General features: G+C 45.1%; 1 protein-coding gene across 2 annotated transcripts; it reads right to left on the reverse strand.

The window, feature by feature from the left end:
* Nucleotides 1-4,461: 4,461 nt before the first annotated feature.
* LOC138299234 (zinc finger protein 850-like) lies at nucleotides 4,462-42,223 on the reverse strand. Of its 2 annotated transcripts, XM_069237360.1 has the most exons (3): nucleotides 42,050-42,223; nucleotides 40,273-40,348; nucleotides 4,462-10,794 (listed from the first exon to the last, which is right to left on the reverse strand). In XM_069237360.1, the coding sequence occupies exon 3, from the start codon at nucleotides 9,781-9,783 to the stop codon at nucleotides 7,531-7,533; it is 2,253 nt and encodes a 750-aa protein (XP_069093461.1). In that variant the 5' UTR covers nucleotides 9,784-10,794; nucleotides 40,273-40,348; nucleotides 42,050-42,223; the 3' UTR covers nucleotides 4,462-7,530. The 2 variants fall into 2 exon arrangements, with proteins under 2 accessions (XP_069093461.1, XP_069093462.1); XM_069237361.1 differs by lacking the exons at nucleotides 40,273-40,348; nucleotides 42,050-42,223 and adding an exon at nucleotides 30,099-30,367.
* Between the last annotated feature and the right edge of the window lie 29,866 nt (nucleotides 42,224-72,089).

A 72,089-nucleotide genomic window follows, 5' to 3' on the forward strand; every position in this document is an offset into this window, starting at 1 on the left:
AGATGTTCGGAGCTCTTTGGCGCCATCTCGAGCCTCCGTGCTCTTCTGTCCCGAAGTGTCTTTTTTGACCGGAAGGATCTGCAGGCCTTGCAATTTTCTTCCCGATGGTCGGGGAAAGGCAGAGATTACAGGCGAGGTGTTGGTCTGTATAAGGGAATTTAGCGTGGCACCGAGGACAGAATCGGAATGGAGTCCGATCCATTAGGCTTCCACGCGGTCGGCACGACCAGGCCCGAATTGGGCACGCGCGCCCCAAAGGGCGAGTAAAGATGTTTGTTCTGATGGTACCGAAGTGTCGAAAGAAGGTGTAACTCGATCAAAACAATAACGCAGAGAAATAAATCGTTTTCAAGGTTTTCCGAATCGAACTATCGGAGCAAAAGGAAACACGTCCGAACCCGATGGTGGAAAGAAAACAATCTAACATGGAGTCGATGCCCATGCGCAATGGAGCCGAAGAGGAGGAGTCACTCTATCCCGTGACTCGAAAACACTTCTTCGAAGAAAAAAAACTTGTAATACTCAGAGCCCAACACTAGATGGCAGAAGTATGCACAGCACAGCATGTGTATCTGCAGCTACACATGCCATCGAACAAATATATATTTCATATTAATATACCATTACCACTGCTGAAAGGCATCTGAGTTTTTTACATGGTTCAAGGCAAAGACAGTCAACGTGTGGTTAGAGGGTAGGGTGAAAATAGGCCTATTAATTCGTCATGATGCGTTATTCTTTAGAGTGGTGCATTTCAGCTAATTTCTGTCCAAATTTGCAGCTCTGACAATTTCATGTGTCTTATTTGTTATTCCTATTACAGCGCCTTCTACCTTGACAAGACTCATTTTAGACCAGCATGATGGCAACACATGTGTACAAATCGAGAACAAAGGAATTTGACAATGGTCTAGGAACACTAACAACATATCGGATGTCAAACCTCACATGTTTAACTGATGGAGATCAAAGAGCGATATAAAGTGAAACACTGAGAAAAAAGTAACCTGGAGAATTGCTGCAAATTAATGTAAATTACATAATTACAATTGTATGCCTTTGGAAGCCTATTATTATTTCAATATAGCCCTTGTTTATTATTATGTTACAGTGCCCACATTATCATCTGCACTTGAAGAAATGGGAGCCTGGCTTGTTTACATACAAAGGGGGGGGTGAGAGCCTGTTCACAAAGCACAACACAACTTTTTTATGTAAAATGCTTGTACCCAGCACAGGGCAAAGTGATTCAGGTATCAGTTTAAGTACTGTATGACAGGAGCAGGCAGTCTTAGTTGCCGAGACCTGAATGTCTGTAGGGTGGCATCTTTAGCTTTTTCAACTGTTTGATAGAGGGCACGTGTGTCACATTTTGGGGATAGAGCTACCAACAGCTCCCTTCCTACTGTAAATGCAAAAGGTAAAAACCATGTAAGACAGTAACCTTTTCAGCTAGGCGGTCTGCTTCCTAGAATCAGCCTGCTTTTTTTCCCCATACTGCGGTCAGCAAAGGAAACTGTGTCTTCTACTAAAATGCCCTTAACTTGCTTTTGGTGACATGGGTTTCTCAGTATGGCTTAAAGCACACACGCAGGTAAAGCAAAACAGTGGAAGTCACAAATTTCAATACAGTGTAGTAAAAGGAGACCAAGAACTTCAATATTCAAACCAAGTTAAGAAAAACAAGCATATTTAATACTCAGAAGCAAAATCTAAAGTAGATTCATAAATTAAGGATTAATAATTAGCAAAACCAACTATCCTAAATGAAATAAAGGATACTGTTAGTCATGTATTCAAAAACAAAAAAAGGGTGAATGAAGCAATGTTGAAGGCACATACAAAACAGTAATTGTCATAGTTAGCCATGCTTAAGGGGGTACTGATAAGACTAGTCTCCTGTGATGATTAACACTGGAATTTGACGCAAGGTTTTGGACTGCATCACTCTCAGAAGGTGACGAGCTGCACAGAAGAGGCTGGAAGTGCAAAATGCCAACAAGGTAGAGTTTAGTCATCAAGTTGAACCTGAATCTACGACCATCACAATGCGTGAAACTTAAGGCAGTTAAAACAACTGCTAAGTCTTTGGCACTTCCAAGTTATGGAGATCACACTGAGGGTCTGAACATGAAACTTGTAATTGTCAAGATATATCACAGCAGGTTCAAAGGTCGGTCAGCGATTCAACCCATAGCTCAGTTATCCAAGTGGAAAGGTAGAACACCAATAAAGGCAGATCATGGTGCAGATGTCTCAGGTTTTGGGCTCTCGGTGCTTACACTGCAGCCGTACAGCGAGGGTAAAACTGTTCATCGTATAAAAATGCACACAAAGGATAAGAGTACTGCAGAACCAGTCAACAGCAAAGTAACTTTAGCACCCATGTCATGAAAAACAAGACAAAATCAAGTAAAAGCGGGAGAAGAGGAAAATATAAAAGTAAATACTGATAACAGGGTTAACTACATGGAGTAATTTATAATCATAGCACTGTAATATCAAAGAGTTGAGATAAGAGTCCCTCATGAGGCCGAATGATTTAGCAAGTACAGAAATAATACTTCACGCAATTTGTTGCCGCTCCTCAGTCAATCAATAACTTACAACGATAAGTAATCTATGTTTGGCTATTCACCATTTACAAGTGTAAACTTATTAAAAAGTGCAGATTTGCAGGACTCCAGTCCCTGAAACGAGGTGGAGCCAAACTTTAGAGTTTAAGTTACTACCACTGAAAAGGAGCAGTAGGAAGTCTGGCAAAAACATGGCCACTCATATAGAATATAATGGAGGCAGGGGCTTAAAATAGAACCCCATATGAAATCATCTTAAATTATAGAAATGCATTTAGCATTTTTAAAAATACATAAAAATTCAATGGAACACAAAAACACAATATATTTTTAAATATTTAAGTTATGATAAAATGTTAACCTTTAATCTAAAAATAAATGTGACTAATTTATTCTTAATAATTTCAATGTATTGTATACATAACTAGTTGTAGATTTGAGTTCATATACAAAATTTTACTTTAGGTGTTATTAAAAAATAATTTGTATTTAATATAGTAAAATTAATTGAATATTTAATTGAAAATATGTTAATAGTCTTGTAGCATTTTTATTTTGTTTGCATGTAAACCAATATATAAAATTACATTTGTATTGATATTTAACAAAAATGTATAATTCATGTTTTACATTTTCCCTACACATTTCCTGGTGGCGGAGATCTCTCTACAGTAAAGTATAGGGAGAAGTACAAAAATGTAATGTGTGTGAAAAACATTGCTACAAATATTTACATTATTTCCTCAATAATATTTTTAAATGTGAAACTGAATTATTTTTAATATTGTATCATATTGTAATTGTATTTATTTAGTGTTTACTACCCCTGTTGAGGCGTCAAGGGCTTTTTGACGAGTAGCACTGTACTTTGGAACCCAAAAGAAATTAGTGGTGGATTAGTATAGGGAAATATGAGTACAGTTTTAGTACAAGTTAATTTGAGTGGAGAGTATGTCAGTTTGTTAGTAGGTTTAAATAGAATCATGGAGGGATCGGTGTTTATTGGGAGTTAAAAGTATTGGGATGAGGCTAGAGATGGGTGAAGGAGAGATGGAAGAGGAGGAAATAGAAAGGGGTTACGGAGATCATAGTAGTAGAAGGGGCTTAGGATGAGTCAAAGGTGAGATAAGTGAGGGAGAATTCAGTAGCGTTGTTTGTGAGATCATACTAGTAAACTGAGGTTTGGGGTGCGCCAGGAGTGGTAGAGGAGGGAAGAGCTTAGGCAGGGCTATTTTGAAGTTCATAGTAGTAGTATGGGTTTGAGATGAGTCAAGTGGGGATGGAGGATAGATTGATAGAGGCATAGGGTAATGGGGAGACTGAGTAACGCTTTCAAGAGTAAATTGTTTTATTTTTTTTATTTTTTTGTTTTTATTTTTTTCCCTCTTGTACAGTAGGTCTAAAGTAATAAATATATACATAAATACATAGTAAGGGAATATACGTGTAAGGAATATAATAATGGATATAATATTTTGAGATTAAAAGTTGTATTGTATAACACAGACTTTCAAGATTTGCAATATTTGAAGTTAATTTATATGTGTACTTTTCTAACATTCATTTATATTTCCTAAATTTATCAATAGCGAAAGGCTTGCTTATAAAATAGTTAAGATAACTTTTGCTCACTGTGATAGAAAAAAATAAAGCAGGGATTCCTAACAATCTAATCTACCAATTTATCTAGGAAATATGCAATGACCTACGAACATGTTAAGCATAGAATAATATACACATATATATGTATATATATATACACACACACACACACACATATACATTGTATAAATACCTATATACATATATGCACACATATATACAAACACACACATACACACATATATACATTTAACCATGAGTAAATATACATTTGTAATACAGGTTTAAAAAGAATGTGAATATTTTATTATTATAAAATAGTAATTAAGACATATTTCTTAAAGAAATACACTTATCTAGATATATACACATAATCAGATTATAAATAAATTACCAACCCAGGCATATGCAGTCCATTGCAGTTTAGGTATGGTGATTATTTAGGAAAAAGCCAGCTCCTGAGTAGTCGTCGGAAGACAAGATGTTCATGGATCTTATAATTGGGGGTAATGAAGTCCATAGTTTGGCAGCTTGAACACAGAAGTATGTACCATCTATTGTATTTTTATTGTATGGTGGTGTTTTAAGGCGTTGTGCCATTATTGAGCGGAGGTTTCTTTGTTGAATGTATTTGGTGATTTTGTTTCTGATGAAAAGTGGTCCTGTTCCATGTATTGCTTTGTGGGTGATATAAAGCAGCTTTAAGGTGGATCTTCTGGCAACCAGTAACCAATGTAATGCCCCCAAGGCAGGGGAGATGTGGGCTTGTGGTTTTACATGTAGTAGTAGTCTGGTAGAGTTCTGAATACCTTCTAGTTTTTTCATACTAGATAGAAGTGATCCATGGTGGAAGCCATTGGTGTAATCTAGTTTACATGGTACAAGACAGCCTGAACCTTGTGTGGAAATCCTAGGTGGGGGAAGATGCGTTGCAGAGTTTTCAAGGTGATGAAGCTTGATCATGCTACTTTGTTAATTTGGGCATTCATTGTTAACTTGGAGTCCATGGTGATTCCAAGGTTTTTAACTTCCTTAGATACTTGAGAGGCGGTCTTCGATCATCAGGCCAGGCGCACAGTGGGTCATAATTGTTCCAGTTGCCACATGCAAGTATTTCAGTTTTGGAAGCATTCAGTTTGAAATGACTACCGGTCATCCACTGATTAACAACTCTGAGGCAACTGAAGATTTGTGAGTTTTCAATGTCTTTGTGGCATTTAAACTGAAGGAGTATTTGTGTGTCATCTGCATAGTTGTAGCATGTGATCTGAAATTCATTGATCAATTCCGGTAATGACATCATGTAGATGTTGAAATGCATAGTTGAGATGACTGATCTTTGAGGGACCCCTGCTTTTGTGAGGTAGGGTTTGGATGAGAACAGATAATACTTGTTCTGTTTTGAAGGTGGGATGTAATCTAGTCGAGAGCAGTACCTTCTATGACGGCTTCTGGGAGTCTTTGAATTAGGGTGTCATATTAAATTTAAACACTTTTTTTTAAGTTCAAAAACTTACCACCTGAAGTAATATTATTAAATGTGTTGTACAGAATTAAAGAAAACTTAATTACACTTTAATAAAAACTAATGATACATTAGTATTTAAATTAGCAAACAACTTGAAATATTTCAAAACAAATATTTCATTTTTAGATATTTTTCATTATTAAATAACATATACAGTGATGTTTTAACTAGTTTAAATAATTTAATGTAGCATAATTTCCTATGGGGTTATATTCAAAGTCCCTACGTCCATTATTTTCTCTTGGACAGTTTGTAGTACCAGTGATTGGCCATGTGTCTGCTGGACGTCCTCCAGCCCTAAACAGGAGTACATTTGCAAATCTTTTTTGGGTCCTTTCTGCCAATAGGTACTTTACTTTAGAAGTTCAATTTATGGGTAGTCACAGGCTTACACTTTTGTGGGTGAGTGCATGTCCCATCTAAAATCCCTACTTCGTCCTCCCTTAATCACTCCCCTAAAATCAAAAGTATTTCCCATTTTCTAGTCACTCCCCTCTGTCCCTCCCATATTTACTACTGAAACATATACTTAAGAGTACAGAGACTCTGCAGATCTACTCACAGAAAACAATAGGAGAGGCAGAAAATCAATAAGTAGGTTTGTGAATAGCATTTTGTAGTACCTTAGTCATCCTATTGTAGTTTATGAATAGGCCAGATTATTTGTGAGACACCTCTGGATGTATCTGATGTGATTCTAAAGGGCGTGAAACTTTCCTCAGCAGATGGGAAGCAGGTTCTATTTGTAGCAATAAGGAAATGGAAAGAAGCCACTAAAGTGAATCTTTATAATACTAGGCTGTGTATCCTCGGAATAAAAGTGTTTAGGACTACTTAGGGTGGTGCCAAGAATGGTTTACATATGGCTAGATCTGTAGTTGCACAAGAGAATGATGTAGTGGAATGTTGCAGAGATTAACAGCCAGTCCTTCCATCACCTTTAGTTTTTCTTAATGATCAGCCCTAAATGGCACAATCATTAACAGATGTTCGTCCCATAGAGACATACAACAAAGGTACTCCTGCTGCAGCTCCCTGGTGAAGCTCACTAAGGCTGGAAACAGTTTGAGGTTACTAACATAGGGGCGTGGTCTCAAGGTTCAGGATCCAATTGACTTTGCTGGTCAGAGCCATGGCTCTTTGGCACACAGCAAGCAAAAAAACAATTAATGGAATGAAGTCACAAATAATTACTAAGGAATTAGACTAACAAGCATGTTCATCTCTCAGTGTGCACTTTTTCTCACAACACAGTTATGACAATCAATAACTTGAAATCTTTGTGGCTGTGCTTCATGTTAAAGCTTTGCGATGTCAACCCTACTCTTCTGGGTTGACAGTATGCACATTTAGTTTCCCACATTGTCTCTTTCAGGTAGATAGATTGCATTTACAACTGAAAGTTTTGTCACATTGAGAGCACCGATATATTTTTTTCTGATTGAGGGTTTTCTCATGTTGAAACAAACTGAATCTCTGACCGACGTCAGAACAATGATAAGGTTTTTACCCAGTGTAGATTATCTTGTGTCGAATGAGACTGGCTTTCAGACAGAATCTTTTCTGGTATTCATTGCACTGATAATGTTTTTGACCAGTGTCCGTTCTCTCATGCCTAGTGAGATTTACTTTCCAGCTGAAGCGTTTCTAGCATTCACCGAACTGATAAGGTCTTTGCCCAGTGTGAGTTCTCTCATGTCTAGTGGGAGTTATTTTCTGATTGAAGCTTTTCCAGCATTCACAGAACTGATACGGTTTTTGTCTAGTGTGAGTTTTCTCATGTTGAATGAGACTGCATTTCCAACTGAAGTTTATTTTTCGCATTCACAGCACTGATACGGTTTTTGTCCAGTGAGTTTTCTCATGTTGATCGAGGCCACATTTCTGACTGAATCCTTTCCAGCATTCACAGCACTGATATGGTTTTTGTCCAGTGTGAGTTCTCTCATGGTGAATGAGACCAGATTTCTGACTGAAGCTTTTCCAGCATTCAGAGCACTGATAAGGTTTTTGTCCAGTGTGCGTTCTCTCATGTTGAGTTAGACCAGATTTCTGACTGAAGCATTTTTGGCATAGAGAGCACTGATATGGTTTTTGTCCAGTGTGAGTTCTCTCATGGTGAATGAGACCAGATTTCTGACTGAAACTTTTCCAGCATTCAGAGCATTGATATGGTGTGTGCCCAGTATGGGTTCTCTCATGTCTAGTAAGGACAGATTTTGCACTGAAGCTTTTTTGGCACTCGGAGCACTGATAAGGTTTTTGTCCAGTATGGAGTCTCTCATGTTGGATTAGACTTCGTTTCTCACTAAAGTTTTTCCAGCATTCAGAGCACTGATAAGGTTTTTGTCCAGTGTGAGTTCTCTCATGATGAGTGAGTTCAAATTTCCAAATGAAACGTTTTTGACATTCAGAGCACTGATAAGGTTTGTGCCCAGTGTGAGTTGCCTCATGTGAAGTTAAACTGGATTTGTCACAGAACCTTTTCTGGCATTCAGAGCAATGATATGGTTTTTGCCCAGTGTGAGTTCTCTCATGTCGAGTTAAACCGGATTTGTGACAGAAACCTTTTTGGCATTCAGAGCACTGATACGGTTTTTGTTCAGTGTGAGTTCTCTCATGTTGTTTGAGAACAGATCGATGACTGAAGGTTTTCAAGCATTCAGAGCATTGATATGGTTTTTCTCCAGTGTGAGTTCTCTGATGTTCAATAAGAGTCTTTTTCTGACTGAAGCTTTTCCAGCATTCAGAGCACTGATATGGTTTGTGCCCAGTATGTGTTCTCTCATGTTGAATGAGACCAGATTTCCAACTGAAACGTTTTTGGCATTCAGAGCACTGATAAGGTTTGTGCCCAGTGTGCGTTCTCTCATGTGCAGTTAAACCGGATCTGTCACAGAAACATTTCTGGCATTCAGAGCACTGATATGGTTTTTGTCCAGTGTGAGTTCTCTTATGTTGAGTTAAACCGGATATCTGACTGAAACTTTTTTGGCATTCAGAGCACTGATACGGTTTTTGTCCAGTGTGAGTTCTCTCATGTTGAGCGAGAGCAGATTGATGACTGAAACTTTTCAAGCATTCAGAGCACTGATACAGTTTTTGGCCAGTGTGAGTTCTCTCATGTTCAGTGAGAGTCTTTTTCTGACTGAAGCGTTTCCAACATTCAGAGCACTGATATGGTTTGTGCCCAATATGGGTTGCCTCATGTTGAATGAGACTAGATTTCCAACTAAAGCTTTTTTCGCATTCACTGCACTGATACGGTTTTTGTCCAGTGTGAGTTCTCTCATGTTGAGTTAGACTAGCTCTCCAACTGAAGCTTTTATCGCATTCACAGCATTGATACGGTTTTTGTCCAGTGTGAGTTCTCTCGTGTTGAGTGAGGTCACATTTCTGACTGAAGCTTTTCCAGCATTCAGAGCACTGATAAGGTTTTTGTCCAGAGTGAGTTCTCTCATGTCGAGTTAGACCAGATTTCTGACTGAAGCTTTTTTGGCATTGAGAGCACTCATATGGCTTTTGTCCAGTGTGAGTTCTCTCATGGTGAATGAGAACAGATTTCTGACTGAAGCTTTTCCAGCATTCAGAGCACTGATATGGTTTATGCCCAGTATGGGTTCTCTCATGTCTAGCGAGGACAGATTTTGCAATGAAGCTTTTTTGGCACTCAGAGCACTGATATGGTTTGTGCCCAGTATGAGATCTCTCATGTCTAGCGAGGACATATTTTGCACTGAAGCTTTTTTGGCATTCAGAGCACTGATATGGTTTGTGCTCAGTATGGGATCTCTCATGCCTAGTGAGGACAGATTTTGCACTGAAGCTTTTTTGGCATTCAGAGCACTGATATGGTTTGTGCTCAGTATGGGATCTCTCATGCCTAGTGAGGACAGATTTTGCACTGAAGCTTTTTTGGCACTCAGAGCACTGATAAGGTTTTTGTCCAGTATTGAGTCTCTCATGTTGAATTAGACTTCCAGTGTCAGTTCTCTCATGTTGAGCGAGAACAGATTGATGAGTGAAACTCGAGATGTATGTATCTCCATGTTGGGTTTGCTCCTCGATACATGCCATTTTAAGACTGAATCTGATTCCTGTGTCTGCACTTGTTTATGTTCTGCTCAGCATTAACATCTAGGATATACTGCACATATTTTGCCAAACACTTGTATTTAGCTAATGATAGCTTTTATCTGGAGATCACTTTTCCTACGACTAAAGGCAGCCTATCTAAGTGGTCTTATAAGTTCTCACAGAGGAGCCGCTTGGATTTATTAAGATGTCTCTCATGGAGCCATCTCTCCAAGTGATACCGAGGTGAGCTCCCCAGTTTATCAGATTTGATTTCAATGTTTTAAAAGCACTGAAAGTTCTTTGGGGTTTAGTGCTCACATGTTAGATGCATTGATTTTCTGAATTATCGATAGAGTAAGACTGGGTCCTTTTAAGCTTCCTATCTCAGTATAAGCTTTTGTTGCTGTGTGGATAAAGCCACAGCAGATACATGATCTACTTTGGCGGACCGAGACACTTTGAAACAACTCGGATCAACCCAAAAGACAGAGTTGGATGAGATAGCCTTTCTATAATAAAAATGATAATCCAGCGATTTTGCTGTAGTGACAACAAGGAAGGTGTTTTCACAATTCCTTTCTTTTAAATAATGTTTTCTCTCCTCTTGAATCACAGGAGACGTGGACAAAAGACTGCTTTATTGAGGAGGAGTTTCTCATACACCATCCGATCAAATTCACAACACTATTTAGTTTGCTTTTAAGTGCACTGTATGGTTATCAACTGCCACCAATGTTCTTAGTTCTTACATACCTTGAAATGGTACATTTGGTAATTGTTTTTGATCATTTTACTTTAGGGACTTGAGAACTTATAATGAACATAAGAAAATTGAGGAATCACTTTGACATTCAGAAGTTTCTTCTACTCCACATTCCTCACCATTCCTGGCACAAAGAATGTCTTTCTTTTTTGAGGTCTACGGTGTAGAATGTTTTACTTTCTTCAAAATAATCGTTCTCATCATGTTTCACTAAAGTACATTTCTTGTTTGGTTCATGTTTCAGTGACCTAGAGAAATAGAATTAGAGATGTAAATAACACAAAGAAATACTATTTATCATTATTTTCTTTGCAGAAAGAAAGCATTTACAGTGATGAGGTAGGAAATCAGTTTGAATTGTGTTTCTGATAGGGGTGAAACAGTTCTTTAACACTATGTAGATAAGGAACTTGGAATCACTGGAACTCTAGTTTGGGAGTGCACAATTAGTGAATACAGAAGAAAGAAACAGAAGTTACACATACATAGGAACAGATTCTCAGAAGCATCCAACACCAACAATTTACTCTTTTTATGACAACAGCTGGCATCACAGTAGGCTGTTTGTAACACTTTTAATGAATTATTAGATAGGTTACTTTCCTGTCCACTTAGAAGATTCATTTGTTCCATGTTTCAGCGATCCATGACAGAACATTTTATTGAATAAAGGAAGTGCCCTTGTTCCTTTCTTCTGAGGCTGTGTTCATTTATCTCATTCGAATTCACCATTTCAAATTGTGGGGAAGATCAGGACTTACTTAGTGGCCTGGAAGTCATTGTGCTCCTCTAACACGACCCAGGAAATGCAAAACATGAAATGGGGGAAAAAATCACAACAGTGAAGCAAATCAAAAAGGAGCAATGTTGGAAAGTGGATTATTGTTAAGGACAGGTAAGGGCAGTAACCCCCACTAGTGGAGTTATGAAATTTTAAAGATGAAAAGTAATTCTATTGCTTAGAAGCAAATAATGCTCAAAGGATTAGAAAAAGTCACACTGGGAAGGGACAAAGCTGAGAGTTCCATGATATAACACTGTTACACTTTCTTTCAGAAGAATTTCTTAATATAGGAAAGTAGTCTACAGCACAAGCCAAGGGTTCAGGGGCTATGGTTTGCCTCTTGGGGCTACAACTCCCACAATGCACCTCTTCAAGTTAGGACGCGGTTTACAACAGTTGCTCCAAATGTCTCCAGACTTCTGGATTTTCTTCCAGATGTCCTTTTGGGGTCCTTAAAGTGTCTAAAACTTGATCCAAGGTTATAGAAGCTCTGAGTTGCTCCTTGGGAGTTGGGACTACAATTCCCAGAATGCACCTGGTCAGAATCCTCAAATTGGCATTGGACGCTGGTCAGCTGGGCTCTTCTTGCAGGACTTGATGCAGGGGACTATGGGCAGCTCCTTTGTACCTGTAGCTTACAGGGAGTCCACCCCTGGAGTTGCAGAAACAAGAAAAAGTTATTTTCTTGTTGAAGCCCAAAATGTGCAGCTGGTGCAATCCTTGGGAGTGCAGTGTCAAGGTGCAGGCCAGGTGTCCAGCCAGGCAGTCCTTATTCTCCAGTATCTTCTTACAGCAGGGAACTGAGGGGTGGGTGCAGCTCTGCAAGATTTATCCTTGCTCCTGAGGTGAAAGCAAGGGGGGCAACTGTCAAACCACAAGCAGGCCACCACCCTCTTGGATGACCACTTCCTGGGAAGTATGGTAAAAATCAATCCCATGGAACAACATTCCTTAAAAATCCAAAATGGCAGAATCTGAATTTTGGAGGTTAAGTCTGGCAGAGTCCACCCATTAGAGTGGCTAAAACTCCTCAACACACCCATTTCCTGCCCTCATCTAATCAAGGGGGTACCTGATTGTCTGTGTTTGCAGGAAATGGGGGGAGGCCCTGAGCTGCTCCAAATGTCCTTCTCTCCTATGAAGACCAGTTTGGCTGCTCTCTCCCATCCTGTTTCACTATCTGCTGACGCAGATCTCCACACCCAGGCACTTCCTTAGTCTTAAGCCCAGGCCACTTCCAACTTCATCAAGGCAGCCTGGCCAGGCTGCCAGAGGCTGGCCGATCAGAGAAGGGCACTTCAGAGCTCAAGTTGGCTACTTTCAGGCAGAGTTCTAAAACTCTTTCCCTAAACTAGTTAAATTAAATTCAACAATGGCAAGTTGTTGGATTTATTATAATAAATATTTAAAATAAAGTCTCCCCATTTTAGCCTATGGAGCCCATTCACTACAATGAGAGGAATATGAATGTGGCTATTTTTCCTAATCAGGGTTTACAAAGCATCCTTTATAAGGTCCCTGATCATAGTTACACTGCACCCAACCATGGGGGCACCTAGGGCACACCTTAGGGGTGACTTGTATGTAAAAATAAGGTAGTTTAAGAATTTGGAAGTACTCTTAATTCCAAAGTCGAATTTGAAGGTAACTTCAATTTTAAAGCAGCCAGCAAGACAGGCCTGCCTGTAAAATGCCCCTGGGCACCTCAGCAGTGCACCTATGGGTGCACTACCTATGCTGGGGTCCCTCAACTATATACTAAGGACTAATAAGTAGGTTGATACTGCCAATTGTAATTACCCTAAATTGCATACTCATTTTAGTCAGAGCACAGGCCCTGGGACTGTTAAGCAGGGCCCAGGGCACCACCAGAGTCAAGAAAACACCAGCAAAAAGTGAAAACGGGGGCAAGACGTTAAGGGGCTTCTGCAATCAGCTCAGTTTTCTCACACAGGCCGGCCCCCAGCCAACATGCCCAGGAGACTCAGCTCAACCCTGGGAGAGTCTTCCTGGCTTGTCAGGCAAGAAAGACAGTAAGGAAAATTGTCTGTCCCCCTGCAGGGCCAACTCTGCCTTACATCCTCCTATCATGGTCATTCCCTCAGGGTAGTGAACCCATTCCAACAGTAAAAAGACCTGTTTTAAACTGAAACTTCCCTCTAGTGGGTTCTTCCTCCTCTCTCTCTGTGCAGATTTGGGTAGTGAGGTGCCTACCTCCTGTATCCCTAACTTTGCTAGGGCAACACCTAGCTTCCCGAAGAGGTCACTCAACACTTAAGCAACCCTACCATGACCAACAGGCCTACTTTGCTTTTGGCCCTGGGGTCTTCCTCCGAGGCCAAGTGCAGTGCTGCCATGAAGGCCAGCACCCAGCAGATGCTACTGACAGCTGTCAGAACCCAGAACCACATCCTAAGCTCTCCACTGACATGTGGGTGAGCTGCTTTAGGGGCAACGGTGGGGTCCTGGCACCCCTCTTGCTGTTTAGAGTGGGGAGCTGCCACCTCCTGTGGCAGACTTCCTTCTTCCACTCTCCCTTCTGTCAGTGCAGGGGCAATACCCTGCAGCTGGACAGCTGCCTAACTTCTCAGGACTTCCTTGGGGTCGGGTGAGGCCTCACCAGTGCCAACTCTGGGCTTCACCCAACTGGGGAAGAAAGCCTTGAGCTCACTGGAACTCTCTTTAAGAGTGGCCTACCCTTCATTCTCTTTTTCCCTTTTCTCGGGGACCCCTGTCTCCTAACTGGAGGAACTGGCTCGCCAGGACTTTGGGTTGGGGCTGCGGGGGACCGCCCTATCTGGGATCAGGCCCACCTTTGGGAGGTCATTACCTAGGATACAAACTAAGGGGAACTCAGGACTGATAACCACCCTAAGCCAGTCACAGACACCCTCCCTTTCTAGGGGCACTATGGCTACAGGTTTGGTGGTGACCTCACCTGTGGCTCTCATGACTCCCCTTATCTCCCCTGGGACATACATGTCTGGGGACACCAACTGGTCACTCACTGTAGTGTGACTGGCATGTGTGTCTCTCACGCCGGTGGTAGGGATCCCATTCACCTGAACGGGCTGAAAGTGCCTATTCCCACCCTAATGTAAAACCAGCTTACCACCAGGACCTGTATCCCACCCCATTGCTATGAGGACCTCATCTGAGGAGTCCTCTCTATGGCTACACTGGACAGCCCAGTGCTAACCACCTTCTTGGGACAGACTCCAACTCCTCTGTCTGCTGACAGTCAAAGCAGGCCTTATTGTCCAAGAGCTTCTTTAACCTTGGGTCTCCCTACCGCTGTGCTTGTCAGAGTGGGATTTACTTTCTCCCTTTTTAGGGTTATGGGGTACAGAGGGAGTCTTGGTGTTGGCCTTACAACCTCCCTCCTTAGGTTTTTGGGGACCTGACCCCCCCCTTCTTGGGGTCTCTCCCCAGGACTTAACCACCACTCTGGTTCTCAACCACTCATCAGCTGCCTCCCCCAGGCTCTCTGAGTTTGGAGAGCTTAGAGTACACTAGATGCTGGCATAACCTTTCTGGGATACAGTTGGTCAAGATGTGCTCCCTCCTTATCAAGTTGTATAGCCCCTCATATGTGGTTACTTTGTTACCCTGTTTCCAGCCCTCTGGTGCCCTAAGGGATGTGTCTACAAAGTTAGCCCAAGACTGCATATTGACCTACTGGGCATCCCTGAACTTCATTCTGTATTGCTGTGGGGTCAGACCAAACTTCTTGGTTAAACACTTCTTCATACTGGGATAGGAATCTGTCCCCTGTACCCTCCCCTCCTTAAGGTCAGGAGCCTATCTCTCCCAGATATCTCTACCAAACCCCAATTATAGGGATTAACCTTTCTCACCTGTAAAGTCCTTTCAAAGGTCTCCAACCATTTCTCCATATCATCCCCCTCAACATAAGCAGGAACAACCTCCTTGGGTAGTCGGGGAAAAACCCACCAACCATGGACCCCGCAACTTCTCTGTCACTGTCACCATCTCTTTGTTCACTCTGCCCACTTCTTCTCTAGGGCCACTTTCTCTGCTTCCAAAAGCTTTGATGGCTCCCTGGGCCTTAAGTTCCCTCTCCCCGAGGTCCAGTTCTGCTTCTTCTTGGTCTGATGCCACAGACCCTCCCCTCCCACTAACTCCAGATGGGGCCCTAGCAGCTGAAATCACAGTTAGGCAATCATCCTCCTCCTACTGGAGGTTGGACAGGTCATCTTCGCTCTCCCTTCTGACCTCTGAAGCTTTCTCCGACTCCATCTGCACTACCCAGCCTTCAAGGGACTTGATCATCACAGTCTTCCTAAGGTTGTTAAAACCAGACAATACCCTCTTTCTGTACAACACCCTACGCTCAGCTGCAATGAGTGTGGATAGGCTAGCCAGATCAAGCTCCATGGTCTCCTTAAGTTTTGTGTCACTTAAAAAAAACTTTGGCAGCATTTGATGAAAATAATTTAGAAAAATCAAACATTAAGTAATTAAGAAAAAATTATCCAAATTTGAAAAATCAAAAATACTTTTGCTCTAGGTCCATTTAGAGGAGTGTGATATTAAACACAGGTACTGGATCCCACTACTGCACACCAACAAATTTTAGAAAGTGGATTATTGGTAAGGGCAGGTTAGTACCTACACGTAGCAATAGGCCACTAACCTGCGCTAGGTCCAGTCAAGTCTCAGTAAATTAATCCCAGCTCAACTCTTGGTAGCTTGGCAACGAGCAGTTAGGCTTAACTTAGGAGAAAGGTGTGTAAAGCATTTAAAAATCACAAAACAGTAAATAAGTCAAACACAAAACAATAGAAATCTAACACCAATTTATGAAAATAGATTATGTTTTTATCTTTAAAATGATACTAAAACAACTGTAGGAGGCTGGCCTGGTGTATGGAGGGTACCTGAGGTACTTAAACCTTATACCAAGTCCAGGAATCCCCTATTAGTGTAGTGTAGGCAGGGTCTAGAAGCCAGGCTCTCTAAAGGTAGCTGTGGATGAGCAGCCAAGCATTATCTGAGAGACATGCAAAGCGCATGCAATACTAGTACAGTCACACAGTACTTACACACAAGAAAGAAAACACTTGGCTGTACAAAAATAAAGGTACTTTATTTTTGGAACACGCTATCCGAAAATACTAGAGAGGCAACCCTCTAATAGGAGGTAAGTAAACACACTATATATATATATATATATATATATATATATACACACACATACATACACATACATACATACATACATACACACACTAATAAACAGTAAGAGGCATAAAAAGGGTAGAAAATAGTGTAGAAAATAGTGTAAAATAGCAATATGCAATAGTAGCCCTAGGGGGAGCCCAAACCATATACCAAGAAAGTGGAATACGAACACAGGGCCCCCACCAAGGTAAGAAAATCATGTAGAGGGGAGCTGGGAGTACTAAGAAACCACACACGTAAGTAATGCAGTACCCCCCAGCGACCAGGAATGCGGGAGTAAACCACTGGATTCCCCCAAAACCACCCTAAAGGATGAAAAGAAGAAAATGAAGACATCCAGAACAGCCTGCAAGGAACCAGCAGTGGAAAACTGAAGATGGAGACCTGTGGAGAGAGGGGACTAAGTCCAGAAGTGTCTGTGGAGTCCAGGGGGAGTAGGAGATACTACTCACCCAGAGGTACCTTGTGGAGTTGGTTGACGAAGGAGGAAGACAGGCCAGCACTGCAGCACAGAAGCTGGAGAAGAGTTCCAGATACATGCAAAAGGTGTCCCATGCTGGAAGCTGGATTGCAAATAGGTGTCAGTGAAGGATTTCCATCAGCAAGTCTTGGCAAATGCAAATTTGCAGCTGGAGGATAATAGGTGCTGCCGGGTATTAGCAAGGCCCAGGAGGATTCTACCCAGGAGGGGGAGTCACAGTGGACCCTCTGCATCACAGAAGGCCCACAGAAGCAGAGGCAGCACCCACAAATGTCCCACAGGACAGGGACACAGAAGTCGCTGAAGCAGCCCATGCAGCACCACAGAAGTTGCTTCCACGTCGCCAGAGGACCACAGAGAGGCCCAGGAGTTGCAGGAGGGAGTGCTGGGAGCTGGAGCTACACGTCACCTGAAGTTCACCTTGGAGGTGAAGCAAACAAGCCTCGGCAGCTGCAAAGGACGTGGTGCACGGGGGTGCTGTCTTGCGTGGAGTGGCAAGGACTTACCACCACCAAAGTGCGACAGCTGGTATAGAGGACCAAGGGAGACTCTCCGGACCACCACCCGTGATCCAGGACCCACACCACTCAGGATAAGGGGAGATCCACGCAGCCGGTCGTCGATGCAGCCAGGTACCTGTCGTTACGGGGGAGTGATGCCTTCACCCCAAGGGAGATTCCTCCTTCTTCTTGTGCAGGCTGAAGAGTTGCAGTCTTCTGAGGGTGCACAGCCGGGGAAATGTTACAAAGCTGGCAGGAGTTCCAGATACAATGTTGAAGAAGAGTCTTTCTCATGGTTTTGCAGCTTGTCAATTCCTGGAGGGTCTAGTTGTGGTTCCTGAGGCCAGAAGTCAAAACAGAAGTTGCAAAGGAGTCCTGCTGTAATCTTGCAAGCCGAATCTGAGGACCCATCCTAGAGGAAGACCCTAAATAGCCTAAAGAGGGGGCTTGGTCACCTAACCAGGTAACTACCTATCAGAGTAATGTAATGTAGATTTATATAGCGCGGCTTATCACCCGTGAGGGTCTGAAGCTGTGTCCATGGGCACAGAGGGATTAGGGGCCAGATGTAGGAAATTCCTGAATTGTGACTCGCAAATTGCGAGTCAGAGAGACTTGCAATTTGCGAGTCGCAATTCAGGATGGTGTCCCTGACACCATCTGCGACTCGCAAGGGGGTCGCAAAGGCCCACCTCATTAATATTAGTTGGAGACAGCAGACTACCATGTCTGTGACTGCTTTTAAATAAAGCAGGGTTTTTTTTTTGTAATGCAGCCCGTTTTCCTTAAAGAAAAACGAGATGCATTACAAAACGAAAAAATTAAACGTTTTTGTTTCATTTTTTCAGAGCAGGCAGTGGTCCATAAGACCACTGCCTGCTCTGAAAAAATGTTTTCCATGCCATTCACAAAGAGGAAGGGGTCCCATAGGGACCCCTTCCCTTTTGCGAATGGGTTACCAGCAGTGTGACACTGGTGGAAACTGTGATTGCTTTGCGACCGTGTTCGCGGTCACAAAGCAATGCAGCATCGCACTGTGACTCGCAATTAGGAAGGGGAACACCCCTTCCTAATTGCAATTTGCAGTCCCGTTTTGCGAGTCGTTAACCAGGTTACTGACTCGCAAAACGGGAATTGGGCATCGCGATGTGGGTTTTGCATATCGCAAACAGCGAAATTCGCTGTTTGCGATGTGCAAAACCTTTCCTACATCTGGTCCTAAGTGATTTGCCCAGAATCACAGGACGTAGTGCTGACACCGTTTCGTGCCAGAGCAGGGACTGGTGGTCCCTGAACCAGTGTAGACTGGTTTATGCAAGGGGGGCACCAAATGTGCCCTTCAAAGCATTGCCAGTGGCTTTGGGAGGCTACCCCTCACAAGCCAGTAACACCTATTTCCAAAGGGAGAGGGTGTAACACCCATCTCCCAAAGGAAATCCTTTGTTCTGCCTTCCTAGGCTTGAGCTTCTCAAGCAGCAGCAGGGCAGAAATCTGTCTGTGGGGTGGCAGCAGCTGGGCTGCTTGGGAAAACCCTGTAAGACTGGTGGTAGCAATGTTGGGGGTCCTCTAAGGAGCCCCCAGAGAGCATGGAATCATACTTCCAATACTTGTAACAGTATTGGGGTAGGAGTACGAAATGTTTGATACCAAACATACCCAGGTTCGGAGTTACCATTATGTAGCTAGACATAAGTAGTGATCCTATGTCCAGTAGATGTATAAAATGGCGTCCCTGCGCTCACAAAGTCCAGCAAAATGGGGCTGGAGTTCGTGGGGACACCTCTGCTAGTGCAGGGGCGCCCTCACACACAGGTACATGCACCTGCCCAATGAGCTGAGAAGGCCTATCATAAGGGTGACTTACAGTGACGTGGTGCAGTGACCTGTAGTGAAACCGTGTGCGTGCACCCGGTTCATGCAGACTGCAATGGCAGACCTGCAGTACCCTGTGCATGGGCTCCCTATTGGTGGCAGAATAACTGCTGCAGTAATTCCAAAGTTGAATTTGAAGGTAACTTTTATTTAAAAGCAGCCAGCAAGGTAGGCCTGCCTTTCGAATGGCACTGGGCACCTCAGCAGTGTACCTATGGGTGCACTACCTATGCTGGGGTTCCTCAACCTACATGCCCTACCATATACTAGGGACTTATAGGTAGGTTGATACTGCCAATTACAATTAGCCTAATTTGCATACTCATTTTCATCAGAGCACAGGCCCTGGAACTGTTTAGCAGTGCCCAGGGCACCATCAGAGTCAGGAAAACATCAGCAAAATGTGAAAAATGAGGGGAAAAGGTTAGGGGGCTTTCTCACAGAAGAAAAGACAAACACTAAACAAACAGAGGAAAGAGAAAAAGAAGACCATCTTCTACTTTTACCACAGGAATCCAGCACGACCCCTGAAGGTGAATACAAGACAGAAAAGGGCAGGAAGGGAGGTTGTGACCAAGCGAAAGTCAGATCCAGAGAGCAAGGATACAGAAGACCAGTCCAAGGGAGGAGAGTATCATGTGGTGTAGAGGAAGAGACAAATGCCAATAGTCAATGAATTACTGGGCAACACGGGAGGCAAGAGTTCAAGGCCCAGTCCCTACCAACCCAGGAAGGGTCTGAACCTGCACTGGGACCACGCAAAATTCACACTGCTGAAGAATGTGACTGTCTAGTGGGTGTCAGGGTACATGGGTGGTTAGCCACATTAGTAGGAACACAAAAATTGCACCAGGAGGTTTGCAGGAATATGGGGAGACTGGACACTGCTACAACACCCTGTGTGGCAACGCGCTTTGTCAGAGAACCCTTACTATTCCTAAGAACCATAGAGTTGGAGACAGAAAGTAGAAAGCAGTGCAGTTTATGAAACTGAAGATAATTAGCCTGACTCTGGAGTATATTAAGTTTTTTAAGGAAGCATGCTCAAAGCAGCAAAAGTCATGTATTTGTCTTGTTTTTCTTAAGCTATTTAGCTAGAGAATAGTCTGGAGAGGGAGTCACTTTCCGGAATTAAAGAGATATAAAAAAGAGAGAGAGAGAGACTAGAGAAGAAAAAGGGGAAAATGAAACTGAGGGTTGTAGAAAACCGTGATGTTTTTTGCTTATTTTTGTTCCTCCAAAGGTGGCAGTCGCACCACACCGCCTGTTCGTCCCTGAATAGCTTGAAAGGAAGTAAGGAGATTCTTCAACCAAGAGCTTATTTTCATCAAATATGAATCCTTCTACATCGCATCTTCCAAACAACAGTCCTAAATTCCTGTTCTCTCCAAAACCACAGTAAAACCTTTTTGTTCTCATGGGGCCAGATGTAGCAAACTTCCAAATTGCGACTCGCAAATTGCAACTCGCAATTTGGAATGCAGAAAGGTGTCTCAGACACCTTCTGCGAGTCGCTATGGGGTCGCAAAGACCACCTCATTAATATTAATGAAGTGGGTCGCAATTTGCGACCCCATAGCGATTCAGGGCACTCACGGGGATGGTGGCCTGCTGGGAACAGCAGACCACCATGTCCGTGACTGCTTTTAAATAAAGCAGTTTTTTTTTTTTCAAAGTGCAACCCGTTTTTCTTAAAGGAAAATGAGCTGCACTTTGAAAAAAAAAACGAAACCTTTTGTTTCTGTATTTTTCAGGGCAGGTAGTGGTCCATTGGACCACTGCCTGCTCTGAAAAATTATTTTTTGTGCCAGACACAAAGGGGAAGGGGTCCCATGGGGACCCCTTCCCGTTTGCACCTGGGTTACCATCCACTTCAAGTGGATGGTAACTGCGCTTTCAAATGAAAACGCATACCATTGCGACTCGCAAATAGGAAGGGAACACCCTTCCTATTTGCGACTCGGAAATGCATTTTGCAAGTCGGTTCCGACTCGCAAAATGCATTTCAACATAGCAAAGACGCATTTGCGACTCGCAAACGGCGATTTTCGCCGTTTGCGAGTCGCAATGTCTTTGCTACATCTGGCCCCTAGTATCTACAACCGAGCCCACAATACACCTCTTCCCAAAATCCAAATCTGGTGCTGCAAGAACACAAAAAGAAACATGATCCCTTCCTGAAAAAGGTCTCAATGAACATACAACACACCCACAAGCTGAACAAGGTCTAAGTGAACATATAGCACACACACAGGCTGAAAAAAGTCTGAGTGAACAGACAGCGCATCCACAGGCTATTGCAAGGTCTAAGTCAACATACAGCGCACCCAAAGGCGCAGAGAGCAGACCCTAACAGCCCTGCTACTTCTTTATAAACTCTCTCTTTCCATTTGCAGCCCATGAAACAATGCAATTAAAACAATTGTGTTGACATACAGCATGTTCAAGTCCTCCTACATAATTAAGCCCATCCTCAATAAATCAGTTAACTACTCTTAGATTTACAGAAACCATGCTCTCTGAGCAACAGCAATTCAAGGTTAGGCTCATTCAACATGCAAATGAATGTTGATAAATGGCAGCAACAAGGCAACAATGCAAATACAATCTCTGTTCTTAAGGTGAACCAGGAGTGGAAGGGAGGAAACCTATCCGAAGAGGCACTAAAGACGGATGGAGGCAGCAGTGGTCACGTCACCTATAACATGTAAGTCAAATGGCTGGTGGGCGATGTTCGAAGTCAGCAAGTCAGATAAAGGACACTCAGGATGGTAGGACCCACAGAAAACTCTATTGTGATGGGAATTAGCTGTGAGAAAGTTACAATGAAGCAGATTGGAGAACGGTGTGCAGTTAGTGACCACTGGCCTTGAAGGGCAAAGAGTGAAGCAATGCATTGTACGATGGATAGACACCCATTCTATGGCTGGCAACAGCGAATGGAGACCAGCACCGCTTTCCAGCACAGGGTTGGGCAGGTACATAAGTGGACAGAGAAGCTGTGCCAGAGCACAACAATCATGCCAAAAATCAATGTATTTATCTATGCATATTGTATTCCTAAAGCATAAACCTAGCCAAAAGGCAATAGAGCACTGCACACAGTGCACTTGTGATGTAGGGTTCTTTAAAGAGGTCTGTCTTCAACTCTTTCATAAATTAGAACAGCTTTTGGGGGCATCCTGATGGATAAGGGGATGTTGTTCAAATGTGGTTTGCTCACCTCTAATCCTTTTGAGCCTCTGATGAGGGGATATAGATGTATAGATGAACCTGTTGAAACCAACAGAAATGGAAATAAAACAATTTTTGGATGGAGAGAAGTTTGTTTGTAGGGCTATCTCAATAATGTGGGAGCTGTGTGTTTTGGTAACCCTCAGAAAAGGGGCAATGGATTAGAAGGGTGATGGGGTGGATTAGAGGACTCTAGGGTAGAAATGTGGGATCGGAAATCAGGGGGTACTGGCATTCTGACAGATAAGGTCAGGGAATGTACCAGGGTGCATTACATCTGTGCAGCTCGAGCACTGATGGGACTGCAGCCAATGGAGTGACTAAGAGAAAATGTTCAGTGGTCCACCAGCAGGAAAGGTACTATTATGTCTGTAGGTTCACTTGACCCGTGAGCAAGTAATACCTGGCTTTATCCGGGGAACTGTGTGATCAAGACGAGGGGGACACTAGTTTCATTTGGACAGAAGGATGGGCAAAATGAGCAACATTTCAAAGAAGTATTACAATGCAGTAAATTATGCAGAGTTTTTTTTGGGGGGGGAAAGGTATGGGGTATTATGTATCAACTGGTGTCAAAAAGATTACAATCTTCCCTAAGAGGGTTATCTGCTCTACAAAGAATTTCAATGTAAAGAGTGACTCTAAAAGGCAGTGTGGGTGGGGTATGCAGAAACACCAAGGGGGTCATTACAACCCTGGCGGTCAAAGACCGCCAGGGCTATTTTGGCGATTGCACCGCCAACAGGCTGGCAGTGCAATCCTGGGTATTTTGACTGCGGCGGAAGCGCCGCGGCCGCACCTCCGGGGCCGGCCGTTTCCAGCCACATTTGCCCCAGCGGTGATAATCCGCCTGGGCAGCGCTGCTTGCAGCGTTGCCCAGGGGATTACGAGTCCCCAACTGCCAGCCTTTTCCTGGTGGTGTGAACCGCCAGGAAAAGGCTGGCGGTACGGGGAGTCACGGGGCCCCTGGGGGCCACTGCACTGCCCATGCCACTGGCATGGGCAGTGCAGAGGCCCCCTGACAGGGCCCCATGCAGCTTTTTACTGTCTGCTATGCAGACAGCGAAAAGCGCGACGGGTGCAACTGCACCCGTCGCACGGCCGCAACTGCACCCGTCGCACGGCCGCAACACCGCCGGCTCCATTTGGAGCCGCCTCCTGTGTTGCGCCCGAGATCCCTGTCGGCCCAGCGGGGATTTCATAATGACCGCGGCAGGAATGCTCAAGTATCCCAAACGTCATGCAACACCACACATGTTTAGGGGCTACACAGATGCAAGGCAGACACCAGGGGTGGCTGGGGTTAAATGGTGAAAGGTGCATTGCCCTACCACCCCTTGAGGGAGAAAGAAAAGGATGAAAAATAAGAACAAGCAGCTGGAAAAAAATTGCATTTGCTGCCTGGTCACAAACCAGTTTTAATCTATGTTCTTTTAGGGGATGGGCAGGGGCTGGGGGAACGACCTGAGGCTGCTTTGTGCACAATGCTCATGTTTAGGAAAATGGCTCCCTGTTGCAGTTACCCACCACCTTTTGCCTGATATTGATGCTGACTTGACTGAGAAGTGTGCTGGGACCCTGCTAACCAGGCCCCAACGCCAGTGTTCTTTCACTTAAAAATGTACCATTGTTCCACAATTGGCACATCCCTGGCACACAGATAAGTCCCTTATAAAAGGTCCCAGTGGTACCAGTGGTACCAAGGGCCCTCTGACCAGGGAAGGTCCCTAAGGGCTGCAGCATGTGTTGTGCCACCCTAAGGGACCACTCACCTAACACATGCACACTGCCATTGCAGATTGTGTGTGTTGGTGGGGAGAAAAAGGCAGTCGACATGGCATCTCCCTCAGGATGCCATGCACACAAAATACTGCCTGTGGCATAGGTAAGTCAAACCTATAACAGGCCTTACTGCCCTAAGGCAGGGTACACTATACCACAGGTGAGGGCATAGCTACATGAGCAATATGCCCCTACAGTGGCTAAGTCTATTCTTAGACATTGTAAGTACAGTGTGGCCATATAAAGTATATGGTTAGGGAGTTTGTCAAACTCCACAGCTCCATAATGGCTACACTGAATACTGGGAAGTTTGGTATTAAACTGCTCAGAATAATAAACCCACACTGATGCCAGTGTTGGATTTATTACAAAACACAGAGGGCTGGACGCGAAACATGTTGACCTGTGTCTAGAGGCGACGCAATATTTTCCCTGACCTCATTCACCAAAGAAAGTGGTTGAGCATTACCTCTCATCTTATCACTTTCATGTTGCTTTTAATCTTGGTCTAACCCTCTTTGCTTTTGATAAGTTAAACGGTGATGTTTGCTGAGGTTTAGAACCAATTTTAGTTCCCTCTCCTGTTTTGAACAGTGCCTGTCCGTAGGTATCACCCTAGTACATTCTACCACGGCAGTCACCACAAAAGATCTCCGGCAAAGAGCCCCCTCACGGGGAGCCCGTCAGACATTACACTGCCGGTCTGACGAGGAGCACCACGATGCTGAAGCATGACATCCGAAAGGATGTGTGAGGGCTCTTGCTCCTAAACTTGTAGGTTCCCTTATTTTCCCATTGGTACAGTGTACTCTCTGCTGTGTGATTAGTATCTTGGGAGACTGTACACTGGACCATCAACCTCCCTGTCCCTCTTTTGATGTTGATGCCTGTGCCATTTAGCCTAGCAATATTTTATTCTGCTGCATTTTTATTATATTAGAATCAGCCACATTCATGGTGAGGTTTTATTTTCTTTATCTAGTTGTCCTTTTGCCTAGGAAAGCATTATGGTTTTAGCTTACTTTGTGCTTTCCTCAAGGCTGCAGCGAGATAGGATTGTCAGCACAAATGATACACGGCGTCTCTAACATTCACAGAAACACATGCAGTTTTACGTAGGGACATTTTCTCAGAAACCCAGCTGTTTTATTGTAAAAACATTTCCCTGTTCCACATACGTTAGAGAGAGGTTCCAGCCAGATAACCACAACCGCATGCTGACTGACTTCATTACAACTTCTTGCCGAGACCACGGGTATCCTGGCCTACTTGGGAGTGGTGTCTCAATAGACAACAGGCATACTCGGGTATGGGGGATGATGTCTTCCGGGGGGGGGAATCCTAAGGGGCGTATTATGCAGTGCTCTAACATAGCTTAGGTAGGAATCACATATATTGTGCATAGTGACAGTATCTTGGGACTTTTGCTGTGTTTCACTTTCCTTGTCACCATTTTGCTTCTAGCGTGTTTCATCATTCTCATTATTGAATTTCATGCCATTTTATCTAAGACCCACCTGATTCAATGAGTCTTGTTGAATCATTTTCTACCTCTGCTTGTCTTTGCATGTATGAGACTTATGTAACTAAGAATAAAGGTTGAAATCTCTTGGGCAGAGATGAGGCGCTGCTAGTTGGCTGGACAGTTGTCCCATTGTGTGGTATTAGACTCCGTTTCCCCACAATTCAGGTGATACTGCTGCTCAAATCCAGCAGCCTCATTAGGATAATGGGAGCCCACACAACACCTCCTTTGTTCTACCCTGGACTGGACTGGCCTCACCTCTTCTGCACCACCCTCAACTGGCCTCACCTCCTCTCAATCCCCTGGACAGGCCTCACCCCCCATTTACCACCCTGCACAGGCCAAAAGGAGATGAGGCCTATGCACCCCCCCTGAACAGGCCTCATCTCCTCAGCACCCCCACCCCAAGTACATGTCTCACTCCCTCTGCATCGCCCTGTACAAGACTCACCTTGCCCCCTCTGCGCCTCTGCACCCGACTGGACAGAACTCACCTCCTCTGCAACCCTCCTCCACAGAACAGGCCTTATATCCTAAGCATACCCCAGCACAGGACAGGTCTCCTCTGCGCCCGCTGGACAGTCCTCAGCTCACCTGCATCACCCCCAGCCAGGCCACATCTCCCCTGCACCCCCCTGGACAGCAATCACCTCCTCTGCCCCTCGCTGGAAAGGCTGCACCTCCTTTGCACCCACTGGCTAGGCATCACCTCCTCTCCAACCTGCAGAAATTTCTCACCTGTGCGCCCCCTGGACAGGCCTCACCTCCTCTGCACCCAACTGTACAGGCCTCACCTCCTCTGCACCCCTCTAGACAGACCTCACCTCCTTGGCACCCTCAGCACAGCACATGCCACACCTATTCCTCACCCCCCTTCACAAGCCTCACCTCCGCTGCATTGCCTGGAGAGGCCTCACCTCCTCTGTACCACCTGGAGAGGCCTCACCTCCTCTGCATCCCTCCATGGACAGGGCAGGTCTTATCTCCTCTGCACCCCCTGGAGAGGCCTCACCTCCTCTGCACCCCCATGGACAGGGCCTCACCTGCTCTGCATTTCCCCTGGAGTGGCCTCTTCTGCTCTCCACCCCATTAGACAGGCCTAATCTGTTCACCCACCTAGATTGGACTCACCCACTGGAAAGGCCTCATTGTATCTACACCCCTGGAACGGGCCTCACCTTTACTGCAACCCCTCACCGATAGAACTCATCTCCTCTGCACCCCACTCAACTATCCTCACCCCCTCTACACATCCCTCAGCCTCTGCACCTCTGGGAGAGCCCTAACCCCCTGTGCACCCTCTGGACATACCTCACCTCCTCTGCACCTCCCCTGGACAGGGCAGGACTTACCTCCTCAACCCCTCCCCAACCCCAGACAGGCCTCATCTGCTCTGTACTTCCCTGGAATGGCCTCTTCTCCACCCCCCTAGACAAGCCTCACCTGTGCACCCATGGACATGCCTCACCTCCTCTGCACCTCTTGGACTGGCCTCACCTCCCCTCCACGCCTCAATACAGGACAGGCCTCATCTCCTCCACACCCCCCAGCACAGGAAAGACCTCACCTCCTTTGCATCCCCTTGGGCAGGCCTCACCTCAGCTGCAACCTCTTCAACTCCCGTGGGCAGGCCACATCTCCTTTGCATGCTCTACGTACACTGTACCTCCTCTGCAACCCTCTGGACAAGCTTAATTTCCTCTGAATCCCCTGGACAAGACTCACCTCCTCTCCAACCCCTCTGACAGGCCTCACTAGTACACCCCTAGGACAGTCCTCGCCTTGTCTGCACTCCTTGGACAGGTCTTGCCCCTCTGTGCTCCCCTGGACAGACATCACCCTGGCTACACTCAGCACAGGAAAGTCTTCATCTCCTCAGTACACACCAGCACAGGACAAGCCCCACCACCTCTCCACCCCCTGGAGAGGCCTCACCTGTAACTCCTCTGCACGCCCATGGGCAGACATCACCTCCTCTGCACCCCTTTGACGGGCTCACCTCCTCTGCATCCCCCTGGACTGTCCTCACCTCTGCATCCCTTACCTCCCTGGACAGGACTCACCTCCTCTGCACTCCTTCCGCCCCCGGACAGTACTCCCTTCCTCTGAGCGCTCTGGACAGGCCAGGCCTCACCTCTTCTTCACCTCATAGACAGGCCTCATCTCCTCTGCACACCCGTGGACAGGCCTCACCTCCTCTGCACCCCCACCCCAGGACAGCCCTCACCATATCTGCATCACCCCCCTCACCCCCTACAACCCTTTCCCCTGTGCAGGTCTCATCTCCTCTGCACTTCCCTGGACAGACCTCAACCGCTTTACACTCCCCTAAATTGGCCTCACCTTCCCTTCACCCCCCTGGACTGGTCTCGTCTTTCCTGCAGCCCCCTGGACTGGCCTCACCTCTGCACCCGCTGGAAAGACCTCACCTCCTTGTCTCCCCCCATCCACCCCCCTCTGACAGGACTCACCTCCTTGCCCCCCAACAGGATTCACCTCCTCTGCACTCCTTCCGCCCCCCAAACTGTACTTCCTTCCTCTGCACACCATAGACAGACCTCAACTCTTCTTCACCTAATGGACAGGCCTCACCTCCTCTGCACACCCGTAGACAGGCCTCACCTCATCTACACCCCCCATTGCACCCCCTGCACTGACCTCACATCTTCAACACCCCTTTCATCTGGCCTCACCTCTGCACCCCCTGGTGAGGCCTCACATCCTCTGCACCCCCACTGGACAGGCATCACCTCCTCTGCACCCCCTTGGGTGGCCACATCTCCTATGTACCCCCTGAACAGGTCTCACCCCCTCTGCACCCCTAGCACAGGATAGTACTCATCTCCTCTGCACTCCACACCCCTGGGCAGGCCTCACCTCCTCTGCACTTCCTGCACAGTTCTCAGCTCATCTGCATCCCTGGACACCACTCGCCTCCTCTGCACCCCCAAAAACGACAGACCTCATCTCCTCTGCAACCCCATAGAAAGCCCACCCGAACAGGGCAAAACTCGAAAAATAAAAGAAGTAGGGGGAACTAACCAAGTTAGGCAGTATGCAAGTGACATCATGACATCACATTGCGTGAAATCAGGGTGCGTGAAATGGCATAACAAACCATGACCTCACAGGACGTGGCATCACAAGAAGTGACATCAGATCTTAAGACCACACAGTTATGTTTAGTAGCTCTATCATGAGTACAACTGAGTGCATTACATTATTTAACAAATGAGATTTTGCGTCTGGGTAGTGCCAAAAAAGTGGCAACCCTTTCTTTCACAAGAGCTAGGCCTCAACTTATACATATATATTTTTTCAAACCCTGCCACAAAGAAATTGGCAACGAGGAGATACGTGGTAGTAAATCTGTTCTGCTTAATTGGTTGCACAGTGTGCATTTTAAATATCTTATGGGTTAAGGCACCTGCTGCCGAAATTTTTGTGTGCCAGCTAAATCTCAGATTATAATAATAAATAAATGATAATAATGGTAAAATAACTCTGGAGGTTAATGTATTCGCTGGAGATATCCGTTTTTTGTCTACTGTATTTTGAATCTAAGTACCACAGAGGGTGAATATGTCTCCTGCAATGCAGTACTGTATCACACAAATTACAGATTTTAATGTAAATGGATGAGTAGCTTACTGCTTAGAACAAAGAATGCCTATTGCTACTTGCAGTTCATGTACTGTAACCGTTCTAATAGAGCAACGTGAGCTATGAAGGACATGTGGCTCCCACACCTTGTAACCCTTACTGTCTTATGCAAGACATCCTACATACACATTGATTTACACACATACGATTTATTGTCAATATATAATGTGTACGTGTGATGCAAAGCGCTCCGACACCATGCATTGGGATGAGTACCGCTATAGCCCTATCAAACAAATACAACAAAATGGTGGTATTTTAATTGTTATTTGGGTAAACACTGGGAGAGACCAACAAATCTGACATCTTTCAGTGCATGTATATCTCTTGTATGCAGGGACTGAACAAAGCCAAAAGCATGCATGCCTCTTAAGTAGCTGTGAAGTGATAACCAGTGTGCTTTTTTTAATGCAGCTGGGTGAGATCCTCAGGTAGCTCCCAGCCGGAGATTCCAACAAAAGAAAGCCTGACGGACCCCTTAATTTCAGCCTTTGTTATGGACCCACCTTGAATCTGATAAACCCCCTCTCCGCCGCATGTTGCTGCTCGGTAGATGGCAGAACACGTGCAGGCGCTGTTGGATGTGTCCCGGTGTCTGAACACTACACCGGGACTAGTAGCATCTTTCTGTGGGACCCAACCTCTTGGCGGGTAGACGCCGTGTGCCCCGCCCCCTGGACAGGCCTCACCTCCTCGGCGGCGCCCTGGACAGGCCTCTCCCGGTGCTGCGGCCACTTCTCACAGGAGCTCTCGGTGAAGGATTCTCATTGAGTCTCGCGCTGAGCCTCGGTGCGCTATGCACAGGCTCCGAAGAGAGACACTGCTCCCCTGGACCTGCCCAGAGGCGCTGGATGCAGCACACACCGGATATTAAGAATTACACACGAGACACTAATTAATCACACAGAATAAGAAAAAGGCCAGAAATGTCCTCATCCATTTTGCATAGTACAGCCGGAGTACCTGGTGCCCCCTCATCTATCCGTCTGTCAAAAAAGTGACCATTAAGTGTCTTCACTTGGAAGAGCAGCGCCCCCCCCCGTATTTCTGACTTCGGTGATGACGATTGCACCCCACTGTAACCCATTACTAATGTCTGTACCTCTAGGGTTATTATACTGTATATTTTATCTCGTCTACATAATTTGTGATAATAAATGTTTAATACGAGGCCCCTTGTCTCTGTTAGGCCTCGTTCACTCTTTATAAACGCCCTAAAATAGAAACAAATACAATTCTTCACTGGGGAGACTACTGCTGGCCCTCCCTGTGAATCCTTGAAGCACGATAGGAGGGGCCCCTCATTTTCTTCTTCTTGAGGGAGAGGGAGGGGGCCAGTGTAAGGGCAAACAGGGCAGGTCTGGCCTTTAATTCCACCAGACATTTCCTTAGGTGGGTCGTAGCCCATGGAGGTCTAGGCTGTCTCTGGTTTCTGTCTCCTTCCCCAGCCCCTGGAGGGTAACTGCAGCAGGTTGGGGAGGGGGGGGGTCAAGAGAGGGAGGGTGGAGGGAGAGAGAGAGAGAGAGAGAGAGAGAGACAAAGAGGGAGAAGGGGAGATAGGCAGGGAGGGGAGATGGGGAGGGAGACAGGATGGATGGATAGACAGAGAAGGCGGAGAGAGGAGAGAAGAGAAGGGAGATGGATGGACAGAAAGAGAAGGAGGAGAGGGGAAGAGGTAGAGAGGAAAGAGAGAAGGGAGAGAGAGATGGAAAGAGAGGGCGGGAGCGTTGAGAGAGAGGGATGGGGAGGAAGGTGAAGAGAAAGTGATGAGGGAGGGAGGAGAAAAGGGGAGAGTGATGGGTGGGTGAAAATACAGAAAGAGAGAGGGGAATGTAGAGAGAAAGCAATGAAGGAGGGAGGAGGCAAGGGCAGTGAGAGGTGGATGGACAGAGACTGCACGAGGAGGTGAAGCCAGCGGGTTGGTTCAAACATTTTTGCCTGGTCTGCTTTGGTTTCTCAATCCACCTTGGTAGTAAGGGCCACGTAGAGGCACCAGAGAGTTGGTACCACAGAGGCCTATATTACTGGGGCTGGGCCGATTCACTCTGCTCCACTCAGTTCTATGTCTTGTGCTTATAAACCCCCTCCATCCTTCCCCACACCAACCCACCTAAAACACTCATGAAGGAGAAGAGTAAGGAAAAAGAAAACACAAAAAAAGAAAATTCTAGAGAAAGATAATGCATGCGAGACACTCCATGACAACATCTCTTCTATCCGTCACTACAGGCTTCTAATCTTATGATACAACCGGTGCTTTTAAGTTCTGTTGTTTTGTTGCTATCTCTAGTCTCTAGAAATCATAAATGAATGGTCGTCTGACATTTCTTGCCCTCGTATTAGTTTTTGCTTCTTGCTAAGATGCTAGGGGGATATCATGTCCCTACAGGAAGGCCAAAGGGGTTTATATTGACCCTGTGGCAATTTGGTCTGGCTCTTTCTTCCAAACACCAGTTGAGTGCAGTGACATTTCCTGAGCTTGGCTGCCTTATTTGTGGGAGAAGATGTGTCCAAAGGACTTGAGCTCTTCTTTTTCTTGTTCGCGCATGTCTCGATTCAGAGTCAATCCAACGTCTTCATGCTCCAGGGCTCACCTTTTCTGTCAGGACACTCAGAGACTGTGGGTTTAGGTGCCTCAGCAATGGGATCTAGCTATCTATCAACCATCTGACCCATTCCCAGAACCCCAGAGCCCACAGCCTGTGTTGTCATTATCTGGCCGACCACGAGTGGCATTTCCACCCAGAGCTGTGAAGAATATCTTTGCCCTGTGGAATACCCCTCAGGTTAAACTATTTACCACTTTTGATAAGGGCCATTGTCTACAAGTGTGTGCTTTCCAGTTTCCAGCACGGGAACTCCTGGAGATACATTTTGGTTTAGGGAGACTGTTGCACCTGTCAGCCATAGGGTGGTCTTCCCCTCAACTTTTTTGCCTTCCTGTTCCATGTTTTTGCTGATCTAATTTTTGGCGGCGTTAAGACTCTGTGCATTTTGCCACTGCTAACCAGTGCTAAAGTGTGTGTGCTCAGACCGTAAAACATGGTAACTTTGGCTTCTCCACAATTGCCATATTTAAAATTCTTGTAATCACTAGTAAAGTGGCACTACATGTGTCCAGGGCGTGTAAATTAAATGCTTCTTGTGGGCCTGCAGTACTGATTGTGCCACTCACTTAAGTTGCCAGTGGTGTAACAAAATTTGAGAGCGGCGCCCTGCAAAGTACCTGGAGGGGCCCTCCTCACCCTGGACCCAGTCAGTTTGTGCACAGTGTAGTGTTCTGAGGGGGCCCTATGGAGCTCGGGGGCGCCCGCACCACAGGGCTTTTGTTACACCATAGTAAGTAGCCCTTTAAAACATGCCTCAGGCCTGCCATTGTAGCCTGTGTGTGCTACCTGTCCCAGGTGACACTGGGGCAAAGAGGAGGCGCTCCCATCACCAGCACATCTGTGTTCTTGCTGGCGGTGCTGTATAGTGCTTGAACTTACCCTGATGCGCGGGACCCACTATTTGGGAGCAGTTTATGGGACTACCTGTCCAGGTAGAACTGGGGCGAGGAGGAGGACCTCCTATCACCAGAACACCTGTGTTCTTGCCAGTGGTGTTCTATAGGGCGAGAACTTACCCCATTGCTCAGGACGCACTATTTGGGAGCAGTTTCTGGGACTACCTCTGCAGGTAGCACTGGGGCAAGAAGACGGACCCTCCCATCACCAGCACACCTGTGTTCTTGCCAGTGTTGTTATGTAGCGCATGAACTTAACCCATTGCGCAGAACACACACAGACAAAGACTCACAACCAAGTTGCAGAGACAGACCTTTAGCGGTTATTTGACTGATTACAATCTGGGCTACACTGCCTTGTTAAACTCACATAAGGATTAGTGCTGTGGGGGTGGGGATCATAAATACCATTGAGCTGGTAAACACTTAAGCTAATGCTTTAGGCGTGTCTTATGCATTAATTCTTTTTTCTTCATCGGTATAAGGCTCTAGATGAATAGGTACTATATCTCCATTGTGGAGCAGTCCCCCAACCCGAGGGTTTTTGGATGGTAAATACTTGTATTGGTTAAGCACAACCCAATTTATTCTGCTTGGTTCATGGTGTATAACAACTTTTTATTGGTTATTGTGGACAGTATTGTAAAAACTGGGCAATTTTAAAAATTACATATTGTGTCTTCCCACACACCACTATTCAGCATCAGTTGACCATCTTTCTGCTTAGATCAACCAGTTGTATAAATGCCTAAAATAATTGCAGGTGACTTCAACACACACGTAAAAGCAGGGGTCCCTCTGTCAACTATGTTGGACGAGGCAAAGGTGTTTCAGTTGGCAAATTCTGCTGATGTGGATGCCCCCCATAAATAGTGTAAGGTTGATAAACAAATTGCTGATCTGCTGACATCATATGGGCTTAGACCAACGAATGGCTGCACTCCTCCTGACTATCCCCCGAACAACTTTCAAATTAGGCCTGTACAAAAGTAACATTGATTTATATTTTTTTGGATGATATGGAGATGGTCCCTAGGATGGACACTGACCACGATGTGCTTAGTGCCCAACTGCAAGCCAGGCTTTTTATAAACTCATGCCAGCCGTGCAATGCTAATCTACATATTGGTAAAACAACTAACAACAGAAGAAACGTCAAATGTCCCACAACTGCAGAGAACACTGATATTGTCTAAATTGTATCATCTATTTGTGGAAATATTGAGCCCATATGAGCTGAAAGATAAGAAGCTGACTGATTTTGTAGGCACCCATTGCGAATTGATGAACCAATTGAAACACTATTTTACTAGGGAGGTTTGAACAGGTCACGCACAGCGGAGTAACCCTAAATGGAACACAGGCGAATGTAGATCACCCTAAACAGCTCTTCTCGGAGCAGTGAATAATGGGGAACAATGTGAAATTCTTGAGGCTAGAAGAGGCTATCAGGCTATGATTAAGTGTAAATGTCGTTGGGAGGAGGCACAGTGGGATGAGCTCACAGAATCTCTATCTAATTGGAATATCGAAGGCTGCTGGTTCTGGTTTCCTTACCACCTTCTCCTCTATATTTGGCTTAATAACTCAGCCATACATTTAATATTTTCAAGTATTTTCGGGGGATTTCCAATTACTTTGGCCTTAATAGGTGGCATCTTGCTGTTACGGTTTTTCATTCAGGAGGGCAGATGGTGCTTCCACCGGAGCAACTGTGTTGTGAACGCATGAGCACCACTCCTGGAAAAATGGAGTGTAACTGGTTTCTGTCATTCAGACCAGTTTTGGATTGTGTGCAGCCCATTTTTCGGTGCCTCTGGTGCCTTTTTGAATGAGCACTGACAGTTTGCCTTTCTACGCGGCGCTTACTTTCATTGGATGCTGATCTATTGATGTTCTTGCTGAGGGCTCATTACCAGACATGTGCGTTGAGGGTGCATTTGCTACGGGAAGCCATTTATGAGCTGCCCTTCGTGGATCATGCAGCTCTTATCTTCACATCAGGCACAATAGGGAATGCTGTGCCTCAGCTGGAGCTCAGGCTATGAAACATGAGAGCTCTTTGGTTGTCCTTATGACCATTTTGGTCACATTCCCACCTGCCAAAGTGGAACATTTCCTTGCTTCAATTGTCCCGGCTGTAATAGGAGATTTTCAAAGAGACAGTAGTTTTTAAATTGTTTTTTTTCTGCGCCACTTCTCAGCCTCTAAATTCTCCCTTTCTGATATCTTTGATGTGCTTTCGTATGTTTTAATTTGTCATTATTTACAATTTATGTATATATGTTTTAAAGGCTTGCATCTTAGTTGCTGTATTTTAGATTCTAGGCTGCTTTACCGCTTCTGAACTGACAAGGGGAAGCTGGTGTATAGCCATTTTATTAATCTCTCTGATCCTGTTATTTTAGCAACTAGGCCTGCTTTCGGTGCCCTTTAGCCTAGTTACATTTTATTCTGCTTCATTTTTAGGTTGAGTGTTAGCATTCAACCTGGTGTATACTTAAGTATACTTATACTGTGGATTAAAGTAATTTTATTTTTCGGTTGCTGTGTCCTTTAAAAATTCTTGCTCGCTAGTGGTCAGTTCTGTCTTTTTCTCCCTGCTTTTTATGTTTCAGAGCAGTGACCTACTACTGTATTGTTCCACTTTGGTTTCTTTATGTGGTGCTGTGACAGACTATTTTTGACATTTCTTCGGTGCTCCCCTTTCACTGTGGGCATTTTAGGTTGGTAGCTGCCTGCGTTTTATTGCAGCATTCCGTTCCTCCCACCTCCTCCCATGTCCCTGACATTTGTTTTGGCTTTATTCCAGTGCTATCCTACCATCAAAACCGTCTCCTAGGGGTCCCCAGAGTTCCTCAATCCAAAAACCGTCTCCTAGGGGTCCCCAGAGTTCCTTGACCCATGGGAAGAGACATAGCACAACAACCCCAGTGTTACAACTGCGCAGAATTGGGGCCACATAGCCCAGTGCTGTCCTCATAGAGCCCAAAGTCCCGAACCCATGGAAGTAAGACTAGCGAGAGGGAGAGTATGCTGTATGGCTGGGAAAAACTCCCAGTATAGTCTTGAAATGAAAGTAAAGAATCGACCGGCTAAGGGTCCTGATCGACTCAGGGTGTTTGACACTCGGTGATTAAGGTTGAGATGGGATCCCCTCATCAGTGGAAGGAGAAAAGCCACCCAGCTATCACTTGTGTGCACGGAGAAACTAGAATATACCCAATAGCTTAGGTTGAGATTGAATGGAGGGGATATAAAGAACCACTCACTGTAGGAGGTATTCCCCATTAGATAGAAGATCTAATTCTTGAAACAGATTACACTGGCTTCTTCCTTCTGTTGGAAAAGGCAGTCAAAACAGAGGATACTCGGAGGTGTCTATTGGAGGCCGCATTTTATAGGAAGTGTATAGAGGGCGGTAAGGAGGAGAAGAAAATGAGCCGTAAGCACAGAAGGTAAAATAAGAAGAAATAATGCCTTGCCAATTCACCCCATGTACTTTCCTTCTCTCCCACCGTAGATACTAGAGAGAACTACCTGGGAAGTTTTCGAGGATTTCAGAGAGAAGATCCATTGCTTCAAAACACATGGGTTCAGGTCGTCCCCAAGGTCCCAGAGAAGGTAGGAATATACTTTACGGTCAAGCGAGGGTTGCTTTATAGAAATGTAAAGAGCCATGCGAAGACAACTATCCAGTTGTTAGTACCAGGTCCTTATCGATTACAAGTTCTACAATTAGCTCACAGCTAACCAGGAGGGGGACATTATGGCCGAGAAAAGACGGAAAGTTATCTCCTCGGCCGTTTCTATTAGCCGGGTGTCTATTCTGATATATGAAAAGTTTGTGCTTCTTGCTGTCGGTGTCAGGTTACTATCTCTCACCAATTACCCAAAGGCCCATTATAACCTTTACCTATCATTGACATACCCTTTTCCTGGGTGGTTATGGACATGGTAGGTCCATTACTAACTTCCTCCTGCAGTTACCAATATATTTTGGTACTCATCGACTATTTGACAAGATACCCTGAAGCTATCCCCCTAAAAAGTATGACTACCTGAATAGTGGCTCCGGCGATGACAGACTTTTTCTCCAGAGTCGGGTTCCCTAAAGAACTTTAGACAGATCAAGGCACCCCGTTCATGTCAAAACTCATGACCAAAATATGTGACGAGTTAGGCATCAAACAATTAAAAGCATCTGTTTACCATTCTAATAGGCCTCAAGAAAACAACAGAAGGCCTACTCTGGTCAACACACGACTTAGAAGACAAACGTGCAGAAGTGTATATTATAAGAGAGATGTACAGCCCTCGATTTGGACGTGATGGTCAAGTGGGGATGCAGGGACAGAAAAGAGAATGAAGAGAGAGGCCAGGTGCAGGGTAAAAGCAGTCGCAGCCCGACCTCGCATACCTCAGATAATCTAGAAGGTCACTTATACATGAGAGTTTGAGTTACTTCCTGACAAAATGTGCTAATGGGGAAGCGTACATCATGGCATTCCTACAAGTGAAATACAGGGCATCTGCGTGCTTCAAGGCTGGCATGAAAAGGGAGACAGATTGTAAAACTTTAAAGTCTGTTAGACGAGTAGGGAGGACATATTGATGGAGTTCAAAGGGTAGGATCAAATGGCATTGTGTATGTTAGGAGATAGATGTGTATTACAACTTTAAAGCTGTATTTTTGGAACAAGTAGTCAGATGGTTACTGAAGAATTATTGACTTTGTTAATTGTAAGTACTACGGATGAGGTGGAACCTCGTCATCAACTAAAACTATAAAAGCCACTGTTTGTAAGAACTGAGTTGAGCATGGTTTCAGTTACAGAACTGTGCTGTACTCCCGGCTGTATTTTCCTTACTTATAAATATACTCAATTATTACCAGAATTGGGTCACTTCTTTATTTATGATGAAACTCGACTACACCATCCCCAGACAGACGGCCTCGTAGAGAGATATAACCGAACGATTAAGTTCCTCTTGAAGAAACTATCTCTGGCACAGGCCGGGCCCGGGATAAAAAAACTTCCCCTGGTCCTATATGCAATCCGTATGCATATACAGTCCTCTACCGGTCATAGTCCCTTCGAACTAGTCTTTGGGTGACAGCCTAGAACTCTATTAGAAATGGCAGCGTAATGGTGGGAAGAAGAGGAGGATGAGGGTACGGATCTCCTTGAATATACACAGACCCTTTAAGAAAACCTACATTTCTTATGGGCAGAGGTAAGGAATCAGATGGAGAAGAGAAACAAGAACAATATTATGACTGGGCCAGTAAACTACGGGAATTCCCACTCTGTAGCAAATTGCACATACTCCTCCCCTCTTAAAAAAATAAACTACTTGCTAAATGGCAGGGACCCTATTCGGTAATAGGAAAAGTGTCCCCTGTGACTTTCAAAGGTTCGGTACCTCATGCCAGAAAAAAGGGGCAAATATACCAAATTAATTTACTAAAGAAATGGAAAGAGACCAAGGCCAGCCCCCTTGTGTCATTTATCACCACCAGCCAATGCCTGGACATACATTTTCCTCCACTAACACCGGAAGGGAAAGATGTTCTGCCTAATATAAATAATAACCTCACTGAAAAACAAAGAAAACAAATCTTAGAGTTGATATATCACAATTGTGATGTCTCTTCACCAAACCCAGGTTGTAAGTTACTCACTCAACACCAAATCCAGACTGAACCAGGAAAATTAATTCATGGGACTCACACCTAGGACACTTGGACTTAGTTCTTGGCACACTCAAGGAACGGGCCTAACTGCAAACCCCAGTAAATGTCAAATAGCTCGGGAGGAGATACAATATCTGGGATATAATATAACCCAAGGCACTTTAAGACCACAAGTGGACAAAGTAACAGCCATTCAGGAACTCCACTCCTCATCCACAAAACATCAGATTCAATCTTTTTTAGGCCTAATTGGGTATTACCGGAGGGTCATCCCAAACTTTGCTGATAAAGCAGCACCTCTAACCGACCTGCTACAGAAACAAAAATCCAACAAGGTAACAGAACTATCACCTCAACAACAAGAAAGCTTCAACAATCTTAAAAACATCCTCTGGGACAACCCTATCCTGAGATATCCTGACTTTTCTAAACCGTTTGTCTTACAAACCGATACTTCCAATCAAGGATTGGGTGCAGTCCTATCACAACCTGATAGTCAGAAGCATCTTCACCCAGTATTATACATAAGTCATAAGCTGTTACCAAGAGAGCTACATTATCCAATCATAGAGAAGGAATGCTTGTGTATAAAGTGGTCGGTTGAAGCCCTCCAATACTAATTGCCGGAATGAACCTTCACTTTACTCACTGCTCATGCACATCTGAAGGTTTCCATGTTATAAAGACACAAATCACAGAATTCTCTGTTGGTTTATAGCTCTACAACCCTTTTCCTTCCAGACACTTCATATTCCAGGCAAGGACCAAGTAACGGCAGACTACCTATCTCGTTCGCCCCAATCCTCATGGCCAGAATGACCATGCTGGGAGGGGGAGTTCTGTCACAGAGTTGCTGTGATGATCCAGATACTGGACCAGGCCCCAGGACGAACAAGAAACACCTGTTGGTGTACCGGAAGCAATGAATAATTCCAGGTAACTCCCAGCCTAAAGGTGGAGCAAGCCTAACAGGAGGGGTATGCTGGGCAACGTGGGAGCAGAATGGAAGGCACAAGAGAAGACGCGTGATCCGTGGGAGTCGGCGGAGAGATGTGGGATCCGGGGAAGTCGGAAGCCAGCGGAGAGAAGACGCAAGACCCGTTGAGGTCAGGAGCCGTCATCAAGAATACACGGGACCCGAGGACACTGGGAGCAGGGACAAGGAAGGTGCTGGACCTGAGCGACGGACACAGGAGGAGCAACGGATCGCAGGAGGCGACGGAGTTTACCCAAGGGCCATCCATGTCCCAGGAAGGTCGTGGCGTCACAAGGTACGGTATTTCTTTATGACCAGGGCCACAAAAGGGGGGGAGAGGGGGGGAGGAAGTTTTGGGTAGGACTGACCAGCACAAGGGTTAAACAGGCACGGGGATTCACTTCTACACACTGTATAAGCACTTATTGGCAACCTCCCCTTCACCTACCCGCACAAGCACTTTCTTCAATCCTCCCCCAATACCATAACCCATGCACTTACCTGACCTTGGATCCTCACGATATTTCTTTAAGGTTGACGGGATGGGTGGAGCGAGAGACCGGAGGTGTCTTCACACCTAGAAGAAAGCGAACAGGGAAGAACATTAGAGGCCTTGAGAAGAAAACTCAGTTAAAGACTATATACCGAGGATACCAAGAGAAAATAGCAGATCAATACGTGTATTCTTGCCAAAAAAATAACAACTATAAACATAACAAACCTGAATTCTAGTTTTTTCAGGAGGTTACCCTCCACACCCCTGGACAGGCCTTAGCCCTTATTTACTCCCCTGCACAGGCCCAGAGAGGACTCACCTCCTCTGCACCCCCTCTGCCCCCTGGACAGTACTATCTTCCTCTGCACACCCTGGACATGCCTCACCTCTTCTGCACCTCATGGACAGGCCTCACCTCCTCTGCACACCCGTAGACAGGCATCACCTCCTCTGCACCCCCTTGAATGGCCTCATCTCGTATGTACCCCTTGAACAGGCCTCACCTCCTCTGCACACCTAGCACGGGACTGTACTCATCTCATTCGCACACCACACCCCTGGACAGGCCTCAGCGCCTCTGTATTTCATGGACAGTGCTTAGCTCATCTGCACCCCCTGGACATGCCTTGCCCCCTCTGCACTCCGGAAAGGACAGGCCTCATCTCCTCTGGAACCCTATGGAAAGCACCCCCCCCACACACACCCTCTAACTAAGGGGGAACTAACCAAGTTAGGCAGTATGCAAGTGACATAAGGACGCATGACATCATAATGCGTGACACTGCACGTGGCATCAAAGGAAGTGGCATTATAAACCATGACCTCACAGGAAGTGGCATCACAAGAAGTGACATCAGATCTTAAGACCTCACACATATGTTTATTAGGTCTACGATGGGTACATTTGAGTGCATTACATTATTTAACAAATTAGATTATGTGTTGGGCTGTGCCAAAAAAGTGGCAACCCTTTCAGAAGAGCTGGGCCTCAACTTAAACATATATTTTTTTGTCAATCCCTGTCACAAAGAAATTAGTAACAAAGAGAAAAGTGGTAGTAAATGACAGATTTTCAGGCAAATGGGAGACTGGCATACTGCTTTTTAACACAAAGCCTTGCTCCTGCAGTTCATATACTGTAACCCTTCTAATATAGTAAAGTGAGCTGTGAAGGACATGTGGCTCCCACACCCTGTAACCCTTACTGTCTTATGCAAGACATCCTACATACACATTGATCTACACACATATGATTTACTGTCAATATAAAAGGTGTACGTGTGATGTAAAGCGCTCCGACACCCTGCATTGGGATGAGTACCGCTATCGCGCTATCAAAGAAATAAAACAAAATAGTGGCATTTAAATTATTTGAGTAAATACTGGGACAGACCAACAAATCTTTCAGTGCATGCATATCTTTTGTACGCAGGGACTGAACAGAGCCCAAAGCATGCCTTTTAAGTAGCTGTGCAGTGATAACTCGTGAGCCTTTTTAATGCAGCTGGGTGAGAGGCTTCGGTAGCTCTCAGCCGGATACTCCAACAAAAGGAGGCCTGATGATGGCCTTAACCTCGCCCTTTGTTATGGGTCCTGCTGGAATGTGATAAGTCCCCTCCCCGCCTACACTTTGCTGCTCAGAAGAAAGCAGACAACGCGCAGGCGCTGCTGGATGTGTCCCGGTGTCTGAAAATTACACCGGGACGACAAGTAGCTTATTTCTGTGGAACCCCATTTCTTGGAGAAGTGGATCGTGTGCCCCGCCCCCTGGACAGGCCTCACCTCCTCGGCGGCGCCCTGGACAGGCCTCTCCCGGTGCTGCGGCCACTTCTCACAGGAGCTCTCGGTGAAGGATCCTCATCGAGAACAAAGGAGCTGAGAGTTCATTACATTGCATACAGCGCCTCTGACTCGCGCTGAGCCTCGGTGCGCTATGCACAATCTCCGAAGAGAGACACTGCTCCCCTGGACCTGCCCGGAGGCGACAGATGCAGTTTACACTAGATTAAGCATTACACACGAGGCACTAATTAATCACACAGAATAAGGAAGAGGTCAGAGATGAGCTCGTCTGTTGTGCATCTTTCAGTCCGAGTACCTGGTCCCCTTTATACTGCTGCCCCCTCATTTACCGTCTCCAAAAATGTGACCATTAACCTAGGAAGTGTCTTCACTTGGAAGAGACCCCCGCACCCCCGTATTTCTGACATCTGGTGACGATTGTGCTTTATGCAGCTGTACCCCACTGTACCTCATTATTATTACTAATATATGTACCTCTACGTTTATTATACTGTATGTTTTATCTCTCCTACATAATTGGTGATTATAAATGTTTAAAATGAGGCGCCCTGACTCCCCCAGGCCTCGCCTTTAGTACAAACGCCCTAAAATAAAACCAAATAAAATCCTTCCCTGGTGCTGCTTCTGCCTGTGAACCCTTGCAGGGAGTGTAGCAAGCAGGGCCGGGCTGTCCTTTTATTCCACCGGACATGTCCCCTGGGGGGTCGGGGCCCCTGGAGGCCGAGGATCGCTGTCTCTGAGAGAGCGTAGTTTAAATATTACATACACTAAAAGTAAAAATTTTATATCGATGCTTAATGATGCTGCATAGAAAACAACAATAATTAGTGTTCTGCTTAAACACGCATCTAAAATACTACATAATGTGTGTGGTCACGAATATATATATACGTGAACTAACAATGATGAGTAAAACTGTTAATGCTATGATTTGTATTAACATTTACGATATTGCGTTCGTATTAAAAATCTCATAGGTCTTAAGTTAGTGTGAGTTATAGATTTAGCTGTCTAGTTCTCATGTTAAAGCATTTTCTCTGTTTTCCAGTGTGCTGACTCGCAAAAGGCCATGACCCTGCAAATGTTCTTTTCTTCCAACTTGGTAGATTCATGTATCTTTTGTGATTCTGTTCCCATCCGCATGCTTGCTGCTTTGGTATAAGTTTTATATAAGAAGTTGAAACAAATATAGATTAATGTAATGTACAAGGACGTTTAACCATGGACAAAGGAAACTCATGACCCGAGAAGACATGCCAAAAGATGAAGTAAATTCCGGATGTGCCACCTCCGAAGACGTCAATTGCGAAGACCAATCAAAGTGTTATGAATTATCGTGGGGTGACAATTAGAATTACCTAATGTTTAATTTGATAGGCTAAAGATAGTGGAGTATAGTAAATGTCCAATAGAATTTTGGGGGAAGGTATTGCAAAAAAGGGATAAAAACCCATGTCACAGAAAGGTCGTTAGAATGAGGTAGGGAATGCTGTTGGTTCCATCCAGAAACTCTGTCACTCTATTTGGTGACTTTGAGACTTAATAAATCATCCTCACCCATCGACTGTCCCTTTACGCTTCTCCTCCTTATGAGGGAAGTGTCCCCTGTCCTTTAGACAAAGATTAGACTGATGGTGATTCGACTGATGTCCTGAAGACGAAGGCTGATCCTGTATGCTGACCTAATTATTGGAGGGTAATTATGACAATGCAATTTGTAATTTGTCTGTTTGCTTTTCCTTTCTAGGTACCAACTGCTCATTTTTTAGGGACCATAGCTAGATGTTTTCCAAATTGATGTTCTAAATTGTTTTGCATGAAGGCCAACATGCTAATGCTAATTAGTGGTTAGGACAGGTGGTCACTCTGACTGACGCAAATAGACAAAGACTGATGTTACGCTATGCTGAACTGAGACTTACGTGATATTCATTGTATTCTGATCTATGTTTACGCTGTGCTATGTCCTTATGTTTGTGATTCTTACATTAATTAAATCTTATCACAGTGGCCATATTGTGACTGCTCTTATGCTTCTTGGTTTTGAGATTGACACTTCTGCTAGTAGATTGTAATCAATAGGGAATAAAATTCATGAAATTCTATCAGAAGGTGTGGTTATTCATGGCTGAAAGGTCATGGTTGAGTCGACAATTTGATTAATGTCTCTAACCAAAATAAAGTGCATTGTGGTGGTGAATATTGATGACATTATTGATATATTGCTTGACATATTGATCAGTTATCTCTTCCTACGGTATCTCACAAGATTCATTGGCCTAAAACGAGTCCTAATGTGTATAAATTAACATAAAGGGACGCGTTAGCAGTTCTGGTAGCAAAGGATGGTTTAAACCCTTGGGGGCCTTAGGATGGAGAATCATTATTTTTATTTGTTCTTTCTGTGATAATGCAAGTTGGAGGTATAATGGGTTTCTAAGTTCACCATGACTTTCCCGGGATCTCGAAGCCTGCCTAAGTGAGTTGGGGATGTTCTCGGCACCATAGAGTGTGGTTTAGGGTTTCTTGCGCTTGCTTAGCTTATGCCTTTTTGCAGGTGATTGTGAAATTTGTGTGTATCAAGGCCAAATAAATGTTGTTTTAGTAGGAGTGGGCGTACTCCGCATTATGAGAGTAGGGAAGTCTGCGTACTTCACATGAGTGTGGCGCTTGGTGCTCAAAATTATCCACGTGGTTGGTTGTATTGTACGGACCCGTTGTGGTTTAAGACTCCGGAGTATGTTGACAAGTGTAGGAAGCACTTGGGTTTATGTTGTAATCTGTGCAGTTTAATAGGTCAATCGGCCGTGGTTGACAAGTCAAGTTTGAGTCTAAACAAATGTGTGAAACCTTCGATAGAGATTTGGCAAGTTCTAAAGTGCACTGGGATGAGCCATTGACAAGTCGAAAGTAGAATTTGCGGGTCGAATTCTGCTTGCGTATGCGGGAACTGACAAGGAGAAAGTAGCGGCCGAGGCTTCAAGTGAAATCTCTGTAAAGTTCTAAAGCGAATGTGTTACCCTTCCTGTAGTAAACCGACAGATTTGTGTTGTCATATAAGGTGCTCGCAATAAATTTGCATTAGTTTGTGTGGGTTCAGTGAGGAGCGGACGAGCCGCAAGACTTTGTCAGCTGCAGTGTGTGTGAGTGTGACGTTAGCGGTGCCACGCTGAGATAGGTCAGTTGTCGAGAGGGGTCGCGCACGGATTGGCTGCCGTCCGTGAAAGGCAATAGGTTGAGAAAAGGTGGGTGAAGAGTATCCTGGGAACTAAGGCCCGTATTTATACTCCGTTTGCGCCGAATTAGCGTCGTTTTTTTCGACGCAAATTCGGCGCAAAACTAACGCCATATTTATACTTTGGCGTTAGACGCGTCTAGCGCCAAAGTATGGGCAAATAGCGTCATTTTTTTGCGTGAACGCCTTCCTTGCGTTAATGAGATGCAAGGAAGGCGTTCCCGTCTAAAAAAATGACGGTGACGCAAATGCGTCGTATTTATACTCCCGGGCAAAAATCACGCCCGGGAGGTGGCGGGTCAAAAAACCCCGCATTTGCGCCACTATTTAACGCCTGGGTCAGGGTAGGCGTTAAGGGGCCTGTGGGCTCAAAATGAGCCCACAGGTGCCCTCCCCTGCCCCCAGGGACCCCCCCTGCCACCCCTGCCCACCCCAGGAGGACACCCAAGGATGGAGGGACCCAACCCAGGGACATTCAGGTAAGTTCAGGTAAGTATAATATTTTTAATTTTTTAATTTTTTTTGGGTGGCATAGGGGGGCCTTATTTGTGCCCCCCTACATGCCACTATGTCCAATGACCATGCCCAGGGGACATAAGTCCCCTGGGCATGGCCATTGGGCAAGGGGGCATGACTCCTGTCTTTACTAAGACAGGAGTCATTTAAATGGCGTCTGGGCGTCGAAAATAATGGCGCAAATCTGGTTGAGGCGATTTTTTTGCCTCAACCTGACTTGCCCCATTTTAAGACGCCCTAGCGCCATTTTCCCCCTACGCCGGCGCTGCCTGGTCTAGGTGGTTTTTTTCCACGCACACCAGGCAGCGCCGGTCTGCTAGCGCCGGCTAACGCCATTCCATAAATACGGCGCCCGCATGGCGCTTCAGAATGGCGTTAGACGGCGCTAAATTTTTTGACGCTAAACTGCGTTAGCGCAGTTTAGCGTCAAAAAGTATAAATATGGGCCTAAGTCACTTCTGATTAAAATACAAACAAGAGAAAATTGCAAAATGAACTTTGTTAAAGCATTTAAGAGTGCTCTGAAGGGAGACGCATATATTATAGCGACTGAGGGGGAGCCTACACCGCCTGAAGGTACTCCAGCCTATATAGTTATGGAAGAAAAAAGGTGTCGCGCCATGTTTATGGGTGAAACAGTGGCGCAAATTGACAGAGAAAGAGGGATGTTTAGCGTTCCCAGAATATGGAACATTCAATACGAGGGTGCTAGAAAATTTAAGGTGGATGTTAAGTACCCAGAAACCACCTCCAAGGCCAGCACAGTACGAGGCTTTAGCGGTTTGGGAGCTAATGGCCCTTAAACAGAGGCAAGAGAAGTTTCAGAGAAGGCTGAGAAGGGCAGAAAAATCATATGCAGAGGCTAGATGGGATGACAAGAGTAAAATGTGGATAAGGGGAATAGTCGATGGAATAAAATTGTTCCCAGCAATAACACAGGGAGAAGAAACACAGGGAAAGAAAGCCTCCTGCAAGACAGATAAAGACTCAGGCAAATCTAAAGAGAATAAAAGATCTTGGGAAGAGCAAGATGATTCAGATGATGAGGAATTTATGTACAGATTACTACATGATCGCCCGCCACCTTATGCGGTGAGCGATAGTGCTCCAAGCACTAGCATGGATCCTGGGAACCAGATGCAGGAAAAGGGAGTTGCTGATACGGTACAGACTAGTGATACGGCTTCGATACAGAATGGTATCAGTGTACCCACTGCACCAGACATACCGATACAGTTGCAACCTCCACCGCAGATACAGAGAATCTACCCAGACGTTCCAGTACTTGAGACTACTACAAATCTGATAGTGCCGCCAGACCCAATATATACAAAATCAAAATTAGTGCAGATTGAATCAACTCCGAAATTATTATCCCAACCGCAACCACAGCTGATGCCAGGGTATAACCCAGTAGCAGGTCCGCCATTAGTACCTGTCCCGGGTACTTTAGAACAGACCTATGGAGTTGCTGCTCCACGAAGTCTGGGACCAGGTCAGCCGCCTGTCGCCATATCATTGCCGATTACTGTAGGTCCACCAGTGCCATTGTATGCGCAGGGTAAAACTGGCGTATGTGACCAGGGAGTAATGACTCAAGATGTGATAAGAGGAGGGTCCATGGGGACTCCCCAGATAATGGCCCCCGGTGAGCAAGCAGTCGAACAGCCGAGGTCTTTAATGGACCTTAGTCCAGTGGGAGCACCCATTGAAGCAATGCGTCAAGCGGGGCTAGGAGTTTTAACTCCTCAGACAATGAGTACAAACACCTCACATTCCCCAATGATGCATGCAGGGAACATTTCACTACAGGGTTTCACAGTCCAACAGCTAAATGAATGGTTAGAAAAGACTTATACTTCACAAAAGGCTGCAGTGGTTACAGTGGAACCGGAAAAAGAAAAACAAGATGAATACCTGAACTTTGTAAGATTAGGGGCAGAAGCTGCTGAATTAGTGGAAGGTACAATGGGAGTAAACAGATTGGAGTCATACACGGAAGCAGAATTAAAGATTCTTATGCCCCAAGATTACCAAAGAAGTAGGCAAGGTGCATCAGAGATTGGCGAACCTAGCAGATAAATACAATATTGACATCTGAAATACTAAACACCTGAAAAGAAGTTACAGATTAGATTTTGATTCTAAAGACTTCGAGCACATGAGGTCTGCGGGAATGAAGGCACATTTGAAAGAATTGTTGCAAAGTGCGCAAATTTGGGGTGCATTGGAAAAATGGGAAGGCAGGTGGGCAAAGAAGAGAGACAAAGAAAAGTATGACAGTCCGGGGTCTAACCAAGCTAAGGCCTCCCCTGATGTGGATTCATAAAAAATATTACCTATGAGAGAGACAGCTGGTGGTATTTTAGTCCATGTACCGTGGTCCAGAGGAGACATCCTATCTTTCACTAACGATTATCCCAGATTGAGAGAGAAACCGATCGAGTGGTATCAGCAAACAGATAGGTTTGTGAAACTTGCAAAGTGTCTCTGGGAAGACTTGAATACCTTGTTTGAGATCATTGTTCCACCTGATTTGTGGCTTGAGTGCAAGAGAGGGGTAGATTGGCCGACGAAGGAGCCGGCAAGAGATAAGGTGACCGGGGCACCCTCCGAAGAGGTGATGAAGTATTATCATAAGGTAATTGAGTTTTTGAAGCAAAAGGTGTCGCCGAAGGTGACTGATTGGCAGAAAATTGACCGGACCTCTCAAGAAGTTAAGGAATCGATACATGCTTACTATGAGAGACTGCTAAAGGCATTCAAACACTACAGTGGTACTGAGACTATTGAACCAAAAGACATGAACCACCTTGTGTTCAGATTCATCGAAGGACTGAGACCAGAGGTTAGCCAGATGATTAAGAATCATTTGATTTGTTGGCAAGCAAAGCCGATTGATGAAGTGTTGCAGTATGCGAAATACTGTAGTGATGAGATTGAGTTGAAGCAAAAGAAGCTGAAAGAAAAGGTGATGGTAATGCAGATAAGGGCCGCACAGGCAGGAATACAGGGAAACGGAGTTCAACAAATGATACAGCAACAACCGCAAATGAATGGTGTGTTTCAGACACAGCCGAGGGGCCGAGGTCGAGGGTTTGTGAATCGCGGTCCAGATTTGAATACTGTTGTGGTTCAAAATGACGTACAAGGAATGAAAAAGATGTCACCATGTCACGCGTGCGGGGGCGTGGGGCACTGGAAACAGGAGTGCCCGAATATGGTGCAGGATGGTGTTGTTCAGCAAAGTGCTAATGTCGGTACACTACAAAATGCACGGGCCCAAAAATGAGACATCAAAACACGAATTTTCAGAACAATCTAGTGCAATTGCAAGGGGTACAGCCCATGCAACAGATACAAATGTCGCGTTTTCACTCAGTGCAAATGCAACCAATACAACAGCAGATTCCTATGGTACCAAGACAGCAAATGCAATTACCAATGGCTCCGATGGGACAGCAACAGGTGATGGTTCCTCAGCAGGTCACAGGTCAGGTAACGAGTCAAAATAATACAGTACAACAATTCCCATTACTAGGTGAAAATTGAATCATTGGAGAATGGTCAGATGATAGTTCAGACAGTGAAGAGTGTAGGCTTGCAGCATCATTAGAGGTGGATCAGAGGGGTCCATATGTAGAAGGAAAGGTGATGGGTTACAAGGTCTCGTTCTTGGTTGACACAGGAGCCACACGCTCTACAGTCAGAAGTGCAGAGGTGCCAAAATTACCACTTTCAGGGCGTACCATAAGAGTGGTCGGAGTAGCAAACCAATATCTGACGAACCCGATTACAGATCCAGTGCAAGTTGAGATCGGCAACTTTCAGGGGCTACATAGATTTGTAGTCTGTGACTCGAGTCCGGTATCCCTACTGGGAAGGGACTTACTGCGCAAGACAAAGTGTTCAATTACCTGTTCCAATGACGGAATCGAAGTGCAGACAAATAGTGATGATGAGGGAGATGAAGGACAGTTCTCCGAAGAAGACACAGGAACAGTTAACGAAGATTACCCTTTGATTACTCTGTTCCCAATGCTTACCTTGATTAATTTACCTGTCGAGTTACAGGGGACAGTAACAGAGAAGGTATGGGACCTGACCGGAAAAGAGGTAGGACTAATAAAAGGGGTAGAGCCAGTTAAAGTCCAGATAAAACCAAATGCAGTATTCCCACAGGTGCCACAATATCATATGACCCAAGATGTCCGCATTGAAGTGTCACAGATAATTGCAGATTTTCTCAGACAGGGAGTCCTGAAAGAGGTTTTGAGCAGTCCATGTAACTCTTCCATAATGGGCTTAAAGAAGCCCTGTGGGAAAGTTCGAATTGTACAAGATTTGAGAAAAATAAATGAAATTGTGGTAAAGTGCTGCCCTGTGGTACCCAATCCAGCAGTAATAATGTTCCAGGTTCCCTGTGATGCTGAATGGTTTACTGTCATAGATTTGTCACAAGCCTTCTTTTCGATACCTCTTCATGAGGATAGCCAATTTTTATTCAGTTTCATATTCTTGGATAAGGTATACAGTTGGTGCAGAATTCCTCAAGGGTTTTCTGAGTCACCGTCCATCTTCAATCAGATATTGAAAAAGGATTTAGAGTCCCTGGTACTGCCTTTCAATTCGACTCTCGTGCAGTATATTGACGATTTGCTGATTGCATCTAAAACTACAGTTGTAAATACGATACCATTGCATTACTGAACCATTTGGGAAAAAATTGACATAAGGTGTCACCCAGGAAGCTGCAATACTGTCAGAAGGAGGTGAAATACCTAGGGCATTTGATCGAAAGAGGGTCCAGGAGAATATCAAAGGAAAGAATAACGGCCATTTTGCAAATGAACCCTCCAACGACAAAAAGAGATGTCAGGATGTTTTTGGGAATGGTGGGCTACTGTCGCCAGTGGATACCCAACTTCTCGATCATTTCAAAACCTTTGATAAAACTGACAGGCAAAGAAATCAAGGATGAGCCATATACCATAGCTTTGTCTAAGGAAGAACTTGAGTCGTTTATGGAGTTAAGAGAATGCATGTGCAGGGCACCAGCGTTAGGAATGCCAGATTATACAAAACCTTTTTTGTTGTTTTGTCATGAATGTGATGCTTGTTCTTTGTCTGTCTTAACTCAGGTCCATGGAGATGCAAATCGCCCTGTAGCATATTTTTCAGCTACCTTGGACCCTGTCGCAGCAGCCTTACCGGGTTGTTTGCGCGCAGTTGCAGCAGTTGGTCAGAGCCTTACACAATGTGAAGGCATAGTCATGGGATACCCCCTAACAGTAATGGTGCCACATTCAGTTGAAATTTTGTTGACTCAAACTAAAACACAGCACATGACAAATGCTCGTCTCACTAGGTATGAGACAATAATATTGGGATCACCAAATGTTTCTCTTAAACGATGCACTGTATTGAACCCAGCAACTTTACTTCCTGTTGAAAACAATGAAATCAAAAATGAGGAAGAATTTGAACATGACTGTCTTGAGGTAACTGAGCTATGTACCAAACCTCGTCCAGACATTCAGGACACACAGTTGAAAGAAAATGACTGTATTATGTTTGTCGATGGGTCCTGTCTAAGAGATTCTGCTGGAACACTGAGAGCTGGCTATGCGGTATGCACCATAGCTGGTATCATTGAAGCCTCCTGGCTCGAGAAAGTTTTTTCCGCTCAAGTGGCAGAATTAATTGCCCTTACCAAGGCATGCCACGCAGCTGTGAATCTAAGAGTCACTATCTATACTGATAGCAGATACGGATTTGGAATCGTACATGATTTTGGTCAACTTTGGTCACAGAGAGGTTTCATGACCTCTTCTGGTTCTCCTGTGAAAAATGGTGAACAAATAAAGGATTTGTTACATGCAATTCAGATACCTCTTGAAATTGCCGTGGTGAAATGCAGTGCTCATATTAGATCACAAGACTTTGTGTCCGTGGGAAATGGTTATGCAGATCAAGTCGCAAGGTTTTGCGCATTGAACTGTATATCATTCAAGGAGCAGTGGGAATTGTTACCGCAAACTGAAAATGACACATGTCTGAACCTTGCATTATGGGTGGTTGACACGTTGGATGAGTTAAAAACATTACAGGGTCATGCAAGCAAAGAGGAAAAACGTTCCTGGCAAAGAATGCAATGTGTACAAAGGGCTGATGATTTGTGGGTCTCAGAGGAAGGAAAACTAGTCTTGCCAAACAGTCTTCTATCCCAGTTCGCCAGGCTATACCATGGACAGGCTCACCTTGGGAGAGATGCAATGATCAGGTCATTTAAAATTGATTGGTTTAATCCAAAATTCAGACATACTGCCGAGGTCATTTGTCACAGGTGCATCATCTGTCAACAGATGAATGCCAGAAAAGGAACGGTGGTAACTTTGAGCCACATTGGGAGAGCTGTCGGTCCATTTGGCAAGATGCAAATGGATTTCATTGAAATGCCTGTTTGTGGAGGATTGAAGTACGTGTTTGTGATTGTGTGTGTTTTCAGTCACTGGATTGAGGCATACCCCACACGTAGGAATGACAGTCTTACTGTTGCAAAATTACTACTTAGAGAACTGATACCAAGGTTCGGTTTTCCGGTCTTTATAGAGTCAGACAGAGGCAGACACTTCGACAATGAGGTAATTAAACTCCTGTGTGCCGCACTTGACATTGAACAAAAGCTGCATTGTAGCTACCGCCCGAAGCATAAGGACTAGTAGAACAAATGAATGGTACTTTGAAATCGAGAATGGCAAAAATGTGCGCAGCTACCAATATGAAATGGCCAGATGCATTGCCTTTAGTGCTGATGTCAATGAGAAACACACCAGACAAGAAAACTGGATTATCCCCCCATGAAATCCTCATGGGTAGAGCTATGAGATTACCAGCAGTACCTGCAAATGCTCTAGTGAATATTACAGATGATATGGTTTTGGACTACTGCAAGGGTTTGGCTGATGTGATTCGCTCTTTCTCTCACCAGGTGGAAGCTAATACATTGCCACCGATTGGCGATCCAGGCCACTCTCTACAAGCTGGTGACTGGGTGGTAGTCAAGAAGCACGTGAGAAAGTCGTGTCTGGAGCCACGTTGGAAAGGGCCATATCAAGTAATTTTGACTACTACTACTGCTGTAAAGTGTGCCGGAGTTCCAAACTGGATACATGTCAGTCACACAAAAAAGGTAACGTGTCCTGCTGAAGAGGAACTTGAAGTTTCCGGCACAACATCTTCAGGAAGAGAAGTCTCAGGGCCAGAAAACAGTCAAGAAGGAACTGAGACTGCCGGAGCGCCCACTGAGGACAGCCTCATCTCTCAAGCAGTGAATGAGTTCGAGAGAGGTGACAGAGTGCCTATCTCAGTAGAGGCAGCAGGAGAACTAAATGAAGGAGAGGTTCTCCTAGAAGTAGACAGATACGGGTTAGAACTCGAACCAGGCACAGACCCAGACGAAGAAGGAGAAGAAGAAGAAGAAGGAGAAATTGTAGAGAGAAATCAGAGCGCACCAGAGTCTCCTGAGCCAGCTGCAGGTCCATCAAGTGAAAACGCCATATCACAAGAGGAGGGTGCTGTCCATCGTTCTGAAAAGACACATCGAAAGAAGGCGCATATAGGTGATAATTGGCCAGAAAAAACACTCTTCAGAATAAGAGACACATCAAGTGAAACAATAATAGAGGAAAACGATACATCTCGAGTGGAAGATCTAAGTGAAGGAGAACAACAAGGTGAATGAAGGCTGAAAAGAAAGAGAGTCGCAAACAGAAGATATACAGGTCCTGAATGGGCGTATGCTACAACATCTGAATGGCAACAAGAATTTCTAGCATTCTGTTTTGATCGAGAAGTACCAGGCCAATACTACGGTACCTGAACTGATTTGAAGGAAAACCTGGTTAAAAATCGAAAACTAAGAAGAAGAGACTTTATAAATTACAGAATGTGGCACTAAAACCGGATTTGACTTTGAGAAACCTAATTACGACAAGCTGCTAACCTGATTTGACAAAAGGGACCCTGGTGCGAGTGAAAACGCTGTAAATACACGCAAGAAAAAAAAAAAAGGAAGTTTTAAACCATCCTCTAGTTGATTGTTATTCTGCTATCTGATTCTATACAGACATGACTTATAATAGAGGTAGTAATAAGGGAAGTAAGGTGTGTGGTTGGCTAGGTCTTATAATAGGTGTCGTGTGTACAATAATAATTGTGGGTATGCCATGGATAGAGAGAGAGACTATTAATGCAACTAGAAAACCTGAAACTACAACACTAACACCGTGGGAAAGATTTGAACAGGATGCAAGACACTTGCATGAGGGAACTAATTCAAAAGGGGAACTTTCTACTAATGTCTTTTATTGCTTGCTGAATGAATATGTGGAGACCATGGATGTGAAAGACTGTTATATGTGCACTAAAATTCCTTCATCTGTACAAGAAGGGGTTACTTACCATAGCCTTCCTTTAACCTACGGGATTAGTTGCAGCTTGCTATTAACAAGGTTCTATAATCAAGAGCATGTGCAATACTTTTATTCAAATCTGGATGTTGTGTTTCCTTTTGTGCCTGTGATTGAATTATTGAATAAGTTAGCTAAAGAACATGATATATAAATAGTTAGAGGATTCTTTGAGCCGACGCTTACATTTGGAACTGCTTATGCACATCGCAATAATTTGACTTGCCTGCTATCACCTGTAGAGAAAAGCTTTTTGGATCACACTGATGATAGACACAAAGCATTGAAAGAAAGATTAGAAAAAGGATTAGAAAAACGCACATATGCAAATGATTATGCTTACACTGCAATCAAAACACAAGGCAAACTAGCTATAGATGCATTACATGTAGGTAGGCTTTGTATATATAGGCCAAAATCTGAGCAAGACAATTTGTTTGTGGGAACGAATGAATGTAGACATGTGTTTTTGTTTCAGAGTAAATGGACATTTATGTTGAATGGACAGGATCCAGCGATCCCTGGGATCTATTACATCTGTGGGCTAAATGCTTATTACCGTCTCCCTAAGGGATGGTATGGGACATGTTATTTGGGAATAGTTTTCCCAAAGATTTACCAGATTGATGACTTAAAACAAATACCTAAAACGTCTGAATTACAACATCCTAGACAAAAACAAGAATCAGTGGCTGCTGTCATTGGTGACATATTTGGAGCTATAATCCCTTCAGTGGGGGTTATCTTGAATTCTATGAAGATTCAAAAGTTGTCTACTATTGTGGATAACATGCTGACAAATTTTACAGGGGCCATACTCCTGATGGATACTGAACTTGCTGCAGAAAGAGCTATGACTCTTCAAAATCGGCTTGCTTTAGACATTCTTTTAGCAAAGAGTGGAGGGGTCTGCAAGATGCTTAACGAGCGCCATTGTTGCTCGTTCATTCCGGACAATAGTAAAAAGATTAGAGGTATGCTTACTAACCTTACTAGAGATAGTACAGATTTGAAAGATTTGAAGGAACCTGGAGTTTGGGAGAAATTTGGAAAGGGAATTGCCAGAGTAGGGAGCTGGTTTACCAATATTTGGAATGGGGTACTCGCAAAAATATTAATGGGTTTATTAATTGTTTTGGCCTGTCTATTAGGACTATGGGGAGCATGCAAAATTAATTAGAAAATCAAGAAAAACTGGACTAAAAGAACCAGAAGAAACGAAGAAAGTGAAAGAGAGAAAATGTTTAATGAAATTTGGGAGAGTTCACATAAAGGGCAAGATGTTGAAATGCGCATTATGCGCAAGGTGAAGACTTAAAGGTGAAAAGTCAAAGGGAAAGGTTGGTGTGATGACGAGCGTCATCAGAGGAGGGACTGAGAGAGCGTAGTTTAAATATTACATATACTAAAAGTAAAATGCTTATATCGATGCTTAATGATGTTGCATAGAAAACTACAATAATTAGTGTTCTGCTTAAACACGCATCTAAAATACGACATAATGTGTGTGGTCACGAATATATACGTGAACTAACAATGATGAGTAAAACTGTTCATGCTATGATTTGTATTAACATTTACGATATTGCGTTCGTATTAAAAATCTCATAGGTCTTAAGCTAGCGTGAGCTATGGATTTAGCTGTCTAGCTCTCATATTAAAGCATTTTGTCTGTTTTCCAGTGTCCTGACTCGCAAAAGGCCATGACCCTGCAAATGTTCTTTTCTTCCAACTTGGTAGATTCATGTATCTTTTGTGATTCTGTTCCCATCCGCATGCTTGCTGCTTTGGTATACGTTTTATATAAGAAGTTGAAACAAATGTAGATTAATGTAATGTACAAGGACGTTTAACCATGGACAAAGGAAATTCATGACCCGAGAAGACGTGCCAAAAGATGAAGTAAATTCCGGATGTGCCACCTCCGAAGACGTCAATTACGAAGACCAATCAAAGTGTTATGAATTATCGTGGGGTGACAATTAGAATTACCTAATGTTTAATTTGATAGGCTAAAGATAGTGGAGTATAGTAAATGTCCAATTTAATTTTGGGGGAGGTATTGCAAAAAAGGGATAAAAACCCATGTCACAGAAAGGTCGTTAGAATGAGGTAGGGAATGCTGTTGATTCCATCCAGAAACTCTGTCACTCTGTTTGGTGACTTTGAGACTTAATAAATCATCCTCACCCATAGACTGTCCCTTTACGCTTCTCCTCCTTATGAGGGAAGTGTCCCCTGTCCTTTAGACAAAGATTAGACTGATGGCAATTCGACTGATGTCCTGAAGACGAAGACTGATCCTGTATGCTGACCTAATTATTGGAGGGTAATTATGACAATGCAATTTGTAATTTGTCTGTTTGCTTTTCCTTTCTAGGTACCAACTGCTAATTTTTTAGGGACCATAGCTAGATGTTTTCCAAATTGATGTTCTAAATTGTTTTGCATGAAGCCCAACATGCTAATGCTAATTAGTGGTTAGGACAGGTGATCACTCTGACTGACGCAAATAGACAAAGACTGATGTTACGCTATGCTGAACTGAGACTTATGTGATATTCATTGTATTCTGATCTATGTTTACGCCATGCTATGTCCTTATGTTTGTGATTCTTACATTAATGACATCTTATCACAGTTGCCATATTGTGACTATGCTCTTATGCTTCTTGGTTTTGAGATTGACACTTCTGCTAGTAGATTGTAATCAATAGGGAATAAAATTCATGAAATTCTATCAGAAGGTGTGGTTATTCATGGCTGAAAGGTCATGGTTGCGTGGACAATTTGTTTAATGTCTTTAACCAAAATAAAGTGCATTGTGGTGGTGAATATTGATGACATTATTGATATATTGCTTGACATATTGATCAGTTATCTCGTCCTACGGTGTCTCACCACTGGGTCACAAGATTCATTGGCCTAAAACGAGTCCAGCAGGCAGGGGGAGGAGAGAGAGGGAGGGAGGAGGGAGAGAAAGAGGGGAAGAAGGGCAGGGGGTTGGAGGGGGCTTCAAGAGAAGGAGGGACGAGAGAGAGGAAGAGAGGGAGAAGGAAAGAGGCAGGCTTCAATAGAGGGAGGGGGAAAAGGGAGGGAGGAGGGGAGATAGGGAGGGGAGAAGGAGAGGTAGACAGGTTGGATAGGCAGAGAGAAAGTGAGGTGGGAGAGAGGAGAGAACTGAAGAGATGGAGGGGAAGAGAAAGAGATGGAGAATTGGGGAGGAGAGAAGGGAGAGAGATGGAAAAAGAGAAAGAGGGAGGGGGAGCGGTTGAGAGGGAGGAGGAGGAAGGTGAAGAGAAAGTGATGAGAGCGGGAGGAGAGCAGGGGAGAGTGATGGGTGGGTAAAAATAGAGAGGGAGAGGAGAAGGGCAGTGACAGGTGGATGAATAGACAGAGATTGCAAGAGGAGGTGAAGGCAGCGGGCTGGTTCGAACATTTTTGCCAGGGCTGCTTTGGTTCCCGAATCCACCCTGGTAGTAAGGACCACGTGGCAGCACCACAGAGTTGGTACTACATATGCCTATATTACTAGCACTGGGGTGCATCACTCCACTCCACTCAGTTGTTTGTGCTAATAACCCCCCTCCATCCTTCCACCCTGCCCCCCACCTCCACCCCCAGCAGAAGTACTCTCCAGGTGTCTGGGGAGCAGCAACTCACTGGGGCTGCAGGGCCCTGCTGTTCTGTGCTTTGCATGACATCCAGTGCTTAATTTGGAAAGAATAAGTGCCAGACCTAAAGTTGTGTAGCTGTTGAATGCCAGGGTGCCAAATACCAAGAGGCGTAGTCTTGATTTCACCTCTTTAATCCACCACCAGACACTCCCTGCTCCTTTATCCCACTCTTGTAGGTTCCTGCTTTCTCCCTTTGTTACATCCTTCAATCTTTCTCTTCCTCCTTTCTACCTCTAGAGTTCTTTTACTCCCTTATTCTGGGTCAAAGTGTGATGAGGGAAAATTAGGGCTGGTCCCCAAAAAGAGAGTGCTGATTGCCCCACCTGCAACCACGGTGTAAAATTAAGGACTAGCCAACATCCTACCACTTGCTTGACAAATGAAAAAAACTCAGCAGGAGCGGCTCGCGTGGCTGGGTGGGGCAGGGGGAAAGGTGGGGGGCACAGAAAAAAAATAATTAAATAATAATTAAAAGAAAAAAAACTTACCTCTGCTCCTGCTCTACGTGCCGCTCCTCTCCTGTCGCTGCTGCAGGCACAGGCTCCCAGTCTGCCCTGCTCCAATCCTGGCGTTGCTCAAAGCAGCGTCAGGATTGGCTGGGAGAGCCCTGACAGGGTGCTCCCAGGCAGACTGGGAGCCTGGGCAGGCTCTCTCCAGCCCGGCAACCGCATTGCTGGGCTGGGGAGAGCCTACAGCGCATGTGTGTTTGGCCAGCCCGAGACGGCTGGCCAAACACACATGCGATCTGAGGGGCGTGCACAGAGCACTCCCCTCGGCTCATCACCCCCAGTGCCCCGCCCGCCCGCCTCTTTTAAACAGAGTTTATTATCCTTTCTGTGTAAAAGGATTTGCAGCGGTTATTGCTGGCAGGGGGAGCGGCAACGCTCCTCCATCCATACCGAGAAGCCACGTCTGAAACTCAGGCCATCGGATTAGAGTGGGTGAATGAAAAAAACACACAGGAAGGAGAAGAGTAAAGGGAAAGAAAATGCTAGAGAAACATAATGCATGCAAGGCTCTATGACAACATCTCTTCTATCCATCATTACAGGCTTCTTATCTTGCGAGACAACCAGTGCTTTTAAGTTCTGTCGTAGTCTTGCCATCTCTAGTTTCCAGGAATCATAAATGAATGGTCATCTGACATTTCTTGTCTTTGTCTTAGCGTTTGCTTCTTGGTAAGATGCTAGGAGGATATCATGTCCCTACAGGGAGGTTGAAGGGGTTTATTTTCCACCTGTGGCAATCTGGTCTGGCTCTTTCTTCCAAAGTTGAGTGCAGTGACATTTCCTCAGCTTGGCTTCCTTATTTGTGGAAGAAGATGTGTCCAAAGGACGTGAGCTCTTCTTTTTCTCGTTCACGCTTATCTGGATACAGAGGCAGTCCAACGCCTTCATGCTGGAGATCTCACCTATTCTGTCAGGAAGCTCAGAGACTCTAGGTTTAGGGGCCTCAGCATGGGATCTAGCCAGGTGCCAATTATCTGGCCCGCTCTATAAACCCCAGAGCCGACAGCCTGAATTGGCATTATCTTGCCAACCATGATTGGCATCTCCACCCAGAGCCCGTGCAAAATATCTTTGTCCTGTGGAATACTGCTCAGGTTGAACTATTTACCCCTTTAGATAAGGGCCATTGTGTACAAGTGTGTGCTTTCCAGTTTCAACAATGTGAAGTCCTGGAGATACATTTTGGTTTAGGGAGAGAGTTACGCCTGTCAGCCTTAGGGTGGTCTTCTCCTCAGCGTTTTTGGCTTTCTTTTCCATTTTTTGCTGATCTCATTTTTGGCTGCGTTAGGACGCTGTGCACTTTATCTCTGCTAACCAGTGCTAAAGTGCGTGTGCTCAGTCCTTAAAACATGGTAACTTTGGCATATTTAAAGTAATTGCAATCGCTAGTAAATTAAATGCTACTTGTGGGCCAGCAGTATGTGCCACCCACTTAAGTGGCCAGAGGCATAACAAAAGGGAGGCCCCCTGGAAAGAATCTGGAGGGGGCCTCCTCCCCTGAGATCCAGTTTGGGGCCTGCAGTTTATGCACAGTGTAGTGTGCTGAGGGGACAGTTATGCCACTGTAAGTAGCCCTTTAAAACACATCTCAGGCCTGCCATTGAAGCCTGTGTGTGCTACCTTTACCAGGTGACACTGGGGAAAAGAGGAGGAGCCCCCATCACCAGCGCACCTATGTTCTTGCCAGTGGTGTTATGTAGCGCGTGAACTTACCCCGCTGCGTGGGACGCACACAGGCAAAGACTCAAGAGTTGCAGGGACACAGACCTTTAGCGGGTATTTGACTGATTACAGTCTGAGCTATATTTCCTTGTTAAACTTACATATTGATTAGTGCTGTGGGGGTGGGGATCATAAATACCATTGAGCTGGCAAACACTTAAGCTAATGCTTTAGGTGTGTCTTATGCATTGATAATTTTTTCTTCATCGCTATAAGGCTCTAAATGAAAAGGTACTACATCTCCATTGTGCAGCAGTCCCCCGACCCAAGGGTTTTTGTTTGGTAAATACTTGTATTGGTTAAGCACAAACCCTTTTATTCTGCTTGTTTCATTGAGTATAATAACTTTTTATTGGTTATTGTGGACAGTGTTGAAAAAACAGTGCCATTTTAAAATGTACATATAGGGTCCCGCACACCACTATTCAGCAACTGTTGACCATCTTTCCTCTTTGATCAACCACTTGTATAACTGACCTAAAATAATTGCAGGTGACTGCAACACACACGTATAGTCAGGAGTCCCTCTGTCAAATATGTTGGACTCAGCATATGTGTTTTAGGAGGGAAATTTTGCTGATGTGTCTACACCCCTTAAACAGAGTAAGGTTGAGGAACAAATTGCTGATCTGCTGACATCACATGGGCTTATACCAATGAATGGCTGCACAGAAGTAACATTGATTTCTATCTTTTTGGATGATAAAGTCTGGTCTTACATGGCTGATATGGAGGTGGCCCCTAGGATGGATAGTGACCACGATCCGTTGAGTGCCCAGCTGCAAGCCAGGCTTTTTATAAACTAATTCCGGCTGCGCAATGCTAATCTACATAATCATCGTAACAACTAACAACAGAAGACACATCAGATGGTCCTCAATTCTAGAGAACACTTTAATATTGTCTAAAATTTGTCATCTATTTGTGGAAATGTTGAGCCCATAATAGCTAAAAGATAAGAAGCTGACTGATTTTGTAGGTAACCATTGCGAATTGATGAACCAGTTAAAACAGTATTATACTAGAGAGGTTTGGACAGGTCAGGCACAGCGGGGTAACCCCAGATTGTACAAGGGCGAATGCAGATCAGCTTGAACAGCTCTTCTCGGAGCAGTAAACAATGACGAACAAAGTGAAATCCTTGAGGCTAGAAGAGGCTAGAAGGAAATTATGATTAAGTGTAAATGTCGTTGGGAGGAGGCACAATGGGATGAGCTCACAGAATCTCTATCTAATTATAATATGAAGGTCTTCTGGACTCTGGTAGCTAGCGGGAACCACCTTCTTGATATTGATTTACAAGTGGTGGTACAACCCAAAGCATGGGTTTCCCATTTTTCTGAATTATACAACCAGTGGCTGTGAGAAACTGGGGCTGATTGCAGAGGCCCCCTAACTTTTTGCCCCCATTTTCCACTTTATGCTGGTGTTTTCCTGACTCTGATGGTGCCCTGGGTACTGCTAACCAGTCCCAGGGCCTGTGCTCTGTGTAAAATGGATATGCAAATTAGGCTAATTATAATTGGCTAAGTTAACCTACCTATAAGTCCCTAGTATATGGTAGGGCATGTAGGATTAGGGACCACAGCATAGGTGGTGCACACCTAGGTGCATTGCTGAGGTGCCCAGTGTCATTTTAAAAGCAAGCCTGCCTTGCTGGCTGCTTTTAAATTAAAGTTATATGCAAATTCGACTTTGGAATTAAAGGTACTTCCAAAGTCTTAAATTACCTTATTTTTACATATAAGTCACCCCTAAGGTGTGCCCTATGTGCCCCTAGGGCTGGGTGTCATGTAACTATAAGCAGGGACTTTATAAAAATAGATTTATAAGCCCTGGTGAGGTAAAAACAGCCAAATTCGTTTTTCCCTCATTGAAGTAAATGGCCTTCATAGGCTAGAATGGGCAGACTTTATTTTAAATTTTAAAGTCTCCTTAAATGTTACATACCAAGAATTTGGTATCAAATTGATTGTTATAATGAATCCCACAACTTCCAGTTGTTGGATTTAATATAACTAGTGCAGGTAAAAAGTTTAGACTTTACCTAAAAAGTTGCCAATTTCAGCTCTGCATTGTTTTTGCTGCTGTGCTCTGATTGGCCAGCCTGCAGCAGCTTCTGCCAGGCTACTTTAATGAGGTGTGAAGTGGCCTGACATCACACAAAGGAATGTGCTTGGGGGAGAGAATCTCCCCTCAGCAGATGGGGAAGCAGGAAGGGGGAGGGCTGCCAAACTGGTCTTCAAAGGCAGAGAAGGACATCTGGAGCACCCAGCAACACCCCCACATCCTGCAACCCCAGACAGCTAGGTGCCCCCTTGATTAGATTAGGAGAGGGCAGGAGAGGGGTGTGTTTATGATTTTTAGCCACACCAGTGGGTGGGCTCAGCCAGATCTCTCCTCTAAAAATCAGATTCATCCATTTTGGATTTTTAGAGACTGTTGCCTTCTGGGATGGATTTTTGCCACACTTCCCAGGAAGTGGTCATCACAGGGGGACGACCCTGTCCCTGATTGGAGGACCAGGGCCCCCCTGCTTTTCACCCAGGAGCAAGGATAAAACTGGCAGACCTGCACCCACACCTCAGATCCCCTCCAGAATTCAACAAGAAAGGAACTAAAGAAGAAGAAGGACTGCCCTGCTGGACCCCTGGCCTGCACCTGGACCCTGCACTCAGAAAGACTGCACCAGCTGCACACTTGGGCTTCACCACAAGAAGGACTTTGCCTGGCTTCCACTGGTTCAAGGAGGGACTCCCTGTTTGCTACAGGTGAAAAATTGCTAACCAGAGTCCCCTGCACCAACTCCTGAAAAAGTGACCAGCTGACCACTGTCCAGTGGCCAAAAAGGAGTTTGCGCCAGGTGCATTCTGGGAGTTGAAGTCCGCACTTCCCAAGGACCATCACAGAACTTCTGGACCCTTGGGGTGAGCTGTGGACCCCAAAAGAACCTTAAAAGAACATCTGGGTGAAGCCCCAGAAGTTTGGAAAAGATTGGAGAATTTTTGGAAAAAAGCTCCATAAAGTGACCGACCCGACGCGGAAATTCTAGCCGGCTTGCCTCAACCGCGACCCGGCCTGACTTCGTGGTTCGTCCCGGTAAAGAAAAACATCCAAAAAAGAGACTAAGTCCGAACGTTAAAAGTTGACCGGGACCTTCCAGCCATCGTATCCGAGAAGGGCTCCACGGACGTCGGATCAAGATCCAGGTTTACCCCGGTCGAAGGATTTTCATCTCGAAAAAACGACTAAGTCCGAAGGTAAAAATCACCACCGAGGAAACCGACTTCGCGTATCCGGACAAGGGCTCCAGGAGGTCGGATCCAACTGGCAGGTTCGTCCCGGTGAAGAAAAACTTCAAAATAAAGACTAAGTCAGAAGGTAACTTTTTAACCGAGGCTTCCCGCGACCTGTAGCCGAGCAGGGCTCCATCGCGGTCGGCCTGAAAGTTTGACTTTGTCCCGGTCCTGGTGCAACCAGATGACCCGATTGGCGCTTTTTGTTTCTAAGCGCTAGAAAATAATAATACTTTAAAAATTCATATCTCCGGTTCCCCTGAACCGATTTTAATCGTTTTTGTGTCATTTTAAAGATAAAAATATAAGCTATTTTTATAAATTGGTTTTGGATTTTTAAACTGTTTCCTGTGTTTTATTTAATTACTGTTTTGTGATATTTGAATGCTTTACACTTTGTCTCCTAAGTTAAGCCTTGACGCTCGATGCCAAGCTACCAAGGGTAGAGCTGGGATTAATTTACTGAGACCTAACTGTACTTTTGTGGAGGTTTGTGGCTTGTTGCTAGGTGTAGGTACCTACCTGCCCTACTAATAACCCATTTTCCAACATAATTGGAAGCAGCGACGGGATCCTGTACTTGTGTTCAATATCACGTTACAGTTTTAGATAAAACAAATTAAAAATCCTTTAAATTGTCCTAGTGCAAAAAAATTTTTAATTTTTAATTTTAATTTTTTTTTTTTTTAAATTAATTTGGATTAATTTCAATTATTGAATTTTTGTAATTTTTCTAAATTCTTGTTTCCAATTTTTGCAAAAAGTTTTTGTTGACACAAAACTAGGGAACCATGGAGCTTGATCTGGCTAGCCTACCCACACTGACAGTAGTCCAGCTTAGGGGGTTGTGTATTGAGAGAGGGTTGCCTGCAACCACTGATCTCAGGAAGCAAATCCTGATCACATCCCTGACAGCATGGGCTGAGGCCCAAGAGGTAGAGTCAGAAGAAGCTCCAGAGGAGGGAGAAAGAAGGGAGGATGCTAACTCTAACCACTCAGGGGAGGAAAGGCATCAGACCCCAAGTGAGGAAGAGGAGGAACGGTCCTCACTGGATACAGTCACTAGGGGCAGACCCAAAGCTAGTGGTAGGAAGAGGGTCCTTTCAGGAGGAGAGAACCCATCCATCAGGGAAAGAGAGCTGGAAGCCCAGCTAGCCTACATAGCTTTGGAAGCAGAGAAGCTGGCCCTAGAAAAGAAAAAGTGGGCATACAAAGAAAAAAGAGATGGAAGCAGCGATAAAGAAGCTGAGGTGTCCATGGGTGGGGGAGTTTGCCCCAGATTACCCAAGGGGGTGGTTCCTGCTTATGTAGAGGGGGATGACATAGATAAGTGGCTAGGGGCCTTTGAGAGGGCACTCCAAATGAGAAGGGTTAAGCCTCAATACTGGGGTTCCCTTTTGTGGGAGTTGGTCCCCAACTCAGGGAGGGATAGGCTTCTGACCTTAAGGGGGAGGAGGCAGATTCATACCCTAGTATGAAAAGGTGCTTAGTCAAGAAGTTTGGTCTGACCCCAGAGCAAAATAGAATGAAGTTCAGGGACACCCAGAAGGTCAGTACCCAGTCTTGGGTTGACTTTGTGGACACCTCACTAAAGGCACTAGAGGGCTGGATTATTGGCAACAAAGTAAATACTTATGAGGGGTTATACAATCTGATCATGAGAGAGCACATCTTGACCAATTGTATCCAAGAAAGGTTACGCCAGCATCTAGTGGACTCTAAGCAGACCAACCCTAGAGAGCTAGGGGAGGCAGCTGATGAGTGGTTGAGAACCAGGGTGGTTGTCAAGTCCCAGGGGGGAGACTCCAAGAAGGGGGGGACAGGTCCCCAAAAACCTAAGGAGGGAGGTGGTAAGCCCACCACAGAGACTCCCTCTGTACCCCAGAACCCTAAGAAGGAGGAGAGTAAATCCCACTCCCAATCTGACATGCAGAGACAGGGAGACCCAGGGTTAAAAAAGCTCTTGGACAGTAGGGCTTGCTTTGACTGTCAGCAGACAGGTCACTTCAGAGGAGATGCAGCCTGTCCAAAGAAAGTGGTTAGCACTGGGCTGTCCAGTGTAGCCATAGAGGAGGATTCCTCAGATGATGAAGTCCTCCTAGCATTGTGCTGGGAGACAGGACCAGATGGTAAGCTGGTGATCCCTGAGGGTGGGAGTAGGCACTTCCACCACATTCAAGTGAATGGGATCCCTACCACTGGCCTGAGAGACACCTGTGCCAGTCACACTGTAGTGAGTGACCGGTTAGTGACCCCAGACATGTATGTCCCAGGAAAGACAAAGAAAGTCAGGATAGCCACAGGGGAGGTCACCTCCAAACCTATAGCCATAGTGCCCCTAGAGAGGGAGGGTATCCTTGACTGGATTAGGGTGGTAGTCAGTGCTGACCTTCCCCTAGATTGTATCCTGGGCAATGACCTCCCAGAGGTGAGTCTGGTCACAGATGGGGTGGTCGCCCAGGGCGCCCCCCCAACCCAAAGTCCTGGGGAGTCAGTCCCTACAGTTAGGAGACAGGGGTCCCCAAGAAAAGGAAAGAAGAAAAGGAAGGGTAGGCCACTCTTAAAGAGAGTTCCAGGGAGCCAAAGGCCTTCTGCCCCAGTAGGGGGGGAGCCCAGAGTTGGCACTGGTGAGGCCTCACCTGACCCCAAGGAAGTCCTGAGTAGTCAGGCAGCTGTCCAGATGCAAGGTGTTGCCCCTGCACTGACAGAAGGGAGAGTGGAAGGAGGGTGTCTGCCACAGGAGGTGGTAGCCCCCCACTCTAGACAGCAAGAGGGGTGCCAGGACCCCAAAGATGCCCCTAAAGCAGCTCAGCCACCTGTCAGTGGAGAGCTTAGGGTGTGGTTCTGGGTACTGACAGCTGTCAGTAGCCTCTGCTGGGTGCTAGCCTTCCTGGCAGCACTGTACTTGGCCTGGGAGGCAGGCCCCAAGGCCAATAGCAAAGTAGGCCCCCTGACCCTGTTGGTCATGGTGGGGTTGCTCAAGTGTTGGGTGACCTCTTTGGGTAAGCTAGGTGTTGCCCTAGCAAAGTTTGGAGTAGGGGAGGTGGGCACCTCACTACCCAAGTTGGCAGAGAGAGAGGAGGAAGAACCCCCTAGAGGGAAGTTTCAGTTTGAGTTGGGTCCTTTTACTGTTGGGATGGCTTCACTACCCAGAGGGAGTGACCCTGACAGGAGGATATAAGGCAGAGTAGGCCCTGCAAGGGGACAGCCAGTTTTCTTCACTGTCTTCCTCGCCTAACAAGCCAGGAAGACTCTCCCAGGGTTGGGCTGAGTCTCCTGGGCGTGTGGGCTGGGGGGGGGGGGTTGTGTGAGAAACTGGGGCTGATTGCAGAGGCCCCCTAACTTTTTGCCCCCATTTTCCACTTTATGCTGGTGTTTTCCTGACTCTGATGGTGCCCTGGGTACTGCTAACCAGTCCCAGGGCCTGTGCTCTGTGTAAAATGGATATGCAAATTAGGCTAATTATAATTGGCTAAGTTAACCTACCTATAAGTCCCTAGTATATGGTAGGGCATGTAGGATTAGGGACCACAGCATAGGTGGTGCACACCTAGGTGCATTGCTGAGGTGCCCAGTGTCATTTTAAAAGCAAGCCTGCCTTGCTGGCTGCTTTTAAATTAAAGTTATATGCAAATTCGACTTTGGAATTAAAGGTACTTCCAAAGTCTTAAATTACCTTATTTTTACATATAAGTCACCCCTAAGGTGTGCCCTATGTGCCCCTAGGGCTGGGTGCCATGTAACTATAAGCAGGGACTTTATAAAAATAGATTTATAAGCCCTGGTGAGGTAAAAACAGCCAAATTCGTTTTTCCCTCATTGAAGTAAATGGCCTTCATAGGCTAGAATGGGCAGACTTTATTTTAAATTTTAAAGTCTCCTTAAATGTTACATACCAAGACTTTGGTATCAAATTGATTGTTATAATGAATCCCACAACTTCCAGTTGTTGGATTTAATATAACTAGTGCAGGTAAAAAGTTTAGACTTTACCTAAAAAGTTGCCAATTTCAGCTCTGCATTGTTTTTGCTGCTGTGCTCTGATTGGCCAGCCTGCAGCAGCTTCTGCCAGGCTACTTTAATGAGGTGTGAAGTGGCCTGACTTCACACAAAGGAATGTGCTTGGGGGAGAGAATCTCCCCTCACCAGATGGGGAAGCAGGAAGGGGGAGGGCTGCCAAACTGGTCTTCAAAGGCAGAGAAGGACATCTGGAGCACCCAGCAACACCCCCACATCCTGCAACCCCAGACAGCTAGGTGCCCCCTTGATTAGATTAGGAGAGGGCAGGAGAGGGGTGTGTTTATGATTTTTAGCCACACCAGTGGGTGGGCTCAGCCAGATCTCTCCTCTAAAAATCAGATTCATCCATTTTGGATTTTTAGAGACTGTTGCCTTCTGGGATGGATTTTTGCCACACTTCCCAGGAAGTGGTCATCACAGGGGGACGACCCTGTCCCTGATTGGAGGACCAGGGCCCCCCTGCTTTTCACCCAGGAGCAAGGATAAAACTGGCAGACCTGCACCCACACCTCAGATCCCCTCCAGAATTCAACAAGAAAGGAACTAAAGAAGAAGAAGGACTGCCCTGCTGGACCCCTGGCCTGCACCTGGACCCTGCACTCAGAAAGACTGCACCAGCTGCACACTTGGGCTTCACCACAAGAAGGACTTTGCCTGGCTTCCACTGGTTCAAGGAGGGACTCCCTGTTTGCTACAGGTGAAAAATTGCTAACCAGAGTCCCCTGCACCAACTCCTGAAAAAGTGACCAGCTGACCACTGTCCAGTGGCCAAAAAGGAGTTTGCGCCAGGTGCATTCTGGGAGTTGAAGTCCGCACTTCCCAAGGACCATCACAGAACTTCTGGACCCTTGGGGTGAGCTGTGGACCCCAAAAGAACCTTAAAAGAACATCTGGATGAAGCCCCAGAAGTTTGGAAAAGATTGGAGAATTTTTGGAAAAAAGCTCCATAAAGTGACCGACCCGACGCGGAAATTCTAGCCGGCTTGCCTCAACCGCGACCCGGCCTGACTTCGTGGTTCGTCCCGGTAAAGAAAAACATCCAAAAAAGAGACTAAGTCCGAACGTAAAAAGTTGACCGGGACCTTCCAGCCCTCGTATCCGAGAAGGGCTCCACGGACGTCGGATCAAGATCCAGGTTTACCCCGGTCGAAGGATTTTCATCTCGAAAAAACGACTAAGTCCGAAGGTAAAAATCACCACCGAGGAAACCGACTTCGCGTATCCGGACAAGGGCTCCAGGAGGTCGGATCCAACTGGCAGGTTCGTCCCGGTGAAGAAAAACTTCAAAATAAAGACTAAGTCAGAAGGTAACTTTTTAACCGAGGCTTCCCGCGACCTGTAGCCGAGCAGGGCTCCATCGCGGTCGGCCTGAAAGTTTGACTTTGTCCCGGTCCTGGTGCAACCAGATGACCCGATTGGCGCTTTTTGTTTCTAAGCGCTAGAAAATAATAATACTTTAAAAATTCATATCTCCGGTTCCCCTGAACCGATTTTAATCGTTTTTGTGTCATTTTAAAGATAAAAATATAAGCTATTTTTATAAATTGGTTTTGGATTTTTAAACTGTTTCCTGTGTTTTATTTAATTACTGTTTTGTGATATTTGAATGCTTTACACTTTGTCTCCTAAGTTAAGCCTTGACGCTCGATGCCAAGCTACCAAGGGTAGAGCTGGGATTAATTTACTGAGACCTAACTGTACTTTTGTGGAGGTTTGTGGCTTGTTGCTAGGTGTAGGTACCTACCTGCCCTACTAATAACCCATTTTCCAACAGTGGCCCAATGATTCTCCCCACTATAATGGCGCTTCTAAAGCCCTATGTGTAGAATCTGCTGCCAAGGCTGAAGTTAGTGTCAACCTAGATTTCGAACTGCCAAAAACAGCCCAAGCCCTACAACTAAAGAAGAAGGAGAAGGTACCAGGCCCAGACAGGATATCTTCTCTGACTGTCAGACAAAAGGTTAGTACTGTGAAGTAGGTGTTCCACTTCAGGACGATTTGCTGGAAGTATGTCGTTCTGAGGCGTGAACTCCTGTATGTGGCCCTTATGAGTTTGTCCCCAGGGACAGCCTTTCAAGAGTGCTGGAGAGTTATATAATCGCTGGAGATCTTGTAAGAATACTGAGGGCACTGCATTATGAGACCTTTGCACAAGTTAGATGGAACATGGAGGGTGACCTTACACATAGGATGCCAATTAATTGGGACGTGAGGCAAGGATGTGTGCTCACCCCTACACTATTCAGCCTATACATTTTTGGGGTTGCAGGGTGGTTTGCAGACGGCAAGCATGATGCAACAAAATCTGCAGCTTCCAGTAATCCAATCCTCATGTTTGCTGATGACACACTCCTCTCTAGAATCTCGATGGGACTCCAATCTGTATTAGATCCATTGTGCTCCTTCTGTGCAGCTAGGGGCCTTGAGATAAATTCTACAAAATCTAAATTAATGGCATTAAATTCCCACCATTCCCTTAGAGGGAAGATGATGATCCAAGAGGCATATCTGGAACCAGTGAAAACTTTGATTACTTGTGTGTCAGATTGAAAGATAACTTATCTTGGACACCTAGGAGAGAGAAAAGCAGAGTTACATTGCACCAAAGGGCATCGGTTGTGGTGAAGAAACATAAAATCGTACCTATAACAGAGTGTTTTCCCCGGCCCTTGAAGTCTACAGAGCCTCTGTAGTGGCAGGGCTACATATGAGGATAAGATCTGGGGCCGTGCTGATCTGTCTTGGCTAGTTCAAGCTGAAAACAAATGTATTAAGTCTCTGCTTTCTTTGCCCGCCAGTATACCTCTGACACCAATACGTATGGGTCTGGAAATAAAAGGGGTAGATTCAGTAGCGTTGTTGAAATCTGTGACATACTGGGTACATCTCTGGTCCACTCCAGAATTGGGGATCTATAGAAATGCCAGAGAAGAACACATCATTTTCAACAAAAATGTATGTATACTGTGGCTGAATAAGAGGAAATGTTTATGTGTTGTGCTTAAATTGGAGGAAGTATGGAACTCACAGAAGTGTGCAAAAATACAGCTAACAAGTTTAAGTAACTACCTAGTGCTCAACTCTGACAAGAAAGAAGTCCTGATCTTCGGGATAAACGTCTCCATATCGAACCAAAGCTGGTGGCCAGCCGAACTCGGACCCACTCCCACGCATACAGACCACACTCACAACCTTAGCATCATCCTCAACAGTGAGCTGACCATAAAGCAGCAGATCAATGCGGTCATCACTTCCTGCTTTCACACCCTCCACATGCTCTGCAGAGTCTTCAGATGGATCCCAGCTAACGCCAGGAAAATTGTCACCCAGACCCTCGTAACCAGCCGCCATCACTACGGTAACGCTTGCTACGCCAGCATGTCCTTCCAGCTTCTATATAGACTCCAACCACTGCAGAACAGCACCACTAGACTCATCCTGGACATTCCCAAGTACACCCACATCACCCCCACATCACCCTTCACCTCAGAAACCTTCAGTGGCTCCCTGCCCAGAAGAGATGTCATTTCAAACTCCTCACGCACGATCAAGGACCGGACTACATTAAGAACCGTCTACACTTCAACCAACCCACTAGACAACTGTGCTCTTCCTCTCTGGCCCTCGCTCACACACCCAGAATCCAGCACCGCCTCAACAGCAGCCACTCTTTTTCCTACATCGCCACCAAGGCAAGGAACGACCTCTGATTCCCCCTTCCCTTCTGAACAGCACCCTCACAGGCAGACTTCAAGAAGCGACTCAAGACCTGGCTCTTCGACAGAGACATCGCACTCTAGTGCCTAGATACCCCCACAGGTGACAGCGACACCCTTTACAAATGACTGACTGATTGAATGCTCTGTATGAATTCACACTACACAAAACATGAAATGATTAAAAAAATTGGAGCATTACTGAAAACGTCTTACAAGTTAAATGTGTCTCCTCCTATGAGCCCTTTTTGGACAGGATTAGGCCTTGGCAAGCAGCAAGTGTGTACATCACATTTAGAATATGTACCCTTACCTTAAACTCTTTCACAAGCCAGTGGGACAAAACTCTTCCCGCAACAACCAATTGCCCTTTTTGTCCGCTACTAATTGAGTCTGCAGAACATTTTATTTTCTTCTGCCCTGGCTACGCCTTACCTTGCAATAGGTGAATTATAGCAGTGTGTAAACTGATGGGCACAGCCCATTACTTGGAGGCATATAAGCTTCTCAGATGGGATACAACAAAATTAATTGTGTTTTTGCCACCACCATAGAGACTCAGATTCAAAAAGATTATACCCGATGTCTAAAGGACTTGCTGATGTGGCTTTGCTGAGTTAAAAGTTGTATTTCTTTTTTATTAGTTTGTATTTTTTATTAAGTTATTTTTACACTTACACTAATGTACTATGTATGCTTGCCCCTAATTTTAGTGCTGGAATATTTGTACATCCCTCTATTTTTTGCCCCATTATTTGGGGAGAATCGAAGCAATACTCATATACCTTAAATGATAACAGCGTAACACTGATCTTGTGGAATGAGATTTACCAGTTCCACTCGGAATCCAAATGTAA

Source organism: Pleurodeles waltl, chromosome 6 (assembly GCF_031143425.1).
Source record: "Pleurodeles waltl isolate 20211129_DDA chromosome 6, aPleWal1.hap1.20221129, whole genome shotgun sequence".
Classification (NCBI taxonomy): Eukaryota; Metazoa; Chordata; class Amphibia; order Caudata; family Salamandridae; genus Pleurodeles; species Pleurodeles waltl.

Bases quoted from the DNA above. Each gene is read 5' to 3' on its own strand.
- LOC138299234 (XM_069237360.1), bottom strand. From the start codon at position 9,783: ATGGCATGTATCGAGGAGCAAACCCAACATGGAGATACATACATCTCG.